The sequence below is a fragment of the Elephas maximus genome, chromosome 15 (genome assembly GCF_024166365.1).
Source record: "Elephas maximus indicus isolate mEleMax1 chromosome 15, mEleMax1 primary haplotype, whole genome shotgun sequence".
In the NCBI taxonomy this organism is placed as follows: Eukaryota; Metazoa; Chordata; class Mammalia; order Proboscidea; family Elephantidae; genus Elephas; species Elephas maximus.
The window spans coordinates 33,119,721-33,191,809 of NC_064833.1; the positions used below are offsets into that span (position 1 = coordinate 33,119,721).

At 38.6% G+C, this 72,089-nt stretch overlaps 1 protein-coding gene across 1 annotated transcript; it reads right to left on the bottom strand.

The window, feature by feature from the left end:
* Positions 1–14,288: 14,288 nt before the first annotated feature.
* TRHR (thyrotropin releasing hormone receptor) lies at positions 14,289–48,557 on the bottom strand. Its single transcript, XM_049854582.1, has 3 exons — positions 48,479–48,557; positions 47,072–47,948; positions 14,289–14,819 (listed from the first exon to the last, which is right to left on the bottom strand). The coding sequence occupies exons 2-3, from the start codon at positions 47,858–47,860 to the stop codon at positions 14,412–14,414; spliced, it is 1,197 nt and encodes a 398-aa protein (XP_049710539.1). The 5' UTR covers positions 47,861–47,948; positions 48,479–48,557; the 3' UTR covers positions 14,289–14,411.
* Between the last annotated feature and the right edge of the window lie 23,532 nt (positions 48,558–72,089).

The following is a 72,089-nucleotide window of genomic DNA, read 5'->3' on the forward strand; positions in this document are numbered from 1 at the left end:
ATCACCAGGTCTGTCTTCTGAGGCAGCTCTGGGTGAGTTCGAACCGCCAACTTTTCGGCTAGTAGTCAAGCACTTAACCATTCGTAACACCCATAAAAATAAAGAATTTTAAAAATTTACATAAAAAATACATATTCAAATTGCTCACACATACTGTGTAAAATCAAATCATTCCCCAGATGCTGTTTTATATCACTTGTATTACTACAACATGACTTTCAATGTTTCCATGGTATTCAATCTTTAGGGATTTACTTAATTCCCTACTGTTTAACTTTTAGATTGTTTCTTATTTCATACTATCATAAATATTTTCTCACAAAGAACGCCAGATGCATAGGTTTAAAAATGTTCCTGGTAGCATTTTTAAAGAACTTTTCAAAGTGAAAGACTAAAATTCAGGATCAGTGTAATGTATTTGGGGACTGCTTTGGAATGTTTCCCTAAGTCTACTAGAGAGACTATGAGCAAGATTCAGACAGCTGTTTTCAGTGCAAATGCTACCAAAGTACGGGACCCTAGATCCTCTTCCTTGATTGTTCATTTGCCTCTGGCACTTTGGACTCCGTTTGCCTCCCAAATATACTTCCTCAGGCTCTTGTGTCTCCTCATGACTTTCGCAAAGGTGACCCTTGACCATGGCCCCATTCCCTTGGACTTTTCTCAGAGCCCAATCCAGTGCCTCTCTGCCTTCTTCTGCAACCTTCTTACAAGTGACAGTTCACTCTAGCACTGTTCTCTAGTGAAGCACAAACAACCCAGGAGGAATTTTAAAGTGTTCAGAGTAGGGCAGACAGACTGTGAGGTAGCTTGATCTTTCTTGGACTTAAGATAGGATCACGAGGTCAGGAGGTCAAAAACTTATGACAAACTCACTTCTAGAGCATAGGATCTAACACTCATCTAGCTTCTCCCAGCTGTGATCCTCTATTTTATTCTTTTGGACCTGGGCTAATATTTCAAGTACTGCTATTGTTTTTCATTCATTTTTACCATCTATTTTTATTTGCAAACATCTGGAATCCTATGTTTTAGTGAGAGGCTTTGGTCTCTGCCTCTATGTCTTTTTCTAACCCTTCTTGGATCTCCTGTAGACCCAGATGCCTCCTCTTCATTGGGCTGTCTTGGTAACAAAGGGGTCATTTTTCTCAGTCATTTATTCAAGTTATTCGTATTCATCAAAAAGTAGAAAAACAATTTTCTTAATTACAGAACTTGATGCTGTGATGTGTCTCCCAATTTCTAGGTGCAGTTTCATCTCTGTAACAGGCACTCTGTATGAATTCAACACCTTTAATTGGTGGGGAACTTTCTCTAGGAAACTTAATATGCAAAGAGGGAAAACAGCTTCAAGTATTCCATTTATTGAAGAATAGTTATTTAACTCCGGTCTGATTGGGTTCAAGAGGCCTGGCTGAGCTGCTGCTTTGTGATTTGCATGTTCAAACCCAGATTAAGCTTCTGGTTTGCTTTCTTCATTTGCTAATGAGAGTTCTGTTTCTTATTTACCTGCAGGTGAAGATTTAGAACTTGCTCTCCTGAGATCACTGTGAATGGAGGGAATGAATAATTTGATGTTGTCTAAAACCTGGAGAGAGAAATGCTGCAGCCTTTCACCATAAAATTGAATTTTGTGAATTGATAGTTAAGAGTAACTGTGTAGACTGTGAATTCCCTCCAAATGCGCAAAAGAAAATCAACAGTTCTAGTTATATTGGGTAGAGTGCTTTGTGATCTTAGTCCAGTTTATAGGATTTCAAAAGATTTCAAAAACAGCTTTAATAAATACCACTGAATACATTTGCTTTGAGAGTCTTAATGGCTAAATCTCTCTATTTGATTCTAAAATTCCATCTCAGCTTTGTCAGATATCACTTGATCAAACTAGGCAGATTTTTCCTTGCTGGTTGTTTACGGTTTAACGACAGCCAAATGTGTTTTATTCTGGCTCTGCTCCTCACTCATGTCATCTGAATACTTGAGGCTATGGCTGACCAAGAGGTAGTCTGAAGCCAGAAATGATCATGTCTGAAGTTGGTGTTATTACTTTTTGTTTGGGTACATTTGAACTCAGATTTGTGGTAAGCAAGGGATGCTTTGAGTTTTTCTTCAGCGTTTGGTATCCTTTCAAGTTGTAGAAAGAAGAAAACGAAGTAAACTAATATCTACTTAGTTCCTCAAGTTTAATCTGTTTTCAATACAACTGTTATCTTCACTGAATGTAAACTGGGATTCAATCCACTCTTCTGGTCAGTCAGTGCCCTCTCAGAGGTCTTGAAGGGGAGAATGGGGTGTGTGCCCTGGGCTTCGCTTGAGGAGGTACACCAATGAGCATTTTCTATTGGCCATCACAGTTTCCATTGCCAACTGTGAAAGGTCATTCAGCAATTTAACACTAATTGCCCTAAAAAAAAAAAAAAATTGCCCTAGTAGGCGTTATTTTCTGTAGACAGGCACTTGCCTCCATCATCTACATACATGAGTTGATTTATATTGAAGCAGAAGAAGAATCGGGAGGCCGAGGTCTTGTGATTGAGTGAAAGCAGAGATGCTGGCAATAGAAAGGACTGTGTGATGTCTCTCTTTAGCTTTGCACCCAGGCTAGATGTGACCTCCTAACATGAGAACACTTGCAGGTAGAAGGTGAGAACCCGTTTTCATAAGAATCGTTGCTACACACCATATATGTTGTTATTTTTGGGTGTTGCTAAGTTAATTCCAACTCATAGCGACCCAATGTGGCAGAGTAGAACTGCCCCAGAAGGTTTTCTAGACTGTGATCTTTATGGGAGCAGATCATCAGGTCTTTCTCCCTTAGAGCCACTGAGTGGGTTCAAACCATCAACTTTTCAGTTAGCAGCTGAGTGCTTCACCCTTGCGCCACCGAGACTACCTCCACACACAATACATAACCAGTGCTATATAGAACCAAGGTTATCACAAAAGATTACATAAAGTAGGGGAGAGAGAGGCATTTTACATGGAGCAGAAAGTGAAGTTCTTTCTGACAACTCAAATGATTGCACCTTTTGAAGTGGGAGATGTTTCCTTTGGCAAAGCTGCATTATCATGGTGGAAACTGGAAGTCTTGGCAGCTATGAGGTGCTACCCTTTGTTGGTTTTGCATCAGTGAGGAAGCTGGGATTGAAGGACAAGATAATACAGGTCCTGAGCACCTGTACTGCAGCCTCAGGGTCTATAAGAAATAACTGAAGGAGAGGCTTTCTGGTTAGGCTGGTCGGTTGACCAGCCAGTTAAGCTAGGTGCTAACGGCTTTAATGTGACTTTATTTGTGCACATTTGTGAAGCCCAGAGGAATCCAGACAATATTTTTTCTATTTCAGAGAGCACAAATACTACTTTAAGTCCCTGAATTTCAATTCTTTTTAAAACAGAGGCATTATGTGCTGGCCTTGAGGCACTTTGAATTAATGTCAAATTATTAGCAGAGAAGATCATCTTATTTGCTGCATTTCTTTTGCTTCAGCATATTTGCACTTGATGTCTTTTCCTAAAAATCTGATGAGATAGACTTTTATATTAGTTTTGTATTGTATCACAAATGGAAGCTTGTTGGAAGTGCTATTCTCCTAGGGGTGATAACAATAAACGCAAAACCCGCCTGTTGGCAGAGGATAATGTGTGAAATGAGTTAGCTGCCTTTCTTAACAAAGTGGTCAGAATGGAGGATGAGAGATGTGGGGCGGGCAATATATGGCAATTTTGATGAGACTTCTAGAAAGTGCACTTGCAGTGAGAACAGTAGGAGGAAAAACTGCCCCAAGAGTAACCCTTTAAGGATTTAAAGAAGGTGTTTAAATCATCCTTTATCTACTTAAATATTCAAATAGCTGACTATCTTTTCTGACTGGGTCTGTTTAACTATCTGTCTGTCATCTATATCTGTTTATCTATCTATTACCTAGCCATCTATCCGTTCATCCATCCGTCCATCTTCCTTAAATGTATATTAATCTTCAATAAAATAAGGATCTTTACTTCAATTGGCAGTATAACAGTATAACAGAAATTATAGCTTAATATTTATGTGTTTTTGATAATTGTGATATTTCTGACACACACATATGTATATATTGCAAAGCAGTGGTGAAATGAGTCACTTTTTAGGATCCCTCTGGGAAATATTCCCTAATAAGGTTCTGGAGGGTAGAAGGGTTCTCTATCAATTAACCCGATGTTTTAGTGCCTTGACCTTAATAATGGTCTGTGAAAGACCAGGAAGAGAAAGAATAGGAAGAAAATAAGACTAAAGAGGAGAAAGAGATGGTAGAGAAGAAAGAGGAGAAAGCCAGTTTTAAGCTGCCTTAAGGCAGTCACTTTAAAGACTCTCATAGATCCTGGGAATATTTTTAACTGCAGCATTTTATCCCAATGGTTTTGGAGCAGGCATATTTTGACTCAATCTGAGGAGGAAACAATCATTCAATGATCAGTAATTTTTATTACCAAGCAATGTATGAAACAGACATCCTCACCATCATCTTTGAGTTTCACTTTCTGGAGTCGTGTATTAGGCATGAGAAGTGTTTGGGATGGTTTGGAAGAGGAGAGTGAAACTCAGGACTGAAGAGAGTAAGAGAGAGGTTAGCCACCACTTCCAGACAAAGTCCATAAAACCAAGAGAGAAATGCTTACTAATTTGCTAATATTACAATGTACCAGGAACCACTCTCAGCAAAGACTCTGCTCAGTCTTAGAGGATTCTTTGGAATCATAAATGGTCTCCAGTAGGTCCCGATATCTCCTAGTCTTCTAGGGGTTGTTCTATTTGACTATATTATGACAGTCTTAAGACATAGCAATATTAACTTTCCTAAAACCCCCAAACACATGCAAGTGGCATAAAAAATGACACAACTCATACTAATCATGTCTACTGTTATTTCTGATCAGCAAGCAGAAGGACTGTATAAGGTACTGCCAAGATTATCAATAGGTGGTGTGGACCAACTCAACAGCTGCCCAATTTGAAAGAAGCTGTAGCTCACCATCTGGCTATGGAAATCAGGTTTCCACACCCTTCATGTTTTGGCATTAAGAAGAATGTGTTCAATGTTCCAAGCAAAGCCACTAATTTTTTTTTGCTGTCTAAATTCATTCTGCTGGCCAATTGCATTCCTCCCAGAGAAAATGATTGTGAGTAAAATAACAATGTTCATATGAATATTCAATATTAAACTCTGAAAGGACCATTTCCTCAATATATCCAGCATAGAATAGGCTCTTTGGAAGACTTTTCATTAAATCTTGTTCTTGTTTTAATTCCTTTATCTGACGTTTAGGATAATGTCTCAAAATATTTCTGCATACCTCTGTCCAGTTGTAGCTAATAGTATTTAGACGCTAAACAAACAAGTAAACAAATATTCTGATTATTGCTCTTGTCATCTACTTTTCAGTTTTATTTTTTTTCAGCTCAAAAGTTAATCTTTCTTGGAACTTGGAGATTTCCACAACCATGTCACCCGACGTAATAGCTGAAGGCATGAAACATGTGACATTTAAGTCTGCAGTGTGGAGTCAAAGTTGAAACATGATTATCAATATCAATGCTGAAGTTTTAATGAGGGTACCTTGGCATTAGAAACTCCTTGGAGTTAACTAATGTTCATTTCTTAGTACCTGAGAACTATCGAAGTCATGCGGTACATACCCATTGCTGTCTAGTTGATTCTGACTCATAGCAACTGTATAGGACAGAGTAGAACTGCCCCATACGGTTTCCAAGGAGCACCTGGTGGATTGAAACTGCTGACCTTTTGATTAACAGCAGGGTTCTTAGTCACTGTGCCACCAGGGCTCCATGTACGTACATAATATATTTTAGTCTTTGAATAAATGTGTGGATAAATTATGAAGGAAAAATAACTCTGGTTACTGAAAATATCTTGATACTTCTCAACTATTAGTGTATCTTATTCACAACTTTGCAAAAATATTATGCCAGTTTTAAAAGTTTTATCAAAACATTAGAGTGTGCTGTGGTTCAGTATTTCTGATTTTTTGAGACTTTAGACTTCCTATTTCATACTTTTTAGAGTTGTGTGAGTGTGTGTGTTTGCATTCTTGTGTGTGTGTATGCTTGGGATAAGATGGGGCTTTTCTGGATTATACCGGTATTAACAAAATCTGAAGCTAACTGACTCAAGAGTGAGTCATTCAAAAAAGCTTCTTGCAGAAAAAGTTCTGTGGTACCTGAATTATGGTTCAACAGTTGTGAACACTGTTAGGCATTTTGAAAAGCGGGTTTGCCAAATTTTGCCATTAGCTAATTTTTTCTTTTTAAACTGTCCTAGTGCCAAATTAATTTAGGGGCTTATGGGAACAGATAGTGCTAACAAAGTTTCTTTCATCTTAAGGCATTTAAGAGAATCCTCTTTTTCACTGACAGCTAAAATACTTGAAACTGTATTTTTTATTTTACTTTATTTCTTGTGTTCTTCAAGTGTGAAAGAATGAGGTCATTAGAGCAAAGCTTGAGATTTACCCAACTAAGCATTCCCTTTCACATGCCAAAATGAACTTTATCGAATGGAGTCTGTCTGCTAGACCAGTGGCTCCAGGGACTAGCCAAAACTGCTTCCACAGAGAGCTGAAGGTCTCTGTGTTTTTGCCCTGTTATAGGGTCGCTATGAGTTGGAATCGGAATCGACTCGAGGGCACTGGGATTCCAGAGAAGTTGATGACTATTTGGAATTACAAAAGTAATAGAGCAATTTGCTTTACCATGACAAGTAAATATTTATGTTTACTCTGCTACTTTTGAAAAGAGAGAGACAGTTGAGACAACTACTTCAAACTGTGTTGTCCAAACATCAGTGGTTTGCTTAATCCTCCTGATTTCTTGCCTTATCTAATATCAGCACTAAATGGACTCATTAATATCAGTGAAATAATAGATTTGATGACCTAGTCATGTTTGTTCCAATACACATTAAGTTTATTATTAAAATTGAAAATATCTGTCTGTGTATTATAATCATCTCAAAAAACCACCAGTGGTACACATGCCACACTTTCAGTGTCATTGGGTTAAAAAGAAGTCTTCTGGGTGAGTGGTTTAGGGTCCAGTTATACTGGAAATGAAATAATTTGGGAGAAAAAAGGGAGCTAAAAAGCCAGATCTTTCAGTTTGATGCTTTATTGTTCACGACACACATATTGGGCAGACACACAGTTTCCGCTGCAGACAACGTAATACTGCACATTCTTAAAGAGCCTTCATCGTACAAGGACACAATGGTTAATTCCCAAGTGATGAGGTGAGTCAGCATACAACTGTCTAAAACTGGTGGAAAAAGCCCAAACATTCAGAGGCACCTTATAAGCTACATGCAAGTTAACAAGGTTGTCACGAGTAATCTGAAGCGAACCACTACACTGTTGGCAAGTTCATATTCAATGTTGATGTTTATGTTCACAAAGGGACTAGGTCCCTGAGCTAGCTCTGACCTCTATGTTTAGCATAATTAGATAAATCTGGATTTCTTAAGGGTCCATGAAATATATATATACACACGGAAAAATAGTGTTTAATATATAATGACAATATAGTATTGAAATATATATTCTTATATATTTCACTCAGAAAATTAAAACTATAAGAATACTTTTAGAATTCTAACACTTACAAGGCAAATAAAGTACTGTATTTTCTATAGATAATAAATGAAATTCACAAAGTTTAGAAAATAAGCATAGCTGACATATATATGTTTCTGCTTTATATTGTGTATGGGTGATTATTTCCTCACCAAATATAAGTACAAGTGGGCCCTTGACCTCCTTTACTTGGAGCTTTATTGGCGGCAGCAAATATTAAAGAACTCGCTATCTTCCTTAATTAATCCCTGGTGGATCGGACCTGTTCTAGACACATATGCTTAATGTCCAGAGCCTTGCCCTAAGGTTTGTTTGTGTCCTCCTCCTCTTGCTCATCTTATTTTTCCCCACAGATTGTCTATTTTTTAACTCTCAGTCTAAATCAAATCTATCCTTCAAGGAAGACTTACCTTCTCTTACAAGCCCTTGTTAACAACTTCAGACACCACTGACACCCCCTCTCCTTTGAAGAGCTCTCTGTGGTCTGAAGTCACATAATTTGGTTTCCAATCATGTACTCTGCTTTTCTTATATGTTGTATTGTCACCAAATTGTAATCTCCTCAAGGGCAGAGACAATGTTTTAGTTTTCTTTATTTCTCATTATTAAATTAGGTGATAGATGTTAAAGTGTTATAAAAATTAAGGATGATATGTATGTAAGAGATTGTTCCGACCATCACCCAGCACACTTAATGCAGTGCTATTCAATGAGCCAGGAGAACTGTCTAAAAAATACATAAGGGCAACACAACAAAACTAGATATATTTTTGTGAAGATAAATCTACCGGCAAATTGGGCATTACCAGATGATTTTAGAATGCAATCCTTAGTTTGGTATTTATTGATTTATTCATTCCTTTATCAGACAATTAGGGACACCACTCACATTTAGGTGATTTACAGAGTATAAGTATCTACTAATCGTACCTTCAAAGACTATTCCATTTAGTTGCTTATTAAGAATTACATGATAAATAAAAGCCTTGAAGGCTCTGTGTGGAGGACTAGGACTTAGGATTTTCAAGGTACAGTAAGAGGACGACAGGCCTCAAAATCACCTAATAAATGAAAATCTCTTGCAGGGCCAAAGAAATGTATTTTAAGATAAACTGCCTGATAATTCTCAATGTAAACCAAAGTGGGAATGGTTTATTCTTCTCAGTTAGGTAGCAAAGTATTTGGCCTCCTTACTGGGGCATTCTGTACCACTTAAGAGAATGTCCGTTTGACTTTTGAATTCAGACCTCTGATTCACTGGGGTCTAATTCTATTCCATGTTGTATTTGCTTTTCTTATCTGGAAAGGCTCCATCTTTCTCAATATCAATCTTGCAAGATTCTTGAGAAAGCTCATAGATTCTGTTTTTGCAAGTCAAGGAACAGCCACCCACAAGCACAAGAATTCAGTTCATTGCTTCTGGGAGGAAAGAAGTAGTCAATTTTGGGTTGTTGCTTCAAGTCTCAGATCAGCTGCAGGCTATCTGGCTAACTTCATTGATCACCTCATCCTTTTAACTTTTACAGTTTTCAAAGTGATTTCATTTTCATTATTGCAGTTGAGGCTTGACCAGATCTTCCTCCATGAGGTCATACAGGCAATCATTACATGAATTTGCTGTTTGTTAGCAATAAAATTCTTTTCTTTTCTTGCTAGACCTAGATTTGATAGTTCTGGCAATGTGCTGTACCAATTGTAGTATTCCGTCTAGCCCTTTTGTTTCATTTTTCCAGATGAAATTTCCAAAATGTTAATCAATCACCTTCTACCAGATTTACCATGAACGTGCTTGATGTAGAAGAATGTAAAAGGGTATGACAACTTTGCATACAAACATTTCTGATCACTCTTTTCCAAACACATCATTTAAATATTAAAACTGAGCTGTATAGATTAGTTTATGTCAGCATAGTCCGTTTGGTGCTAAGCGTCTTAGCAAGAAACCCATTCTCATATGTGCAACTCTCATAAATGGGGTTTGCTGCTAAGTGACTTGAGATTATATAGACCAAACAGATGAATAAAAATATTACCGAGTCTTATCCTAACCCTTTTTTCTTTGTAATCAGTTAAGAATTAAATCAATCACTACTTCTAATCATGGTGCATGAAAACAGAAATCACTATATGTAAATTATCTTTATATTAAAAATCATATTAAAATATTTCCAAATAGACTCTTAACAATTGCATCTGTAAAACATAGTTTTGACATCTCTAATTCATATTCTTAATATTATTGAACAGTTACAACTTGAGGCCATTGTCTTGTTTTTCTCATTGGATTGTGAGCTCCTTAAGAGTAGGAAGAGCCTTTTGTTTTCTTGAACATATTTCTGCAGCAGTTTTGCACATATTAGGTGCTCTTTTATAGGTTTCTGCCTGAAAACTTTGAAATGTCAAACAGATTCTTCTCTGAGGAAAAAGCCACACTTAGCAGTTCAACCCCACACAGGATTCTTAAACCATGTAATGGGGACATGAGTTAAACAGAAATCTTAGTAGAATCATTTTTCCGTAATCTGAAAATGATCTTATGAAAACATAAACATGTCCTGAACAACATATATTCTTGTATATAAATACACTAGAAAGAACATTTACACTTTTACTTGAGATATTTCATGTTCAGTTTCAGTCTTGAATGATGTTAGAGGAATCTTCCTGCTCTGAGGAAAACGATGCTTGCGGAAAGATGAAAGTTTGGGGGGGGGGGAGGGGCAGGAGAGAAAAAAAAATATTTATCACTACAGAGCTCAGTTAGATTTCTTTGTATGTATTACTCTGAAAACTTACAAACACTCAGCCAAATCTTGGTTTTTATGGCTATTTATTGAAGAGAGCTAAATGGAAAACAAACTGCTAGATATTTTCATGTTTGCTTCCTCTTAGGACAACTAGTGATTCCAAATATTTGAAAAAATTTTTCTTTGAACTTGGGACAAACTAGTTGCTCTCATTCACATCTAGTTTCCTTGGTTCAAATAAAAATATGCCAACCCCTTTGTGAGTTGCAATGGAGAGGCAAAACTAATGTTGAATATAATACTTGCAGAGTTCCCAGAAACTTGGATAAGCCATTAAAATCTCCTATTAACCTTTTAAGATTTTGTTTTCCTCCAAAAGTTTAATATTTCCTCTCTATCATGTCTACAGGTTTAGCATAGTTTAGAATGATATAACTTTTTGTTCTTTAAGAACAGACCAAAACTTTGTGAACCCGACTTTGCTAATACATACCCCCAAAAAACCAAACTGGTTGTCATTGAATCGATTCGGACTCATAGCGACCCTATAGGACAGAATAGGAGTGGCTAGTGGATTTGAATTGCTGGTCTTCTGGATAACAGCCAAGCTCTTAACTCCTGTGCCACCAGTGCTCTTGCTAAGACATAGTACCCTTATTATTCCAATACATTTTTCTGGAAATGAAAAAAAAAAACATGCTAGCATCCATTTAAAACTTAGTTCTACTAAACTTAAGTTTGAGGGCTCCAGTTTTTTCCTTTGAATTTATCAGTTGTTTCTCAAACTTGCCATTTGATCTGGCATATTGTCAAGGTGTACAGCACTGTGCATTTTTACTGACTAAGGATGATTATTGAGTTTTGCACTTTCTCCATTTCTCTTCAGCATTTAGAATATTTGCTTTGGAAGTTTTGCTCTAGGAATATACTCAGGATCCTAATGAAGTCTTAAGGGTGACTTTATGTTTGCTTGTTTTATTCATGATCTGTGCCCTTTTACCTAATTACCTCAGGTGCAAGATCTAACTGAAGACACTCAGCAATTAATGAAACTGGAAGTAATAAAACAACTCAAGGAATTTTATTAAAAGAAGCCCTTAATAACATCACCTTGCTCCATCAGCAATTGTTTAATCTAGCTCTTTATTTTCCATTTGCTAGTATATTAAGTTTTGATTATTTATGGGAATATTTTCTGATTTAGCACAGTGTGATTAAGAATACTTTAAAAAGTTATCTCTTCTGTGTAAATCCAAATGTCTATTGGACGTTTCATGGGAACATTTAATTTTACAGTGGCATTTGCTTTAGAATTGAAACAGTATGAACTGTGTTCTTCCACATTTCCCAGGTGGTTCAAAACCAACAGATTATTAGCAAATAACATTTTAAAAATTAAAATGAAAAAGCTGAGCCCACATATTAAATTTCCAAAGATGGGAAGAGTATATTTTGCTTTATATATAAAAAAACTAAAAAACCAAACTTGTTGCTGTCGAGCTGATTCTGACTCACAGTGACCCTAAAGGACAGATTAGAACTGCCCCGCAGGGTTTAGAAGGAGTGCCTGGTAGAGTCGAACTGCCGTGGCTCTTAATCACTATGCCACCAGGATTTCTGTTTTATGTATATTATGTAAAAATTGTAATTTTTTTTTCAGCATCAGGTACCCTCGCTATGCAACGTATATTTTCTATTAATTTGGTCATCAGGTCAAAGGAATGTTAATTGGTATGCTGGCATAAAGAAAAAATAAAAAGAAACAAGAAGTCTTTTCTCCATTCTCTCTCCTTAGTAGCTTACACTAAGGGAAGCAGCATTGATCCTGTATCTCTGGTCTTAGCAACAGAGAAATCACAGCTGTAATGAAACTGTGATGAAGAGAATGCTGATTAAGTCCCTACAGTATGCCTGGGACATAACAGGTGCTCAGTGACATTGGTTCCTTTTCCTAATGAAAAAAATCTAACACAGCCCAACCCGTTTTAAGTAATTTGGCACATGTGTGTTGGGTTTGGAGTACGTGGGTGGTACAAATGGTTAATGTGATCAGCTACTCACTGAAAGGCTAGAGGTTCAAATCCACCCATAAGTCCCTTGGAAGAAAGGACTAGGGGTCTACTTCTGAAAAATCAGCCATCGAAAACCCTGTGGATCACAGTTCTACTCTCACACACATGGAGTCACCATGAGTCGAAGTCAACTAGATGGCAATTCGTTTGGCACATTGTTCGTATGTGCTTGTGTGATTTGGGGTTGGTTCACTCTGATGTTCTCTCTACATGACTCCAAGATTAATGTTAAATCCAGGAAGAAAAGTCAGTTAAAACAGATTGCTTAGTGTCATGCAGATAGGCTTTTAGAGTATTTCCTATAATATTTGTTTCATTTGTTTACTGATACGGTGACAGGATAAGAATGTCTTCACACCATATTCTGGTGTGAAGTTCTGGATGGCAGAGTCTCCCTGAAGTAACTGTCTTGATACAGAACCTTCGAAAATAGAATGATGTATTCTTCATTAAGAAGATGGGGAGGGGTAGCTATTATCAGCAATTAGGTTCCAGAAAAATCTACAACATAGGGATATAGGCTGGAGAGAGAAAATGCTGTGCTTTTTGGCCCAGTGATTAAAGATCAACAATTACAGACTTATCATCTAAGACAATGAATATACTCAGAGATGCTCACTGGCCAGTCTCAGCAGGTGAGTCTGTTAAAAGGGATTAAAGCAGGACCTGATACAATGTCCTGGGCAGATTTACATTCACACCTCTGGAATATCAGGTCTAAGTCATAACTACAAAGAAGAAATACTGATAAGATGTAACTGGTTTTAATTCTATTGAAAATAAAAAAAAAAAATTTTTTTTTTTTTTTGAAGCCAGCAGAAATTCTGCATTGCTTTGATTTCACAACTGAAAACAAAATAGGTGGGGGGAAGAGAACCTACAAATGACAAGCAAGGCAAGAAGGAAAGACAATTGCAAACAAGGTAAAATCCATAAACTACAATGCTCAGTGGGAGGTCCACATCTGGAAGTGTATCAGCCAGACTTTGGCTGACTTATAATATAACTAAGGTTTAAAGAATGTTTCAGACTTGTCAGCTAGACTTGGTAGAAAGATTCACTTGACAAGGCTCAGTAGTTTATACACAAGAATGTTCAGAAAGGATTTTCTTCCTTAAAAGTTTTAGAGAGAAAGTAAAACCTTCGTTTAAATATTTAGTCATGTCTTGGCTATACTTTTCAATTTAATTGTATGATAGTTTGTATTTTTTAGTTATTTAATCTTATTTCTACCACCCCACCCATTACTTAGGAGGCTCAAAGAGTTGATAAAAATTGGATTTATCTCAAAATCAAATCTAATTGTAATTTTGGATAGCTTTGAGATTTATTTTTCATTAAAGTTGAATGATAACCATCTGCTTAGTAAGATACAAAAATCATCTCATACTTTTATAAATAAACATTATGATATTTGCCTTTTTTTGTTTTTAATACAATAAACATCTTTCCCTGAAAACTCATTTTTACTCAGCAAAAAAATGTTTTCTCTATTTTCCCCCATTTTCTCAGATATTCATGAAATAGCATCATACTTTGTTAAAATGAAATACTAAATGCAAGCATTTGAAAAATCTGCATGTTGTCCAATTATCAAATGTATAGCTAATTTTTGAGGGGAGAACTGAGAAATCATACTTGATAGTTATTATAAATTATGCAAGATTATATTTAGATTTGATATAAACTATAGCCCTGAAAATATTGTGAATTCCTTTAACTGGAAAGGGCTTAACTTTCATTTTTCACAGTCAGGCCCTTTCCCAGATCTGATCCACTTTTTGGAGGCTAGTACTGCAATTCAGCCTGGTGGGTTACAGTAATTAGGGCCAGGATTCATTAGGACATTGGCAAAGACTGTATCTGCTCTGCCTTCACATATAACTTTTGGCCATTTCCTCTCTTTTGTTGATAGATAACTGCACAAATTCTCATTTACTTTGTGGTCCATTTTCTTCTAATTCGTAAATCAACTTTGACTAAAGGTTACCTCAGAAGCCGAGCAGGTGTCATCAAAAGACACTTTTGTGGCAGACAAGTAAGTGTTAGTGACAGTGATGTCGTCAAGCTCTGTGCTAAAATGATCTGACTCTTTGATGACACTGTAATTTAGGGCCACACTGTAGTTAGCAGGTTTCTCTGTAGGCTTCTGTTTGCATTTGCAGAGCTTTCTGAAGGCTGCGCGGAATTTCTGGGACATGAGATTGTAAATCACAGGGTTGATAGCACTGTTGAGGTAAATGCAAATTCTGCAAAAGAGCAAGAACCAATTTTCTTCGAAAGGACTTGAGAGAAAGGAGTTGACAACCACAAGAGTCCTGTAGGGCATCCATAAAAGGGCAAACAGTATTACAACCACTGCCAGCATCTTGGTGACCTACGGAGAAACAGAGAGAAATGCAGTGAAAACACAAATGAAAACAAAACACAATCCTCCAAACCTCTAGTTCCCAAGGTGTAGTTTGAGACAAGGGCTTAATGTGGGTAGTTTCTTCGGGTGTAGAGAGAGTGAGACAGAGGAGAAAGAGCAAAAACAGTGTATGTTATTGAGATGGCTATGACTATGGGCAACTGGAGCTCAAGGAATGCACTTCAGAATTGTCTGTCTGAAGGCAGAGGGGCTGAGCCATTTATTCATCAGTTACCATCTCCTACTTGTGAGGGGAGTGCTTTCAGGGGCCTTAACACCCCCACATTTTCAGGATGCTCCTGCCTCAAAACTCCTGAGGGCTTTAATCGAGAACCCCAAGGCAGAAAAGAGGAGAGACAAAAGGGGGAATTAGATGTCTGAGTAGGGTATTATCTGTATCCAGGAACTGTCTACACAGCTATGCTTAAAATCAGAGTTGTGCTAAGAAGATGTGAGACATGGCACCCAAAGTTTCTGCAACAAGCATTAGGAGACCTAGGATCTAATTCCATCTTCACTTACCTTACATGTGGCCCTGAGAAATTATCTTAACCATCCCAAGAGCTCGTGTGTAGAGTGGAACCAGAAACACTGGTGGCTTAGCGGTTAAGAGCTATGGCTGCTAACCAAAAGATTAACAGTTCAAATCCGCCAGGCTTCCCTTGGAAACTCTATGCGGCAGTTCTACTCTGTCCTACAGGGTCGCTATGAATCAGAATCAACTTGGCAGCAATGGGTTTTTTGGTTTTTAGAGTGGATATCCAATATTGACACCCTAATCTTTTTTTTTAATCAAATGAGACAAGATAATGGTCAAAAAAGAGCATCTCAAACAAAAAAAAAACTAGTAGTTATTGAATATTTACTATGTAGCAGACACTATATGTATCATGTGTTTTACATGTGTTTAAGCAGCTTAAAACCCTACAAAATAGGTATTATAACCTCTATTTTACAATCTAGAAAACTCAAACACAGATGCAGGTAAGCACTTTGCCAGGAGTTGTAGAATATTCTAGCTGAGATTGGAGTCTAAATTGGCCTGAATCCAAAGATTTTGCTCCTCCCATTGCACAACGTTGTTTCTGAGTAAAGGGAGGCAGAGGAGAGAGAAAACCAACCTTGAATTTTTACCCACGGTTGTTCCCACTACTGACTGGAAGCAATGTACAAGAGGTAGGAAGACAGGTTGGATGAGGTTAATACCTAAGATTGTCCAGGGACAAGATTATCAAACTTCATCTTTTTTAACTATTATATTGCCTTATTTGATTAGGGAGTCTATATTGGATCCATTCTACAGATGAGCTATTGGGATAGTTAAGATAATTTCTCAGGGTCACATGTAAGTAGGTTCTACTCCCACCTAAATTCTCAGTGTGGTGCTGGGGATTGACCTGGACTCAAGTCACCTGGGTTTGACTCCATAATTGGCTTTAAGACCTTAGTGAAGGAATTCAATCTCAGCTATATCTCCATTTTCACATCCGAAAATCTGCCCAGTCATATTGTCTCATTACTTCATAGGGTTATTGAGAAAATTGAATCAAATAATGAATGTGGTAGGGCTTTGAGATTTTAAAATACAATGGAAATATTACCGTTTTATTAGTGGCAATACAAAGAGATCACAATATTTCAACTATATGAGAAAGATGTATTCAAGTTATAGCAGGGATTGTCTAGGTGGAGAGATAATAACCGATTGCTTTTCTTCAAGAGCAACACTTCATACATTTTTGAAGTTTTCGGTTATCTCCATTCTTTACAGAGTTTGATGAATTTCAACTTCTTTAGTTTAGATTTGCAAAATGTTCTGAACTTGAAAAGTACTCAAAATAGAATGAACTAACTCTTCCTTCTTCATGCATCCTAACTTCCCAGCTGTTTCATTCAAGCCCACAGAAGAAAGATCATCCTGTCCTTACAGAGGGCTTTTAAAAGTTCTCTAGTGTAAAAATAAAGATTCTGCATTTACACACCTGCTTTATCATTAGTATCTACTAGTCCCAGCCTTGTACTTAATCCTGGTGATCAAATCCATTTTGGTCACCTATGTTAATATGCCTGCTTTTTCTCCCTAGCACTCCCAGTCCTCTGATTCCAGGACTCTGCCTTGTCCTTGGCCATACCTCTTCCTCTCTAGCTAAGAACTTCCCATGAATCCCCCAATGTGTGTGGGCGGGGGCGGGAGGAGGAGTAATGGTACCCTCTTGTTATTCTTCCTGGATCTATTGTAATTGCTCTCCTCCTCTCCTGGCTCTCCAAATGTCATATTCTCTAAGACTTCTCGTCTATGGGCACACACAGCCCGTATCTATCTTTAAACCATCCCTATACCTACTACTTTTCTGCAATAGCACCTATAAGTCGTCCCCTACTCTCAAGTTACTGTGTTTCCTCTGCTTCCAGGACCTTTTTTTTTTTTTTCATTTTTGTTACAGCTCTGTCTGCCCTCCAAGAATGTGACCCATCTCAGATTCCAGCCCATTCTTGTCTACCCCACTCACTGTGCACTGAGCTTCTAACTCAGTGTGTGTGGGACAGTAACACTCCGTGTTCTGCTCACTGGAGGTGGAGAAGTGGTTCAGTGGGAAGGTCTTGTTTTTGCATTGATTCATATAGTACCAGGGAAGACATTACAGAGATTCTGACTTCTTTTAGAGATAGGGAGGGTCTAGTCAGCCAAGGTGTTAACTGAAGCCTGATTTTTCCTGAGCAGGCTTTCATATTATGAGTATATATTTAATTTGGTCCTAGGAAATCAAACACTCATTTCAGTGATAAGTATCTTGAGCTCTGGAAAGATCTATAATAATCATCATCTTCATTATCTCCATCATCATCACCTTCATTTGTTCTCTGCCTGGTACTCCAGTTTCTATGACACAGGTTTCCATTTCACACTTGCCAACATCCTCCCACTCCCTGACAAGGACAAAGCATCCTACATTTGAATCCCTGGCTTGATTTGTGAATAGATTGCTGCTACCATTACTTTTGAACACTTTGTAATGGGCCTGGTAATTCAGTAAGTGCTATATACAACATTATCTAATTTAATGCTTATAATAGCCCCATAAATAAGCTAATATTCTTTGTATTTTACATACGAAGAAATTGAAGTTTAGATAATTTGCCTAACAACACATGAACAGTAAGTAATAGAGCCATGTTTTAAACCTAAATCCACTTAAGCCAAAGCCCAGGCTCTTTTCCTTTTTTTTTTTTTTAATAAAGTCTTATATACAAGATCCCTACTGTATTATCCCCATTATTGTCATGAAAACATTTAATGCTTCCTAACTATAAGTCCAATACACTAACCGCTGCTAAATTTCAGAAAGATTGAATTTCATCCACCTTCATATTTTGCTCTACAATATTCAGGTAAGACATTTCATCCACATTTAGTATGTATATTCCTCTTTTCAGTTAATATCAGTGACGGGAGCAAATTTTCCTTGTCCTTTAAAGAAGAGCAACCTGTTTCATGGTTAGTAACTCTCCCATGTGCTTCCATAGTCTCTGTACATATTCTGACATCTCTTCTAAAACAGCCCACTACAATGAGCTATCGTGCCCATTTCTGTGTGTTTCTTCAGGCAGGGCTAAGCTTAATTATTTCTCTGTCCCCAAGAATTTAATACAGTTCCTGACATAAGGTTGCCCTCAGTAAATGTTGAATAAATTCAGGCCTGGAAAGAATTACTTCAAAATGTGTAACCAGCATCCTTTCCTGGTTTTAATACTCCAATGTATTGTCAAAGGATTTTGCAAACATTTATTTTAATTAAAAAACACTTAAAAATAATTAAACACCTCAAAATTTTTTAAAATGAAGGGTAGGCAAACTAGTAAAGTGAATCCTTAATAAATTTCAGCATTCGTTTGAGATATATTTTAAAAATTTAAGGAGGTATGAAAATGAAACAAACATAATGATGTCTCTAAGATTGACCAAGAGGAAAATATGTCTCCAGGGGGATGACAGAGAATACATTTTGATTCTTCTCATGATAATTTCTGGTTCATTTCAAATATCTTTGAGTGGATTTAATCACTTTCTAAAATGTTCACAAGTTTTTAGTGTAGCCACAGCTTGGATTTTAACAGATCTTACTCAATACAAGAGAAAATTCCTGACAGAGAATGCCCTGGGGATTATCTTTCATGTTCAATTCATTTAATACTCAATTAATTTCACTGTGGTTGCTGGAGTTTTATTTCTCTTGTTACTCCATATCCTGGATCAAGTGGCAAAAATGCAAATTTGAAAAACATGTATTTTAGCAGTTTTAACCAAGGTCTTCTGACTCTAGGTCTAGTTTTCTTTCTAGATAATCTCAAAACTCAACATTTATAGTGAGCTGAAGATTTCTTACTGCTATAAATAATGTTTAGGAAATATTTCGAAGGGATGATGTTGTTGCCAGGAATAATTGGTACCTCTGGAATCACTCGTGCTTTTTGGCCCCCAAGCTGGTGTGTGCTACATTTAGAAAGTGGAGATTAAGGAGAAGAAGGTTGTCATAACAAGGCTCATAGGAATCCTTCACAGCAATCTATTTTCTGGGGAAAAATCAAAAAGAAAACTGAAAATGCAAAAATAAAGAAAGTAGTAGAAGGATCTATATTGTGATCTACAGCCCAATTAATAACACGTCATTTAGTAGCTTCTTTTTTCTTTTAGTAATATAGAATCTGGGGACATTTTGATTAATTATCAGAGATCAGTTTATTAGTCTGTCCAGGAAGACAAATGAATTTATTGATACATACATTCCCTGGGAGGCTCAGCTGGAATTCTTGTACTGATAATGCATAAAGATTTTGCCATACAACAAATAGCAAGTCATGGTAGCATCAAAAACTACCAGAAACATTCCCAGAAATACTTTCTACAAGATTCAGAAAAAATTCTGTGTATGGTCACAGGTCTTGCTATAATCTGTACCCACTTCCACGGGAGATAAAGTCTGTGGCATATGTCAGCTAAGTTCTTCTATGAGTTAGTGAGTGACAAAGTGTGGTAGGTATAGAAGAAAGGTGGAGAGCTGGAATGCAAGTCCAGCATTTTGGTTTCAAAATCCATCTGTGGCTCTGGGGAACTTGGGTAGATCACATGACCTATGTCCAAACTTGTTTTTTTCTAAGTGTTGTTGTTAAGTGCCATCGAGTTGGCTCTGACTCATAGTGACCCGATGTACAGCAGACTGAAACGCTGCTTGGTCCTGTGCCGTCCTCACAATCATTGCAATCCATCTTATCAAGGATGTTCTTCTTTTTCACTGATCATCTACTTAACCAAGCACAATGTTCTTATCCATGGACTGATTCCTCCTGATAACATGTCCAAAGTATGTGAGATGAAGTCTCACAATCCTTGCCTCTAAGGTGCATTCTAGCTGTACTTCTTCCAAGACGGATTTATTTATTCTTCTGGTAGTCCACAGTATATTAAATATTCTTTGCAGCACCATAATTCAAAGACATCAATTCTGCTTCAGTCTTCATTATTCACTGTCCAGCTTTCGCATGCACATGAGGCAAGTGAAAATATCATAGCTTGGATTAGGTGCACCTTAGTTCTCAAAGTAACATCTTTGCTTTCCAATACTTTAAATGAGGTCTTTTGCAGCAGATTTGCTCAATGCATACATTGTTTGATTTCTTGACTGCTGATTATGGATCCAAGTAAAATGAAATCCTTGACAACTTCAGTCTTTTCTCCGTTTATCATGGTGTTGCTCATTGGTCCAGTAGTGAGGATTTTTGTTTTCTTTATGTTGAGGTATAATTTATATTGAAGGCCGTAGTCTTTGATCTTCTTCAGTAAGTGCCTCAAGTCCTCTTCCCTTTCAGCAAGCAAGGTCATGTCACCTGCATATTGCAGGTTGTTAGTGAGTCTTCCACCAATTCTGATCTGCATTTTTTTTCAAATTGTCCAGTTTCTTGGATTATTGCTCAGCATACAGATTGAATAAGTACTGTGAAACGATACGACCCTGACGCACACCTTTCCTGATTTTAAATCATGCATTATCCTCTTATTTTGTTCAAACAACTGCCTCTTGATCTATGTACAGGTTCCTCATGAGCACAACTAAGTGTTCTGGAATTCCCATTTTTCACAATGTTACCCATAATTTGTTATGATCCACATAGGCAGATGCCTTTGCATAGTCAATAAAACAAAGGTAAACATCTTTCTGGTATTTTCTGCTTTCAGCCAAGATTCATCTGACATCAGCAATGATATTCCTTATTTGGCAATGATATCTGTCTTTTGAATCAGCTTGAATTTCTGGCAGCTTCATGTAGATGAACTGCTGCAACCAGTTTGAATTATCTTTAACAAAATTTTACTTGTGTGTGATGTTAATGATATTGTTCAATAATTTCTGCATTCCGTTGGATCACCTTTCTTTGGAATTGGCACAAATGTGGCTGGCCAGGTAGCTGTCTTCCAAATTTCTTGGCATGGGTGAGTGAGCACCTCCAGTGCTGCATCTGTTTGTTGAAACATCTCAGTTGTTATTCCATCAATGCCTGGAGCCTTGTTTTTTGATAATGCCTTCAGTGCAGCTTGGACTTCTTCCTTCAACACCATTGGTTCTTAATCATATGCTACCTCCTGAAATTGTTGAGCGTTGATGGATTCTTTTTGGTACAGTGACTCTGTATATTCCTTCCACCTGCTTTTGATGCTTCTTGTGTCATTCAATATTTTGCCCATAGAATCCTTCAATATTGCAACTCGAGGCTTCAATTTTTTCTTCAGTTCTTTCAGCTTGAGAAATGCCAAGTGTGTTCTTTTTTTTTGGTTTTCTAACTCCAGGTCTTTGCACATTTCATTATAATACTTGGTCTTCTCAAACCGCCCTTTGAAATATTCTATTCGGCTCTTTTACTTCATCATTTCTTTCTTTTGTTTTAGCTACTCTATGTTCAAGAGCAAGTTTTAGGGTCTCTTTGACATCCATTTTGGTCTTTTCTTTCTTTCCTGTCTTTTTAATGGCCTTTTGCTTTCTTAATGTATGATGTCCTTGATGTCATCCCACAACTTGTCTGGTCTTCGGCTATTAGTGTTCAGTGTGTCAAATTTGTTCTTGAGATCGTGGCTAAATTCAGGGGGAATATACTCAGGGTCGTATTTTGGTTCTCGTGGACTTGTTTCAATTTTTCTTCAGCTTCAACTTAAACTTGCACATGAGCAATTGATGATCTTTTCTGCAGCTGGCCCCTGGACTTGTTCTGGCTGATGATATTGAGCTTTTCTGCCATCTGTTTCCACAGATGTAGTCAACCTGATTCCTGTGTTTTCCACTCACTAAGGTTCACGTGCATAATCGTCATTTACGGGGTTGAAAAAAGGTATTTGCTAATGAGTAAACCATTGACCTTGCAAAATTCTGTCATGTGATCTCCAGCATTATTTCTATCACCAAGGCCATATTTTCCAACTACAAATTCTAAATAGTAAATATGAAATCTGGACAACTCTCAAAGGTCTTTCAAGCTCTACCATTCTAAGAAAATAAACTTATATACTACTAGTGGTAACAAATCTCATCAGATCTGCTGCAAAAGACCTCTCTAAAATGTTAAAAAGCAAAGATTTCACTTTAAGGACTCAAATGCACCTGAACCAAGCCATAGTATTTTCAATCATCTCTTATGCATGAAAGCTGGACAATTAATAAGGAAGACTGAAGAAAATTTGATGCATTTTGATTATGGTGTTGGTGAAGAATATTGAATATACTATGGACTATCAGAAGAATGAACAAATCTGTCTTAGAAAAAGTACAGCCAGAATGCTACTTAGAAGCAGAGATGGTAAGACTTTGTCTTACATATTAGGATGTGTTATCAGGAAGGACCAGTCCCTGGATAAGGACATCATGCTTGGTAATGTAGAGGGTCAGGGAAAAAGAGGAAGACCCTCAACAAGAGAGATTGACACAACAGCTGCAACAATGGGCTCAAACAGCAAAATTGTTAGTATGGCACAAGACTGAGCAATATTTTGCTCTGTTGTACATAGGGTCGCTTGAGTTGGAACTGACTTGAGAGGACCTGACAACAACAACAACATATTTGTGATCATGTTCCCATAATATGTATTTGATACTTGGGGGGTACAGGGCCAGACAAGAGGAAATAGTATGTGGAACAAACATATTCTTCAAAGTGCTAATAAAATATAAGAAGATTCAGTTCATAATCACAGTGATTGTCAATTATCATCTTAATTGATGCATTTACAGAGAAGATGCGGTTCCCTGAGGTGCTGAAGCAGTTGCTGGAATTCCTTCTAATTTCCTGTAGGTAAGTAACTAAGAACGTGACATATCTCTAGACCTGGATCTCTGGATTCCTGAACTACTATTATTTTCTCTTTTTAAGTTTAGTGAAACTAAATTGTTGTTGAGGAAATGGAGTTATAGAGAGGTATAGGACATCACTTTGAGAAGAATGCAACTAACCGAATCCCTTTTTAGGGAATATTCTCAATTTAAAGACAATCTGAAGAGTTTTTAAACGAATGATCAGAAAGAGAATTTATTTAATAAAAGATACCAGGCCCATTCTAATATTTAACTGCTGTTCAGGGGCAAACTATCTAAATTTCAGAGCATTTTTAAATAGTGAAAAAAGCTTTTTTAGTACTAAAAAAGGCAAAGCCATATAACAGGAGGTGACAGTCACATTTGAAGAAAAGTTGCTGCTTTTACAATGAATGATTTCAAGGGTATCACAGCAGATAGCTTTAAAGAAAACTTTGAATAGGCTTTTTATCAATTTTGGGTCCCACATTATAAAACGTGAAAGCTGTATTTTTGGCTTCATGCACAAAGTAAATCAACAACAAATTTCTATTGCACCTTTATTGCATTAAAAGTTGGGAGGAGTCCTTACCATGTATGCCTGCTGCATAATAAATGCTAAATGCACAGTTGAATTGCTATTAAATAAATACCTGTTTTCACAACATTAAAATATGACTGTGGAGCTGTGTGTGAATTTAGAATTGTTTAAATCAGCAAAGTGCTCTAGCTCGTGCACTTCTTCTGGCTGGAATATTCCTATTTTCAGAAGTGTACTTCCTGCTGGAAACATTTTCTTTGTTAATGAATAAAGAACCATCAGGCTTTAATATTCTAATGTCATTCTTCAAAGGGTAACAATATGTCCTGAGTTTGGACCCTGTCCATGTTCTCCTGCATTGCTGCATATTAACAGGCCTTCAGGAAGGCCCTCAGCAAAGTGATCAATGACCCTTTACATCTTGTTACCATAATTGAACCAACTGAATGAGAAACTTGACTTGATAATTAAATGAATCTGAATTGAACCAAGCTTCTGAACTGACTGGGGGCTCCAGGAATTTCCTCTTGCAGATTGTTCTGCTTTGTTTTGACTAGGTCAGTGGCTGGACATACAATTTTTAAAGGACAGTTATAACCCACATGAAGTACTTCACATCATGGAATGAGATTATAGGTGGAGTTTAAAATTTGAATGATGGGACCTGAAAACCGCTTAGAATCAACTCAACATCAGTTAAAGTGTAATAAAAGTAAATAAAATCTGAATGGGTGATTCATGGTGGAGAGATCATAGACTGTTATACTATGTGTTATGGATTACTTACAGATTCCTTGACAAAAGCCATTCGGGGAGTCTAATGCACAGGTTCTTCACTCAAGGGCTGCATCTACACATCCTATTTAGAATAGTCATTCTGGGAAGAACTATGGGCTTTTCTGGGCCCCACTTGATTAAAAATGTTCATGAAAATATTAGCTGAGATTCACAACAGAGAAACTCTGGTTGTATTTAGTAATGCGTGGAGAAGGAGAACAATGTAAGGGAAATAATGGTGATACAGAGTGTTTTTAAGTATAAATTTCTAAGTGTGGTGTATGTAATGAAACGGAAAAAAAAAAAACTTTTCTACAATTCTAGGGGGTGCTGAAGAAGGTAGAGCTGTTTCCTGAACAAGGCATTTGCAGGGACAAGAAACTGGAGTATATATTTCTGGGCCAGTGGAGTTATGAGTTGGCACTCTCTTTGGGAGAATAACAGAGTATAACAGAGTGTTGGAACTGTAGGACAGCATATTGCTGTGCTGGACATGATGAGACCCTTCCCTTGTGATACTACTGGTTCTCCAGTAAAGTTACTAAAACCAAAAACCAAACCTGTTACCATAGAGTTGATTCCAACTGATGGCTACCCCATATGTTATAGAGTAGAACTGTTCCAGAAGGTTTTCTTGGCTGTAATTGTTACGGAAGAAGATCATCAGGCCATTTTGCTGGGTGGGTTTACACCACCAACATTTAGGTTAGTAGCCAAGTGCAGACCATTTTCACCACCCAGGGACCATTAGTAAAGTTACTGTTGTTGTTGGATGTTGCTGAGTCAATTCTGACTCATAGCGGCCCCATGTGACACAGTAGAACTACCCCATAGGGTTTTCTTGGCTGTAGGGAAGCATATCACTGGGTCTTTTCTCCTGCAGGGCCACTTGGTGGATTTAAACTGCCAGCCTTTCAGTTAGCAGTCTAATGCTTAGCTATTGCACCACTGGGGCTCCTTAGTAAAGTTACTAAGCATCCCAAAATACCAAGTTTGAAAGCTTTTCTTGAGGAAAGTGGTCAGAACTTTGTACCCAAGTCTGGTGTGGGAGAACCCAGGAAGCTTTGTAGTTTCAAGAGCAAGTCAGAGAGTAGCAAACACAGGAGTAGTGGGGAAGCGAGAGGCTTCGAGCTGCCCTGATTATGCGGCAAGGGCTCAGTGCTAAGTTATACACCAAAATTGCTCAAGGGTGAGAGAGAGAGGCCCGGAGTGACTGGAAGCCTTGCTTTGGGAGGATCGCTAAGGGCCTGTGTTAGATGGGGACTGTACAGTCTTTTCTTCACATATTTCAATTTAGAATGAAGAAAATGAGATGGAATTTGAAGATGTTCTACTCTAGGAGTAGGCATTAGCTGACGAAGGGAGGAAGAGAATTAAGGTGTATAAAATGCCTTCTAGTACCAGGCAACATGTTTGGTATTTTCTTCATAACAGCCCTACTTTATCTGAATGTTTCAGATGATAAGACTGGGGCTCAGAAAAGTCTTGTCTCACGAATGAAAGCCACACAAGGACAGGTGTATTCGACTCCAGGGTTTTTCCTTTTTGGGGGAAGTTTGTAAAACTGAAAACACACACACACACACACAAAAACCTGGGTTTAAAAGTTGGAATTGGTGGAGGCTGTTTGTAGGAGGGGAACAGGGAGGATGGGAATTAGTTTCCCCAGGGTTTATGCTGGCATCACCTAACCAAGATGTTCCTAGTCACACTCTGGCACTAAACCCTGATGGAATACATTTTAAAATGTTTCTTATTTCAGGGTTCTTCTGCTAAGAGTGGAAAACAGCTGTGAGCCAGGTAACGTTTGCAGCTAGACTTGAGGATTAAATGCAAAACTTTCTGCACTACTCGCAACTATTGTCGCTTGGAGATTTCAGTATTGATTACAGAGCCTGATAATTGTGCATGATGAAGGGCTGCCTTCCCTCCTGTTGCTTAGATGTTTTCTTGTTCCCAGGAGGCGGATATTTGGAAACATGCTGGGAAGGGAAAAACTCAGATGGCAGCATTGGGATTCAAATTACAATAACATCTCAATTTAGAAAATAAAATGTCATTCAGAATTCTTTCATGAGCCATGCTGGAACAATGCTATAGTTCATCTGCCGGAGGTTGAGTTTGCTATTTAGCCTTTTTCTAAATGTTCTATCTTTGAGGTAAATTATTGACAAATGGCTGAACATACTGAAAAGTCTACTCTGATACAGTTTCCTATAGATTTCTTACCTCTGTTCTCTAGGGTATGGTTACTTATACGGATTACTTTTCTTTTCAGAACCAGACCTTAGAAATTCTGAATGGGGCATCTTGGCTGGCTCTGGGCTGGGAGTCCAGCTGCTAGCCATAACACTTCTCTAAAAACACTGATCCTTTCTGAGGGAGATATTACCCAACCTCGTCTCTTCCCTCTGCTTCTCTGGCTATATAGCCCGGTTAGGGTGACATTGGGGGCAGTGGGGATTCAGTGATAGAATTCTTGTTTTCCATGGAGGAGACTCATGTTTGATTCTTGGGCAATGCACGTTTAAATGCAGCCACTACCCATCTGTCAGTGGGAGTTGTGTGTTCCTATGATGCCGAATGAGTTTCAGCAGAGCTTCCAGACTATGACAGTCTAAGAAGAAAAGTCTGGTGGTCTACTTCCAAAAAATTAGCCAATGAAGGCCTGTGGATGACAATGGTCTGATTCTATTGTGCATGGGGTCACCATGAGTCAGAGGCTAACTCGATGACAGATAACGGCAAGAAGAAGAAGGAAGACATTGTAGGCTGATACGTAGATAAGTAATCCTTCAGTTGCTTATCCAATAGGGCTGGGAAATCAAAGAGAAGACTTTTAAGATGTAAAATGTGAACGATGGAGGGGCAGGGAGGTGATCTCTAAACAGAAGCAAAACTCTCAGAGCTGCCAAATTCTTAGTGGGCATTTAGTTGTTTTTAAAGGTCTTGGACAAAGCCCCTTATTATGGGCTCAGAGTACCTGGGAGGTACCTGACTTCCCCATCTGTACCTCTCCCAGGAGAGACAGACTGTTCCACTCTTGGGCCTGTCCAAGATACAGAGCTCATTTTCTAGCTGTTCTGAAAAAACTCAGAGAGACAGCCAAAATGGGGGAGGTTTGCTACTTTCCTTCAACAACTCATAAATTCAAGCCTTTCCCACTGTTTTTAGCTTTCTCGTGTGCTAGATGTGGGACTGGAATCAGAAGACCCGGTTTTTAATCTGAACCACTCAAAGATTTCTGAGCCTTGATGTTTGTATTTACTAAGAGAAAATACATATAAGAGAATTAATTGCAAGGAGGACATGAGAACACATTGTAATATGTAATGTACTTTTCTAATACAAAGAGTTGTTATATCTTTACCCCCACTTGATATCTCTGCATCATTGGTAAGGATTGCTAGCTTTATCGGTTAACCTAACAGACTGAATGAAAGTTCTTTGCATTTATCTGCTTTAATAATAGTAACAATAACAAAATTTTATTGAACTCCTAATATATCTCAAAAACAACACCAGGGACTTTCTTGAATTATTTAATTTTTATAGAATTTATGAGTTAGGTATTCTCTGTATTTTACAGATGAAGAAAAAACAGATCCAGAGAAGTCAATCTTACTGGAGAAAGAGGTGTGTATTAATGTGTCTCCAAGTTACCTTCTCTCATATCTCCCTGTTTGTTTTGTCTGTACTGTTTAGTCACAATCTGAAAAGATCCTGTTCTTTCATTTATTCACCTGTTTATTATCTCTCTCTCCTCCCAAGAATGATAGCTCCCTAAGGATCCCTATTCTATCCTACCTGCAAGAAGCAACATTCTTGTGAGGATCTGATGCCTAGTAGGTGCAATAAATATTCAGGGGATGAATATTTATTGAACAGATGATTCACTAGCGCTGTTTAAATTCTGCTTTCTCCATGGAGTTCCATGTGGCTCTTTGACACTTCCAGCTCTAATCATAAATGTGATTATTATTTTGTGTCTGGTTTCTTCTGTTATGTGAAATCTTGATGGAAGGAATAATGTTTATTGAATACTTTATCTGCAGCCCCGAAAACAGTGCTTGGCATTTCAGGAAAAAAAAAAAAAAGCTTGCAGTTAAAAATTAAAATCAATATGTAAGAATTTCTTCTCAATAACGGACACAGTAGATCAGATTGAAATCGTGGAGAAGGAATATTTCCAGGGAACAGTCCGTAATTCTGTAGAAATAAAGAATTGTTGGATAAGCTGTTATATGAAGAACTTAAGAAATATAATAAAGGGCTAGGGAAATGCCTACTCAATATGATTTATACTGAGTTCATTTCCCATTACTGGATGTTGATTGACACTATGTTAATACAGACCAAAGTAAGATGAGATTTGATTCCAAAAGACAGATATCCCACTTGTGACAGACATTTCTGTTCTATTGTCACATTCAATCATTTGTTACCTCTCTGTTACTCAGTGGAGCCGTAGAAAACTATTTCTCTGTACGTCACTCTGCATCTATAGAGTATAAATTTGTATTTTTAGAGCCTGCTGAAATCAAGGATTCTCTCATATAACAGGCAAGGCATTTTCTTTCGGGGATGCAGAGCCAAGATGACGACAGGCGACACACTAGACACTAATTTAGGCTGCCTGGGATAAGTTTGAAGTTTCCTGTTAGTAATTTTGTGACATCAAAACATATTTATTTATCATTTGTTTCTTAAGCACCTGTTATGTATTAGGACCTGTGCTAAGTATATAATATTTTAACACAGACTTTTAATAGGAATAATTTAGAGGTCAACAAACTTTTTCTGCAAAGGACCAGGTAGTAAATATTTTAGCCGTGTGGGCTACGCAGTCTCTGTTGCAACTACTCAGGTCTGCTGTTGTAGTGTGAAGTAAAAGACATACAAAATGTAAATGAATGGGCATGGCTGTCTTCCAATAAAATTTTATTTTAAAGAAATAATAATAATAAAATAAGCAGTGGTGCTGGACTTGGGCTGTGGTGATAGTTTGTTGATGTCTGGAATAGTTGAACACTTTTAATAAAACAGACAATGGCATAAAAGATATTTCAAACTGCTATTGTGATTTTTGGATACTTTCTTTTCAAGCTCTTCATCTAATCATGGAGAAAAGAACAGAGCCTATGTGAAATATGGATCAAATAATGCTGGTCCTCAGCTTGTGGACCAAAATTTTGATTTAAAATTTGATCTGTCTTGTAACAGCATCATGGTTAGCCTTACTCCTCTACCAACACCTAAAAAATATCATGATCCTCTTTCACTTTTTAATATTTCTTGTGGCTACCTTCCCAGAAGATATGTACCCTTGGTGATGGTGGTGTTAGCTGCCACTGAGCCGGTCAAAGACGTCCATCTGGGAAATATCAGTGTTCTCAGATACCCCCACAAAGCTTTGTTGTCTTTCTCATGATCTTCAAATTGAATGTACTTTGAACTCAAGTGTTTTCTTCTTTGAGTCTAGAAAATCTGATTACAACTGATATCTGGAAATATTCTTATAAGCTGTTTTTGCATGATATTAACTGAAGAATCCAAGATAGAATATTTGAACAGTGATTCCTGATCTGGGATGAGGAGGTTTTGAAGAGGGTTGTAAGAATCACTAGGTGGAGTTTTCCAAACTCTCCGTGTTCTCTGGAGAGCCTGTAGTGCTGCCTCACCTTTGGGTTTGTGTTACAATGTGCCCCTGTTCTTGAAGGGAAGATGTCCTATACCTCGGGTGTTTTGGGGTGAAATAAAGGTTGATAACAACCTCTTTGAAACACATTACTAAGACATAATGTGTTCAAATCTTTAGGATGACTGTAAACATGGCATATATATATATATAAAATATAGGTAATTAGAATACAAGGAAATCAGTACTTCCCCCAGCACTACTGTATAACAGTTTACCAAGAATGTCTACATGCAGACATTTCTATTTCTCTTTAGGGAAAAATGGTTTTGTGAATTTTATCCTTTTTTTAATCATACTTTAAGTTGTCTTTATGATAAGTTATCAGTGTTTTTGAACAAATAATTATATATTCTTAGGTGTCACTAAATAGCCTGATTATCCTTAATTATTGGGGTTGTGTCGGTTCAGTGTGGTTGAGGCAAAAAGGTGAATTCATTGAATAAATAGTATTCTAAATATCATAACTTCACTCTGTAATTCTTTGAAAGATGGTAGTGTTATTTGATAGTGTGCTTACAATAAGGTATACATTTGCAAAAATTAATGTAGCTTCCTTAAAAGTTAAGTTAAATGTTATTTGAGAACATAATTTGCACTGTCACAGCCCAGAAGTTTTCGTTTTTTGACTGTTGCTGTGTGCCATCAAGTGAGCCTGGTGATGCAGTGGTTAAAGCGCTTGGCTTCTATCCAAAAGGTTGGTGGTTTGAACCTACCACCTCACAGGAGAAAGATTGGCAGTCCGTTTCTGTAAAGATTTACAGCCTTGGAAACCCTCTGTGGCAGTTCTACTCTGGCCTATAGGGTCACTATAAGTTGGACTTGATTTGACAGCAGTGGATTTTTGGTTGAGTGTGCCACTGAGTCTCTTCCAACTCAGAGTGACCCCATGTGACAGAGTAGAACTGCCCCATAGGGTTTTCTTGGCTGTAATCTTTATAGGAGCAGATTGTCAGGCCTCTTCTGCTGCAGAGCTGCTGGTGGGTTCGAACCACCAACCTTTCTGTTAGCAGCAGAGTGTGCTTAACCATTGCACTACCCAGGTCAACAGGGCATAATAAGGACATGAGTTTTCCTCTGGCACCTCAGTCTTCATGATTAAAAAATATATATATTCAAGACTGCTTTCTCTACATGTGGTATATGCATTGCTATCCGTCTATTTTAAAACATGTGTAAGATGGGGACAATAAGCTTCTCTTGACTAATTATTCTGAGGAATTGGGAGGTAGGGAAGAGCCAGCAACAGAGGCTGTTACTCATTAGTTTAAAAGCCACAGTCAATAGCAGCAATTTTCCACCTGTCTGAATTTTGGGTCTGCACTGGATTTTGAGTGGCTGGAACATACTCCTTGAGTTGGGAGAGCACCCCTAAGGAATAAACAAATGAATTATGCAGAGTGAGGAGTGGTGTACTGATAAAGTGTTATTATGTGGAACCTCTCTGGCTTTTGCCATTAATACTCTCAAGATTCTTGGTGAGGCACAAAAACCAATATGCTTGCATACGAAAGAAAAGGGCTAAGCACCCTTGATCATGTTGATTCCTTTTAAGGGTATTTGCACTTCATGATACTATTTTCCCTTGGGGTAAACTCAGTAGCAAAGTAAAGAACTGTGAGCAAAATGGAGTGTGTCGCTTTTGTTGCAAGGTCACTTGCTTCTGAGTGTATCTCCTTTAAAGGTATTCTACAGAAATAAAGTAAATTGAGCCAAAATATTTGACGGAAACAAAAACAGGCTGTGAACCTAAGGCATGTCTCCTGAGGATGCTGATAAAGAAGAAACCTGCCTCAAGATTGTGAGGAAGGAGTTACTGTCCATGAGCTGGTCTTGTTCAGTGTTTTTGAGTAATGGATTTATTGAGGTGCCTGGCTTCTACTGATTTGGGTTTCAGATGGAAATTTTTGGCAAATGTAGAAATTCCTGCTCTTTGGCAGTGCATCAAATCCAATTCAGTCTGGCCCTTTACTATAGATCTTTGCCTCAGTGAAGAGGAATTAAGTGCTTAATGTGAAATTGCACTGTTTGGGGGTGTCTTCACTCACTGCTGCAGGAAAGGAAACAACCTTGAGGGCAATGCCAGCTAGCTTTTGGTCAATGAACATGGCTCATCTAGATATGGCACCATCTGTAAAGAGCTTCAGGAGAAGTACCTGTGATTGTCCAAACAAAATGATTGATTTTCTTAATTACCTTGAGTAAGATATTTCTTCGGAATGAGTCCAAGAACAGACCCACAGCAGAGTGTTTAGATGTCACTAAGAAATTCAGATTACCTATAATTTACCACCACACCAGTTCATTTTTGTCTAAAAGAGAATGGAACCTAATGCTATTATTGTTGGACCTGTCAACTACCTCTCCCATTCTCCACATTAAATTGCCACACCACCTTCCCTGCTATTCATGACCTCTTCTCCTGCTATTGCCCTCAGCATTCTCAATGATTTTCCATTCCACTTCACTGAGAAAATAGAGACCAGTTTATAAGAACTCAGGACTTCCTATCTCAAAACCTAAAATGTATCTATAGCCATGTCATCTATCTCCTCCTTGTATACCATTCATTCCTTCTTTTACTCACTCATTTATTCATTTATTTGACAAACACTTATGGGACACTCCTATGTGCCAGACACCGTGCTAGATGCAGCAGACGAGTCAGTGAATTAGATACAGTCCCTGCCAACAAGGACAAAAAACATACACTTTTTTCTCTTCAAGGCTAATTACTTTGCCTACGTTCCTTACTTATCTCTTCTTGCTACCTCAGGAATCATGCCAAACCAAACCAAACCCACTGCCACTGAGTCGATTTCAACTCGTAGCGACCCTACAGGACAGAGTAGAGCTGCCCCATAGGGGTTCCTAGGCTGTAAATCTTTTCAGAAGTGGACTGCCACATCTTTTCCTGCAGTGCCGCTGGTGAATTCGAACTGCCAACCTTTTGGTTAGCAGCTGAGCACTTTAACCACTGTGCCACCAGGTCTTCTAAGGGACCATGCTCCATCAATATTGACTCTTACTTGCGTGTCTACAAGTAATTGTTCTCACTCCATTAGCTCTTTCTAATCAGTACGTGAACATGCTCAGGTTTCTGCTCTCTCAATGAGTAAAGCAAAATAAAACAAACACACCCTGCTTTCTTGTTACTGTTCTATCTCTTACAATCAAGCTTGTTAAAAAACAGTTGTCTATTTTTATCGTCTTTACTTTCTGTTTTCCTTATCCATTCATTCGCTAATTCCGTGCAAACTAATTTATTTCCCCCACACCCTATGGCAACTGTGCCCCCAAAGGTTACCAATATGCTTTTTGGGGTGTTTGTGCAGCTTGTATCTTTGTCTCTTTCCATCGGCCACTATTTAAAAGTCTCCTCATTTGGTTTATGTAACTCTACTTTTTCCTGTTTTTTTCCTCCCTCCTTCTGTCCCTTCCTGCTGTCTTTATTTCACAGGCTCTCCATCTCCTTCTCCCCAGAATTCTAGCCACTCCAGGCTTCCTTCTTTATTTTAAAAAATTTCTTCAAGTCATCACATCTATTTCATTGTTTTCAACGAGCCTTCTGTATACTGGTTGCTCCTATATCTACATCGCCAGACCATTCTGAGCTCTAGATCCCTACATCTAACTGTAAGCTTGTACTCGATAGACATTTCCAACACACCATGAGCACAACTGAACTTAACATCCTCAACCCCCTGGAATCAGATGCTCCTCATTTAGGTAAATTGCACTACCTAATTAATAATAACAATGCTGTTGTTGTTGGATGCGGTCAAGTTGATTTCTACTCGGAGTGGCCCCACGTGACAGAGAAGTGCCCCATAGGGTTTCCTAGGCTGTAATTTTTATGGGAGCAGATCACCAGGCTTTTTTCCCATGAAGCTGCTGGGTGGGTTTGAAGCATTGAACTTTTGGTTAGAAGACAACCTCTTAACAGTTGTGCCACCAGGGCCCCTTAATAATAACAATAACTTACATTGTTATTATTTCCATGTTCCAGACACTATGTGAAGTATTTTATGTGAATTTTTCCATTAAATCCTAATAACCACCTTGTAAAATAGGTACTATTATAATCATCCCTTTTAGAGATGGACAAGCTGAGATTCAAGATTGTTAATTAACTTGTTTACATCGCATAGTTAGTGACAAACTCTGAATCTGACCTCAGGGGGTTGGATTCCAGAATGCAGGCTTTCAACTCTCAAACCACTTTCTCTCTCAGTGGATCAAGGGAGTCACCTTTGATTCCTTTCTGTCCCCTCTATACATGTCTAGTCACACAAAGTCTACGGTTTCTACTCGAAATGTACCAATTCCTTTCTATCTTCACTGGTATTATCTTACCACGTTGGGCCTTTGCTGAATCATTCAGATTATCTGGCCCATATTGTTGCAACACCTCCCGAACTGTCCTTGCCTTGGTCCAACCCTTTGCTTACATCGTGGACAGAGTGATCTTCCTCAAGCATAAATCCAGTTATAACATTTCTTGCCTAGGAGTCTTCCAATGACTTCTCAGATCAGAAGACTTTAGAGTAGTATCCAAATCCCTTAGAAAACTAGACAAAGACCTTATTTTCTGGTCCCTGCCTACCTCATTAGCCTCATCATTTTGTCGTCTGTCTTAATAACAAGCTACTTGCATTTCCCTGGATGGATCACGTTCATTCTCAACCCCTGGCCTTCACCTGTGTAGTCCCACGGCCTGAACCATTTGCCTTCCCATCTTCACCTACAAAACTTCAAGGCTCAGCTTAAACCAAAAACCCATTGCTGTCAAGTTGATTTCGACTTACAACAACACTATAGGACAGAGTAGAACTGCCCCATAGGGTTTCCAAGAGCTGTTGGTGGATTCAAATTGCTGACCTGTTGCTTAGCAGTGGAGCTCTTAACTACTAGGAGTCTTTTTTCCAGAAAGCCTTTCTGTTGCCCACCTAGGTCTTCTGGGTCAGGTGCCAGAAAGCATGTTAATCTATGTTTTTTGCTATGATAACACTTATTCCTTTGTGCCTTTAGTTATCAGTTTACTTTTTTGTTTTCCCTATGAAACTGTGAACTTCTTGTGAGTAGGGACTCTGCCTTGTTCATTTTTGTATCCTAGTGCCTACCACACTAATATGTAATAGGTTTTCAATAAAAGTGTAGGAGAGTATTTATTTCCGTATTTCCACTATTTTCCCACTCCATATAATAACTCACTGGAAGGAACTGTCATCATTTGACTAGACCATCCTTAATCACTGGGTAGCACTTCCACTGTACACTACAGTTGGTTTATACATTAGATTGACTTAACTGCTCTTAACTTTTTCAAAGAGATGTATAACTGATTCATAAAGAAATCCCTAGGGGGCCATTCTAGCACTTTGTACCACCCAAACCAAACCCGTTGCCATCCAGTTAAGTCTGACTCATAGTGACCCTATAGGACAGAGTAGAACTGCCTCATAGGATGTCCAAAGAGAGGCTGGCGGATTTGAATGGCCAACCTTTTGGTTAGCAGCTGAACTCTTAACCACTGCACCACCTAGGCTTCTAGCACTTTATAATCCATAGTTAAATATTTCCCCTATAAAGTCATCCTGAATCTGAGCTGATTGCTCTCTTTCCTAGTAGTGAAGAAACTATTTAAATGCCCCCTACATGTCCCTTCTTCCCCACAATCGTCACCTCCACCCAATTCTTTTGTATGAATAATCTTTCAAATGTTTGCCAAGAAGTGTCAGCCATGAAGTGAGACCCCTACCAGAGTGAACATGGCAGGGTGTCAGTCCTGCACATTAGCAGTAATACTAGAGGCCTTTGACTTTACAAATCATCTTTAAAAATTCATTGGGTGCTCTGCATTTGCCCTGCCTCTGTCCCCTTTCTGTCTCCCAATGGTGCCACCTCTCTTACTGAGTCACTTTCTGGTTTTCTACACTAAGAGCTGCTGCCTGCAGAAAATATGCCGAGCTCTCCCACAGCCGTAGATCCCCACAGAACTCAAGCAACAAGGGCACAGGATGCTTTACTTACTTGCAGCTGCTATACAGTTATGCTCAGGCCGATCTCTCCAAGGGGGATAGCTAAAAGTCGCCGAGGTTGCAGTATTTTCTTTTCTGAAGTGATGTTATCTATTTTTATTTCAACTAGAAACGGCTATTGGGTATTTTACATTATTCGTCCTATTTTGTGTGCGTACGTATTTGGCCCTGTTTAATACTCAGAGCCAATTTAAATTTTAATTTGTTCAAATTCTTCTCACATGCCTCCTATACAGTGCTGAAGAGCATTGTTTGACTTTAGTGGCGAGGCCATGGCTTATTAATTTTAAATAAATACTTTTTTTTTTTTTTTTTTAACTGCACCTTTTCTCTTTCTTTGGTTCATTCTTCCTTCTTTGCTTTCCCTCCCAACCATGAGCATTTCCTAAAACTCTGTCTTTTGCCCTCTGGCTGTGTTTCCAAGAGGCAGAAATAGGTCTTTTCATCTTTAGCAAAGAATCTCCTTCTTTTCTAGTCTCCTAACCATAAACTTTCCTTCAATTTTTTTTTAATCAGTTTTTCCTTCCCTCTTTTAAAATTCAATACTTAAAAAAAAAAATTCATACCTTTTTTCCCATGATTCTAACGATTCTCAAGTTCACATCTCTCATCCCGACTACCCACTTACAATTTAATATTTCCAATTCCTTAATACAGTTTCTCACTTCTCATGTTTTTCTTCCTTTCTTTTTTTTATTGTGGTAAGATATAACATAAAATTTACTCTTTTAACCACTTTTAAGTATAATTTAGTGCCATTAAGTATGTTCACAATGTTGTGTAACCATCGCCTCTATTTCCAAAGCTTTTTTTTTATCACCCCACACAGGAACTCTGTACCCATTAAACGATAAATCCCCATTACAGCTCCTCATCTTAAACTGACCATTTCTAACAGTGTTTTTAATATCTCTCCCTCAGCATATCTTTCATCAATTCTACCATTTGAGTCTCCTGAAAAAGGTCATTGGAGTCATATTTGACTCTTCCAGTTCATGTTTTATACTATTCATCAGCTTAATAATTCATCAATATGCCCTAGCACCATACAAGGCACCAGGGACACAAAAATGAATGCAGTAATGTTCCTGCCCTTGTGTGGTGCATGATCTGTGGGGGAGACAGACATTCAAACAAATTATTATAACATGATGTGCCATAAAGATGAAAGAACGAAGTGCTATTGAGGGAAGGAAGGTCAGGCAAACCTGCTCTGAAACGTGACCTATGAGAAGGTAGATGGGAAGTCACAGGGCAAATAAGACACTGAAGATCATTCAAGGCTGGTGGGGAGGGGACATACTCAAAGGGTTGGAGGTATGATAGAGCTTGGCCAGTTAAAGAACTGCTGGTAGAATGGTATCTTGAATATATTGGTGGGCAGGTAGAAGATGAGTTTGGGAAAGTAAGTAGGAAGCAGACCATGAATGTCCTAGTATATCATGAGGGGGCCCTAGGTGGCCCAAACAGTTAAGTGCTCTACTACTAGCTGGAAGGTTAGCGATTCAAACCCACCCAGAGGTGCCTCTGTTTCCAAAAGTTCACAGCCTTGAGAAGCCTAGGGAGCACAGTTCTACTCAGACACACATGGGGTTGCCATGTGCCAGAACTAACTTGACAGCAGCTAACAATAACAGCATGCCTTGACAATGACTTTGGACTTAAACTTATAAGAATGTGGATATGGAAGGATTTGGGGCAGAATAATGATATTATTAAATTTTCGTTTTAGGAGATTATTCTGATAGCATTCTAGGGAATAAATAGGAAGAGGGCAATTAAGAGGCAGGGAGACTTTTTAAGAAGCCTTTGCAACAGATCAGTGAAGCAAGGGTATCAGCCTCCTCACCTACAATGCAGAGAGGAAATGATGAGACTGGGACTGAGAAAGCAAATAAGAATTATTAAGTACTTATATACCAGGCGTTTCCTCATAGAATCCCTAGGATTGGGTTTTATTAGAATACACTTCACATATACACAAATTGAAGCACCGAGGAGTAAAAGAACCTATACAAAGTTATAGAGTTAGAAAGGAGGAGAGCTTGGATTTGCACCTAACATCTTTATGACTCCAGAGCTCATGCTCTCCTGACTTTCAGTGTATGTCCAATGTATGGTACGTCTTGGTCTAACCACAGCCTGAGCTGTATAACAGAGCATGGTGGAAAGATCTGGAAGCACCAAGAAGAGGAAGTGTCTAGGGGAGGGAGGACAGGCATTACATGTGCGAAAAAAGGAAGGAAAGTACAAATGATCTTGGTATGTGTGGGGGGATTTGTGAGCCACCTGCCTAACTTTATAGGAAAGCAATAAATATAGTTAAGACCTCTCTTACCTTTGACGCCTTCGTGTATTTAATAACACCATCATCTGCCCAGTTATCCTAGCTAAGAATCTGGGACTCCCTTTAGAAACTTCTCCCTTCTCTTCATTTGCCAAATCAGTCACTAAATCCTAATGATTTTGCCTTCTAAATATTTCTCATCTACATCCTTTCCTAACCATCCCTAATTCAAGTTTCCCTTGCTTCTTGCCTGGATTGCTGCAACAGTTTCATCCCTGGTTCTGAATTGGCTCCACCATATAATTTTCAGAATAAAGTTCTCAAAATGCAAATCCCAATTGCTACTGTACTTGTTGAAAGCCTTCAGTGGATCCTCAGTGCTTTAGAACCAAGTTCAGGTGCCATCAGAAGACAAACAGGGCCTTCCAAAGTCTTGCCCTGGGCTCGACTTGGTTGCAACTGGTGGCTTCTGCTGGTTTGAAGGTCTTTCTGTTTTTCGGATTGGCCTGGTGAATGCCTACTCTGTTGGAGGCTTACAATCCCAACTTAAATTCAGTAATTATCCCTTTCTTATTGCCTTCTCTGTGCACTGTAGAGTCTAACCATGTGTTTTCCAATTGTCATTTAATGTCTATCTTTCCTATTATGCTGGAAGTTCCATAAAGTTAGTGACTATCATCAGTTCTTCAGAACAGCGCCTGGCATGAAATTGGTGCTCAATAAACGTGTATTGAGTTAAGGAAATAATGGATAAACAAAGCCAGAAAAATAATAAAGGGTCAGATTTTAGAGGCCTTTGAAAACTCGTTAGAGGGCACTGAATACATTTCTTTTTGAAATAAGATGATGCGTGCAAATTACTTTTGGAAAATTAGTCACATGGGGGTGCTCGGATGGATTTGTTCTTATCTTTATCTGTATGCTAATATTATTTTCCTTTCCTGAACTGATGTCTCTCTGTCTTGGCCTACCATATGCCAAGTGCATTTCTGAGAGTACTGGGAATACAAGGCCTCATTCTTAAGAATGTTAGTGTTAGTGGGAAGACAGGCTAACAGGCATGATACATAAGAATTACTAAACCAGATGTATTTACAAAGTATTATGGAAACACAGCAAGAATATCTAACATATATAGTTACGGCTAGGCAGTCGACTATGTAAATCTGCCTGAGAAATTCAGGGAAGGCTTGATAGGGATTGTTGAAGGGGCACGTTAGTCTGAGACTTGAAAGATAATTGGGAGTTTGCCAGGTGAAGGGTGTTCCAGCTGAGAGAACGTGGCATGTTCAGAGAACTATAAATATTTCAGTATTGCTGAAGCTTAAAGTGTGAGTTGAAAAAGTCACAAGAGATGAAGCTGAAAAGGTAGGAAGCAACCAGGACCATATTTGTTATGCTAAGGAGTTTAAACTCTAGGCCTTAGGGAACTATCAAATCATTTTGATAACATATCTGTATCTTAGATCTCTTAGCAATGTTCAGATTGATTTGAGCGAGAGTGCAATGGAAGTCAGAGATACTGGTCAGGCGTGTACTGAAGTACAGCAGGTGAGAGGTGGTGAAACTAGGACAACAGAAGTATGAGTGGAGGAATAGGTCAGATATGAAAGTTAAGAGCTAGAATTTCAGGGCTCGGCTATTGCTTAGATTTGAGGATTAAGACAGAAAGGCATTTAGAAGGACTCCTGGTCTCTGGCCTGAGAACCTAATATAGGGAAGAAAGGAGGTAGAGAGTTATGAGGGAAGATAATGGGCTCAGCTTTGGGCATGTTGGATTTGTTGTACTTACATGAGGTTCAAAGACTATTAAGTGTACGGGTGAAGAGAAGTCTTTGCTAGAGCTACATACTGGAGACTCATAGGGATATAGGTGATAGCTTTAACTGTGTGTATTAATTAGAGTATATAGAGTGACAAGAGACAGGATGAGGGAAGTAGGCAGAACTTAGGTGTAGTAAGACTACGATCTGATTCAGACTCCTCTCACTGGACAATTCCCTTACATAGCCCCATTTCAACAATACTAGACTATTCCCTTCCCAGAACATGCTCAGTCACCTCCTCTATACTATTTATTCCCTTGCTCTTGAATTGTCTTTTTTCTTCCTTTGGTCTCCTTACTGCTGCTTTTAGATAGTCCACCCAAGCTTAGAGACCCAGATCAAATGCAATGTACTCCATAAGTTTTTCCTTCCTTCTCTCCCATTTTGCTTCTTCCCCTGCAGCTGCCACATCCTCTATCATAGAATATAACGCTCTGTTCAGGGTTATTTGTGAACATGTCCAAATTATGCTTCTTGAAGGTGAAGAACTTGACTTTATGTATCTCTGGAGCCTCCATACCCAGGAAAGTGCTAGGTTCTTTTTGGGTTGTGAGTGAATGTTTAATTGAATTTAGGAAGATACTACAAAATTTTTCTTAATGTTGATTCAGCTTTGATTTTATACCTTTTGCCCTTCTCTCAACTCATGGGAAGAAAAAAAAAAAGTCAAGGAGACTATACAATAGTTATGGCCCCGTCTTCATTTGTCTGGGACTTGGGATATCTGGTTTCAGTTTGAAGAATTCACAAGAGGCAGCACAAAGCATAAAAAAGTATCAAGTAGTTTTTCAAGGTTAGGTGATTTTAAGGTGTTTTTTTGTGTGTATGTGGCCAAATTGAAAATTCTGTAGGAATACTAGCACATAAGAAATTTTATTTTTCTCTACTGATGAAATTATGGTTCAAAGCTGAAAATATAAAATTGGTAGTAAACAATGTGTCCTCACCTAAACCAAAAGACACAAAGCATATAACCACAGGGGATTTTCACTCAGCCAATTTATGGGATGTGTACAAAGTCTTTCCTTGTCCAGGATATGAATCAGAAAATGGAAAGCCATTCTGTAATAATAAAAATAAAATGACAAAAACTTAGCTACCTGTGTGCTAAGTGAAAAGTTTCTTCCAGCTTACAGCTCTTTATACTATTAAGGATATAGTTCAAGTCGGACAATTAAAACAAATGAAACAATCAACAGTTAAAAATGAAAGCTGAACCTGTACAAGCACTGTGAAAACAGTCTCAGTGAAGTGGAGAAACCTCTAATTTAGGCCTAATGTTGAAGAGTGTAGTATTATTCATTTGTCTTCTAAGGTTAATCATTGATTCAGCTACCCTGGGAGAGGCACAATTATATTGGGTTGCATAAGTGGTACAATTTAAGGTACTCTATGCTTCCAAATACCAACCATACTTCCTGACATTCCACTATCATGCCTCTTCTCATCTGTGCTCTAAAGGGTTTCCTCGTTCAAGATTTTGCCTTTAAAAAGTAAATAGCATTGGAGGTAGGAATTGGAGGGAGACAGGTGGAAAAGAGAGAAGCTATGTTTGTCATTTCTTAATCTGAGAATCTTCATTACCTATGTTGTCATGTGCGTTGAGTTGATTCTGACTTATAGTGACCCTATAGAACTGCCCCCATAGGGATTCCTAGGCTGCAACCTTTACGGGATCAGATGGCCAGGTCTTTCCTCCCGCAGCTCCTCTGGTGGGTTCAAACTGCATACCTTTTTGTTAGCAGCCGAGCGCTTAACCATTGTGCCATCAGTGTTCCTTCATTTCCCATAAAGACTTTGTATTACTGTGAACTGACTAAGAGAGAGTCAGGAGGTTGCTGGGGGGTATGGTGATCACTGAGAGAGGACAACAGTGATGGACAGTAACTGACTGGACAGATGGGAGGAGAGCAGAGATTAATTTTGTCAGATGCATCTTGTTTGATTCTTACAACTCAATGAAGTAATTGTTGTTCTCCCCATTTTATTGATAAGAAAACTGATGTTCAGAAAAACTGACTTAAAATCCTGCTCACTTTTACTCTGTGCATTCTCTTTAATACTATTTTCAACATTTTGTGAGAAAAAAAGCTATGTACAAAATTATATGTATATAAAACTATAATTATGTAAAAATGATGAAGTGAAAACAAAGGAAAGGGAATATGACAAACTGTTACTAATTGTGGTCTTTGAGAGTTGGGTAAGGGGTGCCTTTTTGCTTCTTCCGAGTTTTCTGTATTTTCTATAATGCACACGATTGCTTTTATAACAACAACAATAGTAAAATGCAGAAAATTTCTTTAAAAAGGAAAGTTGTTTTTGTTTCTTTGGCTATGAACATTCTTCCTAATAACACGGGAGGCTTTAAAAATTTTATGGAAAACAAAGACTGTTTGGTATTTAAATGCTTGATTAGTCAAGTAAAACCCATAATGAAAATTTTGCCATGAACTCTCAAAGCTCCTATTTGGACTCTATCACACGGCTCTCCCACCAGTTAAACTGTAAGAAGAGAGAAACACATTAGAATGACTCGACTGAAAATGAAACCGGTAGCCTGACTGTGGAGTATAAAGTATACCTGCATCCTGTGGAAAGCATATTTTCCAAGTAAATACTTGAATGGAATGTATCTATCCATTCTGTCAGCCTTTTCCAAGGTATTCAGGTGTTTCTGTGCCTCCAAAATACTGAAGGATGCAATCAATTCCGTAGAAATATACAGTCAATAATAGAGAGAATTTATGTACACAGTTGTGAACACCTGAACTGACAGAACTGAAGTAATCTTTTGGCACTGTATAGATAAAGCTGAAATGTAACAAAGGTGATAATTTTGACTGTGTCTCTTCAATATCAAAACAACCAATTGTAAAGCAAAAGGTTTAGTCAGTCAGATAATTCTTTTGCCTACGTAATTCTAAGCCACTGGCTTGAGTAATTCATTTCACTGAATTTACCAAATATTTAGGTGCTTCCTAAAATATAATTGAAACTCTGAATAACAGGAAAAAAAGATTCTGGCTGGATTTTTGGCAAAGGGGATATAAATTTAAACAAAACAAAACACTTTTTGACCTTTACATATAAATGCTCTTTTATTTCTTTCTAAAATGTACTTCTTTTAGGCTATTCACATTTAGCTTTAATAACTCAGTTGGAAAGAAGACCTGGCCTGGACGGAGTATTTATTAAAAAGTAAATTGAACTTGCCTGAAAGAAAAGAGAGGCCGAGAAAATATTAAAATAAAGGTCTTTGGGTTATCAGAGGTGGAGGTTTGAACTTTTTGGAGAGTTAAGAACAGAAGTATTTCAGAAGGGGAAAAAGCCAGAGCGGGAGTCACTGATTTCGGACAAAACTGGCTCTCCTTTGCAACTCTTATTCCCATTCATCAGAGCACCACAGACTCAGAACCCCGGCGTCACGTTTCATGGTTGCTTTCTTCATCCTTTCTGTCCAAAATGTTCACATCTCACCCTTTCTTTCTTTGAAATATGTCTCTGATTTACAACTTAATTTAAATTCTCCAAATAGAGGACATTAGCACCTCATGCCTGAATTGCTACCAGCAACCTACAAAGCGGTCTTTCTGTCATCGCTCTTTGGCCCTTCAGATTCTCCAGGTCCACAGATGTCACCTCACTCATTGCCAAACACCACTACACCACCTTTGTCATTGTCGCTCCCTGCTCATAATCACTGTTGCCTCTACCTTAAGTTCAAACTTCTTTCTCTGCCTGATAGTTGGGGTCCTATCTCCCTCTCCCTGTCCCTCCCTGTTTCTCCCTCTCTGTCTCTCTCACACATACACACTTCTATCCAGTTCAATCTTACTTTTCATTGTTCCCCCAAATATATCATTTATTGTAGTCAACCAAGCGACTCCTTCTCAACCAAGTTGCTCCATCTCATATGCACCACTCCTCACCCCTTCTCCAAATCTATACCACGGAGTCTCATCCCTAGCCCCATGCCTTGTCCTTTCTGCATGGAATGATCTCCCTCTTCACTTTCACTTTCTAAATTATCCCAGCAGTCAAGAGCTTCCTCAAATGCCACCTCTTCCATGAAGCCTCCTTTCATGCCTCTAGGCTGACAATTTCCCTTCTTTTTTTCAGAACTCCCGTTCCATGTTTAATCAGGAATGAATCACACAACATATTAGTTAAATCCACTCCTACTAAATTACATGTTGTTTCATGTTTCATCAATGATAGTGTTACTGGCTTTTGTAGTAGGGCACTGAATTCATTGTGTATAATTGTCATAAACATTGCAGGACATTTGGGATTCCTGGCTATAGGGTCCATATAAGACAAAATTGAATGGATGGCAACTTTTTTTGGGGGGGGAGGGTAGAGAGTTGGTTTCTGAGTGCCAACTGACAGTGATGTTATTGTGACAACGTCAAATGCTCTGAATACATTTTCAAATGTCCTAAGTATTAAGAAGTCCCTTAATGAAGTTATTACACCATATACACATCTATTCAACAAATGATCTTTGATTAAATAATAATATATTTTTCAGAACAAAAATATATATTTTCAGTAATTCCCTTACAGGTACCAACATAACAAAAAATATATAGGGAGGAGGCTAATTAACACTCAGGTGTTAGTCAACACTCCATTTTAGGTTCACATCGACCCTGGATGTTACTATTTATCCTCCTTTTATAGATGAGGAAACTAAGGCACAGAGACTGCTGCTTATCCAAGGTCACACTGCCTGATTGGAACCCTGAAATTTGAACCCCAGGTTGATTCAGGCCCAATCTTTGGCTTTCTTCTACCACACAGCCTTTATAAGATAGCCTATCTGTAATAGCTTTGAAATAAGAGTGTGAACATGTAACTTAATTAGCAATTTAAAGGACATTATTAATGCTGATAGGTACTAATGGATGCTAATTGAAAGAAAGGACATTAGTTCAGACAAACGAGTTTTTAGAATTTATAAGACTGTAAATTGTAGTCTAATGAATGAATTTACTCATTGGCCTTCCTTGCTGCACACATTAACCCATGTTCGGTCTCTAATTGAGATTTATATATTCTTTATTCCCTTATTGTCTTTGTTAATGTTTGTCTTAGCAGATGGTCAACAGATCTCTCTGAATTTCCATTAATCAAATTTTGGGTAATAGATGGCCAGATAGGCCTTGTATTAGCAATAGATGTCTAAGAGTTGGCAATAGTTGCTCGAATCTTCTTTTTCTATCATATACCAAACCCATTGCCGTTGAGTCAATTTTGACTCATAGCGACCCTATAGGACAGAGTAGAACTGCCCCATAGAGTTTCAAAGGAGCACCTGGTGGATTTGAACTGCTGACCTTTTGGTTAGCAGGCATAGCACTTAAGCACTGTGCCACCAGGGTTTCTTTCTATCATATAGGTATTTTTAATAAGAAATGTTATATAAATCAAGTATTACAATAACAGTTAAAATGTTTATATTTATTTTTTGTTAGAGTTCATTATTCATTTCATGCATACCTAAAACACCTACGTTTATTAGTGTCCTATTTCACTGTGTGCTCATATGTCCATTTACAATTCTTCACATATCAGCTAACCTAGGGTTTAGGAAGTGATAACATAGATGATTCATATGCATATTTTTAAAAAAAATACAGCTTGTTTTCATCTATTCACCCAGGAAGAACTCTATTCCCTATAGAAAAAAAGAGAAAGAAAATTCAACCCCTTTGAAAGAAGCAGTATTGTTCAGTTCGAGTTTACTTTTTCAACGATGAGAATAAATATTTACCATGTGTTTGTTCTGTTCAGCAAAGAGGAAAAAAGGCCTGAAAGTTAAGTACATCTGTAACTTAGGACAATTGTGTAAATGTAGATAGGTGTGTACAGGATATCAAAACATCTTATTTCTATATTGTCTGATAAACCTTTTCTATCTTACTAGGGTTGCACTTCATTCACACGTATAATCACTATTCAGCTGTAACCACATGGACATTAGGTGATGGGAAAGCATAAAGGGATTTTCCAGTTACGCTTAGCAGAGAAAACACACATTCTGAAAAATTCAACCACTTTCTATATCAATTTGAGCTTGGTGTTGGACCTTTTATTAGAAAATTTCCTGAGCAAAGTGCATTTTCAGCTTCTGCATGCTGGGACAATTTTTAGGGAGATGGTAGGATAAGGGGGAGGAGAAGGCGATAGAATCTTTCCCGACTAAGACTCAAAAAAATGAATCTAAGAACCCCTCTCAATAATGTGCCTAATATGTGAGCAACTATAGAATGGTAAGAAGTTTCACTATTGTCTTGACTCATCTTTTCTGAAACATTCTTGTAAATTTTTTGTCGTGCAATAGAATTCTTAAAAATACCCAGCACCTCCCTGTGGAAGCTGGGAATGGTCTAAATATTTTGATAACATTTCTCAGAGAGGCATAAACATTTTATAAATGGAGTTTTAGAGTTTCTGTTTATATTTTCTTATATCTTAATAGTCCCAGAACTTATACCTGCTGCTGTGATATCAAATTTTCTCCATCTATTTTTAGATCTTCGGTTGCTATATAGATTAATTTAATTGTAAAGCAGAAGCTTATACTCTCAAACATTCGCGTGATTGTATTTTGGCTTCACCATCAGCTAAGTAGGGCAAAGTTGAGCCCATCTCACACGGAACTCCATCCCACATCCCCTCTGTTGACTTGGAGGTTTAGACTTGCTTACCTGCTTCCTTGAAGATATTGTGCTGTTGAAACACCTGTTAGAAGTCTTTGAATTCAAGTTCTTGCTCTGATGGGTTGAGTCATTCTTCCATGTCTTAGAGTTTTCTTTAGGATCTGAAGGAATGGGATTTAAGAAGAGGATTCTAGCTATGAGTCCATAGAGGACGGTGGCCAGGATCATTGGCACAACATAAAAGACACCAAAGTCCATTAGGTAAATAGGTGAGTAGTAATTCCTGGAGACCTTGTAGCCACAGGACACCACAGTAGCATCTTTATAGGTGTTGATATTGAGATCCAGCAAGAAGAACCAGAGCATACAGTAAATGGATGTGAAAGCCCATACAAAGATGATGATCTTTTTAGCTCTGGAAAATGTGCAGATAAACTGGGCTTTGATGGGGTGACAGATTGCTATGTACCTCTCAATCGTAAAGGCTGTTATTGAACAAGAGGATGCATTAATGCCCAAGTACTGGAGGTAAGTAATGCAGAGGCATCCAACATAGCCATAGACCCAGGAACCGTAGATACTGTCCGTTATGTTGGGGAGGCCTGCAGCCACCAGTACCATGAGATCAGCCACTGCCAGACTCACCAGGTAGCAGTTTGTGGGGGTCCTCATATGCTTGGTTCTCATGACCACCAGGACCACCATGATATTGCCCACGATGCCCAGACCACAAATAATGAGCACAAGTAAGATGGTGACCACTTGGTATTCTAAGGCCACCACTGCTCGCGGCTGAAGCTGTGTTTGGTTCATTTCACTCACTGTCTCGTTTTCCATCTTTAGTGACTTGAAGTTTCTCTGAAACACTTGCTTCTCAAAACGTCTTCATTCCAGTGCCCTTCCTTTATCACTGTGGTCTTATCCCCTGTGAAGAGTTGTAGTACATATTCATTCACAGCCTCACCATCTCAGATCAAGTCCCAGTCACTGACAGGTAACTCTCACTTCCTCTCCTTTCACCTCCCATTTTTCTACAGTTACGGAGCTGAGAGGTACTCCTGAAAACTCCTTGTATGGCAGCTCTAGTGTGGAATAGACTAACTGTTTTGACTAGCTCACGGTAATAAAGCGTTTCCCTCTTAATAGAGAAAAGTGATTAAGAAAAGAGAAACAGGAAAAGCTCCCTGCTTTGAAAGGGTTCCCAATGGCAAAAACTAAACAATATCTGCTGACGGAAAACTAAGGATACAGAGACCTCTCAGATGCTTGGAAAAAGTATAATAGAGAAGAAAAAGATGCCAGGGAGAAAAAGCCAAGAGATTCAATGATCAATGTGGGTGCCTTCTTTGCTCTTAGAGAGTGAGATCCCTTTGCTATAAAATAGCAAGCCTTTGAGCCCATATTTCTCTAAGCCCCCTGCCTGCATATCCAACAGAGAACAATTCCACCTCTTACCTTGTCCTCTGTAGTGCTGCCTGCTTTCCTGGGTGGGTGAAGTGGTAATAGTTCCAAGTTTCCAATTCCACAGGAAATCTCATCCACTTTGTTTGACAGGGAGCCCACTTAGCAGTGCTCAGTCTTCAGAACTGCAGTTCCTCTAAGCCCTCACAGCCCTTTTCAACTAATGACAGACCATACAGCCGCAGCAGAAGCAGCAGCAGGAGCGGCAGCAGCGAGGCTGTTGAATTATAGTTCGTCCCCTAATGAGAACACACGCGCACTCACGCACACACAGATACGCTCACACTCACAAATGCCAGTCAGTCCTCATTGATTCATAATCTGTCCCCCTTGAAGGATTTACTTTTTCATGTGCTGATGATACAGTCCTCAATCTGCAAGGCTGAAATCATAAGCAAGTGGTCTGGAAGCAGCTGATTTTGTAGTTGCTTATAGTCTGTCTAAGTAGTTCTACAGAAACTCCAATTCCTGAGCTGCTCTGAAATGCACGAACCCTGCCTGTTCGGTGGGACTTTGGGGGCAGCAAATCCTTCTCAGTCCAGACACCACCCTTGAAGCTTGAAATATCTGTCTGAGCTAAAATCAACTCCCTTATTTATTATGGAAGCCCTCAGACTACTTCTGTAGTGAACCAGCAAAATTGGCTCCCCTTCTCATATCATATAAATGCAAATGAGTTAAAATTGATTTTAAAACATTTCAGCTGCCATCTTCCAAGGCTCATAAAAATTATTATTATTTTTTAAACCGTTTGAGCTGAGAATATCAATTTAAACCTACATGTGATCTGTTAAGTTGGTTTTTCAGCTCTGGCTCTGGACCACTTACTAGAATACCTAACTGCTCTGGCTGCCTTTCCTTTTTACACCCACCCTCTGGACTACTGGCCACATGTAGCAGTCAACAACATTTTGCCTCAATTTACTTCTAGGTGGAAAAATTCTCCAGAGAATCTAGTCCAGTGCCATTCTGGTACCTCACCTCTGAAATGAAGCTTTCTAGAGCCAGCTTTTTCTTTTTAAATAGTACACTTCAGTTTGATTTTTCTTTCTCTTATGTAGCCCATGGATAATTCTTTATACTTTTTCCTGGAAGCTCAGGAACATGTCTCCCAGGCACCAGTTAAATTCACCAGATGTTAACATTTGTCTACTGAAGTCCCTGGGTGGTACAAACTGTTAATACGCTTGTCTGCTAAACGAAAAGTTGGAAGTTGGAGTCCACTCAGAGACGCCCTGAAAGAAAGGCCAGCTGATTCACTTCTGAAAATCAACCATTGAAAACCCTAAGAAGCACACTTCCACTCTGACACACATGAGGTCGGCATGCATTGGAATCAACTCAGTGGCACCCTGTAACTGGCAAATATTTACCTCTTTTTGTTTGTGGAGTTCCTAGGTAGTGCCAACAGTTAAGTGCTTAACAACTACCCAAAAGGCTGGTGTTTCAACCCACCCAGAGGTGTCTTGGAAGACGGGTCTGGCAATCTTGTTCTGAAAGGCCATGGCCTTGAAAACCCTATGGAGCAGTTCTACTGTGCATACATGGGGTTGCCATGAGTCGGAATCAACTAGACAGCAGCTAACAACAACAAAGTTGTTTGTGTAAGAATACATGAAATAACAAGAGAGAATAACATTCAAGAATAAATGAAATAACATGTGAAGTGCATGTGGGAGGATGCAAACATTCTGACACTTAACCACTGTGTCACCAGGGTCCCACTCTGACTAGAGGTGATAGGGTATACAAGGCCCAGCTGTGAAAATGGTGAGTTATGGATTGAGTTGTGTCCCCCAAAATGCCTTCAAATCCTAACCACCGTAGTGATTATAATCTCATCAGGGAATGGGTTTTCTGTGTTATGTTAATGAGACAGTATTACTATGAGGTGTGTCAATCTCTTTTGAGATATAAAAGAGATTACACAAGCAAGCAAGCAGAGATGAAGGAAGATAGATGCCCAAGCTGCATGAGGATTGCCAAGGAACAGAAGACACAAGAACCTTTCTCTAGGGCCGACAGACGGAGAAAGCTTTCGCTTTGATCTGGCACCCAAAATTCTGACTTCTAGCCTCCTAAACTGAGAGAAAATAAATTTCTGCTTGTTAGAGCTATCCACTTGTGATATTTCTGCTACAACAGCACTAGATAACTAAGACAACGAGGACCTCAGGGGCCAGGGGCAGCAATTTTGTGACGCTATTTTGGCCATGAGGAGTTTGAGCCGATGATGAGACAACCGTCTGATGACTGCCAGGCAGATTTTCAAATAAGAAGCTCTCCCTTCTGCTCTGACTGACGGTACCCTTGGCTCCCCCACCACCGTCAACTCCTTCTCGTCTTAGCTCTGCCAAGAGTCCTCACTTTTCTGACTTTGCCCCCCAGACTTGCCCATCCACTATTTGTTCTGTCTCTTTTCAGTCAACTTCATGTTCTTTGCAAAGTTATATTTTCAAAGTTACTGCTTTCACAAGGCAAGCTTTGTTTTTAGTACTGTAGCTAAACTTCAGTCAGGTAATATCTAGGGAATGCTCCCTGAGTGCAATGAACTACACAAACAAAAAAAGAAGAAAAAAATCCACTGCCATCAAGTTGATTCTGACTCTAGCAACCCTATAGGACAGAGTAGAACTGCCTCACAGTGTTTCCAAGGCTGTAATCTTTGCGAAAGCAGGAAGCAGACAGCCACATCTATCTCCCACAGAATGGTTGGTAGGTTTGAACCACCAAATTTTCAGCTTACAGCCAAACACTAACCACTCCACCACCAGGGCTCCTTAAGTGCACAATGAGAGGGCAAAATTAGAATGAACCTCACCTTGGGTTGAAGATTTTTTCTTCGCCATCATGTCTTAAATTCTAACCGACCATAACCTTTACCGAACCCTGGTGGCACAGTGGTTAAGTGTTCAACTGCTAACTAAAAGGTCAGTAGTTCGAATCCACCAGCTCCTCCTTAGAAACCCTATGGGGCAGTTCTGCTCTGTCCTATTGGGTCGCTATGAGTCAGAATTGACTCAACAGCAATGGGTTTTTTGACCTTACATCTTTTGAGTACTTCTGACCAGGAAGAAATGAGTCTTTTGAAAATTGTCCTGTGGTATCTGTTTGGTGAGTCATGGCTACATCAGGGTAGATGGCAAACCCAAAAACCTACACACTTCTCATGCTCACTTTCAGTCTGACCGCTTGTCATTATCAGGCCTTCTCAATCATGTGCCACTTGGGTAACATTAATAAAAATGAGTTTCAGGCCTCATGGGCTGTTTTGTAAGAATGTCCATGGGCTCCTGACCCAGACTTTTTTCTTTGCCTAGCCTCAGACTTATTCTTTGAACTTGAGGAAAGATTTTGTACCCCTACTTACCACCTTTGGCATTCCCCAACAGCTGATGTGCTCTTAGCATCCGGCTTTCTCTCACCTGGTTACCCCATAAAATCATCCATTGGGCCAAGTCCCTGCCCCTGGGACACACTGGTTGACATGGCTGCCATATCTGCTGGACCCGTCCTGCCTCAGCACAAGGTGTGGTTCACACAATTCTACCCTTATCTCTAGAGATGGTTTTAGCTATCCAGGGAGTAGGTGGCCCTCCACTGGTCATCACAAACCCATTATTAGATAGATGATTATTTATGCCATCAGCATTTCTCAACCCTTATCATACATCTGAATCATTGGAAGAGCTTGTTAAAATTCAGATTCCTGCTCTACGCACTGCCTCAATTGCTGTTTCAGGAGATGTAGGCTAGGGCCTGAGCGTATGCATTTCTTGAAAACTTCCAGGTGATGCTGATCTGCAGACCACACTTAAAAATCCTATGGAGCAGTTCTCAAGGAACACTGTACTATATGATCTAGCTCAGCGGTTCTGATGGGACTGGTAGGGAGAAGTGACAACTCAGGAGAGAGTTTTAAAAATGTACATGCCTGCCTTCTTGTTGTTGTTGGGTGCAGTGGAGTTGGTTTTCAACTCATAGCCACACCATGTAACAGAGTAGAACTGCCTTATAGGGTTTTTTAGGCCTTGTTGGTGCAGTGGTGAAGAGCTCAGCTGCTAACCAAAAGGCTGGCAGTTCGAGTCCACCACCTGCTGCTTGGAAACCCTATGGGGCAGTTCTACTCTGTCCTATAGGGTTACTGTGAGTTGGAGCTGACTTGAAGGCAACAGGTTTGTTTGTTTGTTTTAATCTTTATGGGAGCAGATTGCCAGGTCATTCTCCCATGGAGCCATTGGATGGGTTTAAACCAACAACCTTTCAGTTAGCAGCCAAGTGTTTAACCTTTGCACCACCAGGGCTCCAATAATTTGGATGTTGGTGTGTTTCTCAGGATTTTTTAAAATTTTATTTTGTTGTTTCAAATATACACAGCAGAACATGCACCAGTTCACCAATCTATACATGTTCAACTCAGTGGCATTGATTACATTCTTCAAGTTGTGCACCCATTCCCAGGATTTGTTTAGGGCTCTGGACAAAAGCAATTAACTTGTTCCTCTACTATGGGTATATCACTCTTAACTTTGTACTGTCATAACTAGGGCTTGGCAGATGGGGGTTGGTGGTGTGTGTCCACTGGCAAAGCTCAGAACCTAGAGAATTTCCATGGTCACTACAGTCTAGACTGAACTGAGTCAGACAAGTTGCTGATAGTGTAGAGCATCCTGCTAGGTCAGAGGCTTGCTTGGTCTGAACTAGGGTGAATTGAGCACAGAAAATTAAGGGAGTGAGTGCCTAAAACCCCAGTAAGCAAGATGATTCATATTTTACTGCAACACTGTTAATTCAAATTAATGCAAAAAAGACTATAATAAATAAAATATTAAAATATTGCATAAAGACAGGATCAGTATTACTTATTTTTCCTTTTGCTTCGGGTTCCAGTAGAATTTATCAGGCCGCTAAACTGATCCCTTAAAATTTTTATGTTTTGTTTACTATGGAATGTTTTGCATTAATTTTGACTTTTAAAAAAATTTTGCTTTAAAATATTAATTATTTAATTACTGAGTTAATTTAAGGAATTCCCTTAAATTTTGTGATTCACTTGTCTTTCTCTATTCCCAGCATTCTTATCCCTGGCATAATTTCAGAATCACCTTGAGAGTTTTTTTTTTTTTTTTTTTAAATATAGATACTTGGGCCTCTGTCCCAGATAATCTTATTAGGGAGTGAAGCCCAAGCTTTGGTATGTGCAATGATGGTTGATGGTTGAGAACCACTGAGCTATGCCAACAAAACTTGGCTTCTGAAGGTGAGAGACTGGTCATAAGTGGTAGTTCAGTTTGGGGAAGGACCAGGGAGGTGAAATAAACTGGGTGCAGGTAAATTGCCAAGATTCAGAAAGATGACAGCATCAGAAAAAAATTGGGAACAGGGAGCACTCGCATAAGATTCTAGTTCCCAGGAGAAATAGTAGAAACTGTGCAGGTTTCTAGGCTTAGAAATGCTAAATTTGGTGCAGTTTTATCAAGTTAAGATTCAGACACAGAAACCATGACAAAGACTTTGTCCCTGGAATTGGGATGTAAGGTTCAGGTTCTGGAAGTGGAAAACAAAGGCAACACCTGATTTGATGCTGAGTCACCTAGCTACTGAGTGAGGATCCTTAAATTCCTTCTGCTCAGGTGTGGCTTCATCACAGCCCCTGGGCTAGAAGGCAGCATATGGCAAACTTTATAGAAAAAATGTCAAAATCTATTTTTGCTGAAATTTAAATATTAGCCAGAGAAAACTGATGACTCTTGACCAACAAATGAAAATACTTTATATAATGGGACTATATGATGTTGTGTTTATGCTGACCAGAAAAGGCATGAAGCCTGTGTACTCTGGAAGGTAATATGCTGTGGCTCTGTGATAATATTGTGTATTTGGGTACAAACTGCCCTTCATTTTTATTTCTCTACCATATAGATTTTATATTTCCTAGTGTCCACATTTATGGAGAAAATAGAATCTTAGATTCAAAAACAAAGCACAGTATAACGCAACCTGAAAAGCTTTCAAAATGAAAAAGTACAAACACATGCACATAGTTCCTTCCTCTTGCAGTCTGTACTGTTCATTATTTAGTCAGATGAAACATGTTTTGAAAGAGTTAGAGCTGTTTACAAAAGTGTCCCCAGCTGTGTCTCTTGGTGCAGTGTGATGGATTGCTTTTGTATGGCCTTTCTTGCCCTGGTCTTGTAACTCCCACCAAAGGACTGGGTAGGACAATGCAAATGAGGTGCTTGTGGCCCATCAAAAGGATTGGACAGCTTGCTAATAATGCAAATAAGGTGCATGGCACTGTTGTGGAAGTGGAACCATACAAAAAGTTATATGGAACCCTAATGAGGGGATTGGTCAGTTTTCCATTCCTCTGGGCTTAAAATGAGCTATCCCAGAGCTGGAAATGGGAGACCTGACGACTACCAAGAAGAGATGGACAGAAGTGTGTTCTTTGGACCCAGGGTCCCTGAACCAACAATCTCCTAGACTCAGGAGACCAGAGATGGCACAAGATGGCAACAAGTGGCGGCAGAGAAATGGTGGAAGCAAAACCAGAAGACTGCTGTGATACAGCGCAGTGAGCTTCTTGGTCATTGTGGTTACACTGGGTGTGTCAACACTTGGAGTGAGAGAGCTGAGCACATTCAGGCAGGAAGCTTCCTGGCAGAGTGGGGTGACTCCAGGCACATGCTGACGGAACTAGACTTGCTGACCAACTGAGTTAGGCTTGCTGACTAACAGAGCAAGAGAGCTGAGAGCCTTTGGGCCAAGCCTTGCTGGTGGAAGAGATGTCCTCAGGTACTTATTGGTGGAGCTAAAGAGCTTTTTAACACTTGCCTGAGCAGTGCAGAGGCCAGGCCAAGGGGCCGAGGTTGCTGAGGGACAAAGTGAACCAGCGGGCATGACCAAGAGGCTATCTTGATCAAAGAACTATATCCTGAGTTGTCCCTGATCCTGAATTGTAAACTGCTAGTTAGTTCCCTGATAAACCCCATAACTGTGAGTGTGGTCCTTGAGTTCTGTGTGGCTATTGCAACAATTATGGAACTTAGCAGGGGAGTAGAAAGTGCCATGGGAAAAATGGCTGGTGTCAGAATTGGTAAAAAAGTTGGAGGGTGGAAGTATGTTTGCCCTCTGCCTCATAGGACTCAGCGTTGGGCTGTTGATGCTGATAATGATTTACCTTCCCCCGTTTGTGAAGAGAGGGGGGTCAAACATCACCATGCGACCATTTTTATATTTGGGAATATAGCCTATGTAATAGGTTAAGTAATAAGAATTTTAAACAAAATGTCTAACTTTTGAGCCCATGTTTTCTTTGATTCATTACATTCTTTCTGGAACACTATTTAAACTTATTTTTAAAAATTTGTATTATTTGAAAAAGTTACTGTAATTAACGTATTATAAAATTCCATCTTGAAACTTGACCATGTTTTATTCTTTACTCTGGCCACTAGGAATCTAAAAGTCCAAGGCCAAATTTATGTCTTTACATGAACAGTTGTGTAAGAATTTTCCAGTAAAAACAATTTTTTTTTTGCCCACTGTCAACTTAGTATTTGATCTTCAGTTTCTGTTTTGACCATATTTCTTTATTATATTATATTATACTATACTATACTATACTATACTATACTATACTATACTATACTATACTATACTATACTATACTATACTATACTATACTATACTATACTATACTATACTATACTATACTATACTATACTATACTATACTATACTATACTATACTATACTATACTATACTATACTATACTATACTATACTATACTATACTATACTATACTATACTATAAAAAAAAATATACTATACTATATATATGTATTATATATTATACTCACACACAGTCACACACATCCCATTTCCCCAAACTCTGGGAAGATGTCAAGAATCAAATCTATTTGTGTATACAATTTTTAAAATCAACTTTATTTTTATTTACATATAAAATGCCTCCATTTTTTATTTTTTAGAACAGTTTACAGAAATATTGTGCTGACAGTACAGTGAGTTCCCATATATTCCATCTCCCCTGAACATTGTTTCTGTTATTAATATCTTGCATTCCTACTTACAGGAGTAGATCATTCCTATTCCTACAGGGTCACTATGAGTTGGAATCGACTGGGCGGCAAGCGGTATTTTTTTCTGGCAGCGTAGTTGTTAAGTGCTAGGGCTGCTAACCAAAGGGTCGGCAGTACGAATCCGCCAGGCGGCCTTGGAAACTCTATAGGGCAGTTCTACTCTGTCCATTAGGGTCACTATGAGTTGGAATCGACTCGACGGCACTGGGTTTTTTTTTTTTTTTAATGGTACATTTGTATAATTGATGAACCAATACTGATAACATTATTATTAACTAAAGACCACGGTTTATATTAGAGTTTACTCTGTGTTGTACAGTCCTGTGCGTTTTGACAAATGCGTAATGCTGGGTGTCCACCATTAATCATACAGTGTAGTTTCACTGCCCTAAAATTGCCCAGTGCTCCATTTATTCGCTTCCCCTTTTTTCCTTCACAGGAACCCCCTGGCAATCACTTATCTTTTCACTGTCATTAGTTTTGCTCTTTCTGGAATGTCATATGGTTAGTGTTGTACAACATGCCTTTTTTTTCAGACTGTTTTCTTTCATCGTATTATGCTTTTAAGGTTCCTCCATGTCTTTTTATGGCATGATAGATCATTTCTTTTTTATACTGAATAATATTCATCATTGAATGTGCCATAGTTTATCACACTCAGCCTTTGAAAGACATCTTTGTTGGTCATCAAAACATGGAATTTTTTTTGTTGTTGTTGTTGGAAGGTCTTTACTTACAAAAGCAATTGCTTTGCTTGAAATGGGACTATTCATGTTTTCAATTTTTTTCTTAAGCCATTTTAATTATTTGTGTCTTTCAATGAATTTATCTAGTCCATCCAAGGTTGTCTAATTTATTTGCATTAAGCTTACATACTGCTTCTCCATTGTAGGATCTATAGTGATGTTCATGCTTTTATTTTCTTATATTAGCAATTTGTTCAACCTCTCTCTTTTTCTTCATAAGTTTATCTATTTTATTGAAATTTGCAAAGCACCAGCTTTTGTTTCATTATTTTCTCTATTATTTTCCATTTTATATTTCACTGAATTTTTTCCTGTCTTTATTTTTTCCCTTTCTTCTTACTTTGGGTTCATTTACTCTTCTTTCTTTCTAGTTTCTTACGATATAAGCTTAGATCGCTGACTGTAGAACTTTATTTTTTTAATATAAATACTTAAAGTTATAAATTTTCTCTTGAAACATTGCTTTAGATGCATTCCATACATTTTGAAATGTTGTGTTTTTATTTTCATTAATTTCAATATATTTCTATTTTTCCTTTTGATATCATCTTTTAGTCTGCAGATTTATGCTGTTTAACTTTTATACATTTGCAGAGTTTCCAGATATCTTTCTGTTATTGATTTCTAGTTTAATTCCATTATGGAGAGGAAACATACTCTGTATGATTTCAGTTCTTTCTAGTTGCACGAGGCTTGTTTTATGGACTAGCATAAGGTCTGTCTTGGTGAGTGTTCCGTGTATTCTGCAGTTTCTGGGTGGAGTGGTCTATAAAAGTCAATTAGTTCAAGATGCTTGATAGTGCTAAATTTTCTGATATAGCTATTGGGCTTTTTTTTTTGTCAACCCATTGCGTCAATTACTGAGAGATGGTGTATATAGACGTATCCAATAATTATTTTGGATTTCTCTTTTTTCACTTTTGTTGGTTTTGAGTCATGTACTTTGAAGCTTTTTTATTTTACTACCCCTTTTAGCATTATGAACTATCTCTCTTTATCTTTAATAATATCTTGTTCTGAATTCTATTTTGTCTGGTAGACGTATATTCACTCCAATTTACTTGTGACTAGTTTCTGCAAGTAGTCTTCTTTTCAATCCTTTTACTTTTAACTTTGTTAGCCTTTATACTTAAAATGGGTTTCTTGTAGACAGCATATAGTTGATCTTGTTTTTTATTCCAATCTTACAATATTTAACTTTTAATTGACATGTTTAGGCCATTTATATTTAATGTAATTATTGATATGGTTGGGTTTAAATCTACTATGTGGCTATTTGTTTTATATTTATTTCCTCTCGTGCCATATCCTTTTCCACACTGATATATATCTATATCTATCTATCATCTATCTCTGTATTTCAATAGACCAAATGATATTAAAACTAGTTAGCTTCAGTTTATTTATAACTATTTCCTTTTTAGTGTGAATTATTTGTATATGTCCTCTTAATTTACATTTCAAAACATTATTTTTCTTATCTTTTTGTTTGAAGCCATTATATAAATGAGAACAAAAAAGCCAACAAATTTTTATCTATCAGATTTGTTGGCTGTTTTGTTCTCATTTTGTTTTTAGCTACACAGATTTTTAATTTAAAAATGTTAACTTTATATGAAAATTTTTAATCTTTTCTTCTCTCAGTACAGTCTTCCAGTTTTATTTCCTTTTAGTAGTTCAGTAATTTTATTTTAAAATTTATTTCCTTAATTCATTTGGTATCTATTTTGATGTATGATTTGAAGTACAGGACTTATCTTTTACCAATATACTTGCATTTTTAGAAATAACATTCCTGAAGTGGTTAAAGTGTCTACTTGTAGACATTTTTTTTAAAAATAAGTGCACTAAAAATCACTTTGGTCTTCATTCTATTTTTGTTGTTAGCTGCCGTCAAATCAATTTTGACTCATAGCGGCCTCATGTGACAGAGTAGAACTGTTCCATAGGGTTTTCTAGGCTGTACACTTTACAGGAGTAGATTGCCAAGATCTTTTTCCTGCAGAGCTGCTGGGTGGGTTTGAACCGCCAATCCTTTTGTTAGCAGACGAGAGCTCAACTATTGTGCCACCAGGGCTCCTGTTCTAATTTTAGATTAATATTATTCATAATAAAAGATGATGATGATGAACAGCTATTGATTATTAAGCACTTATTATGAGCTGAGCATTAGGTAAATATTTTACATGCTATAATTCATCTAAACTTTACAAAAACACTGTGAGATAGGTATTACTGTTGTCTCAATTTTACAGATAAGGAAACTAAGGTTTCAAGCTTAAGGGGCTTCTCCAACATTATATAATTAGTAAGTAGCTGAGCAGGAATTGGAAGCCACAAAACCTGTATGCTTAATTTGCTCTATTACCTCCCAGAGACTCACTCATACTTCTATGTTTCAGAATGTACTGTGTACCCAGAAGGCTATCCGTGTCATTGTAAATGACAGTTCAGTAAATTCACAGTTGTTTTCATACAAAGCTACATGATGGCTACTTATAAAAAATGAAAAGCAGAAAATAGCCTTACATATTTAGGATAAATTCTGCTTTATACGTTTGTGTATCCTCCTCAGCATGCAGCAGAGCACACAGACAAGGCAGTTTATGTGTAATACAATTTTTTTATATAAATGAGTAAATCAATTTTTCCCAAATGACAAATGACTTAAAATATAGCTCATAGAATAGGTGTGATGAGTAAATGACATAACAATAGCAAACACTCCACCCGGCAACTGGCACACAGTAAGAGCTTAGCATATTTTATTTCCATTGACCATCTGTCAGTTTTCATAGTGTGGTGGCTTGTGTGTTGCTGTGATGCTGGAAGCTATGCCACTGGTATTTCAAATGTCAGCAGGGCCATGCATGATGGACAGGTTTCAGCAGAACTTCCAGACTAAGAGAAACTAGGAGGAAAGGCCTGGTAATCTACTTGTAAGAATTAGCCAGTGAAAACCTTATGGATCACAACAAGCATTGTTTGACTTGCTTGCTTTGTATATACCATCAGGAAGGATCAGTCACTGGAGGACAGCATGATGTTTGGGGAAGTGGAGGGCCAATGAGGGTGTGGGAAACCTTTGGTACGACGGATTGGCACAGTAGCTGCAATATTTAACTCAAATAGGTTGGTGATTGTAAAAATGACACAGGACCAGGCAATGTTTCATTCTGTTGTGCATAGGTTGTCATGAGTCAGAGCTGACTTGATGGCAGCTAACAACAATAACAACCACATATTTTATTTACTTTATTTTGCACAATAGGATCCTGGAAAATAAAGCCGATATAATGGAACTTCTTAAAACAACACTTAGCGTTTTCAGAGTTAACTAGTTTCACTTCAAATTGTCTATAATATCTGAATTATAAAATAAATCTTGTTGTACCCATTAGAGGTTTTTGATGGTTTGCCTAAAACATGTCTCCATGGAGATCCTAGTGCCAGATCACTGGTTAAAAACTCTTACTCTTCTAGAATTGGAGTTGATGTAAAATCTAATACCAAATGTTTCCATGACTCAGTAATTTTTTGAATTAACAAAAAGGAAAGATTTGCTCATATACTGTAATTACGTCCGTAACAAGTGAGGGGATTTGTAGAATTAAAATTCTTATTGATATTTTGAAATTATAATGATTATGCTAAAAAATAATGAGAAAATGATTTGTTTTAGTTGTTAGGAATTGTTGGTTTGAGTAGTATCCTAAAGACAGGAAGGAGAGTGTTGAATATTGAAGCTGGGTATATTAAAAAAAAAAATAAGTAATGCAGTATTTATTAATAAAATTCAGTCACTTGGTTTTGTAGGTTGTTCGTAGCAGCTGAATATTTCGAGTTACTGATGAGATCTTTGTAACACTGATGTGCAGAAGGAGCCACACCTTCATGAAAAAATGCCCTCTGAGAGCCCTGCAGGTAGCCCAAACCCTTGGGAAAAGTGAGTGGGGTGGGATGTGTTGGGAGTGATGATGACCGGAAATCGTGGTTTATTTGAAGGAGGTAAGGTTTGCCAAAATTAAAAGTAAACATTGTAGAGAATCAAAGCACACGTTAATATTGAAATGTGCGAAAGATAAAAAATTTGAGACTTCAATGTAGAACAAAATTTCAGTTCATGAAATCTTGGCACTGTTTTTTCTAAACCAAGATGTTTGCAAAAACGTTTTACTGTATTTTCTTTTCAACTTCCCAGTCATTTGGGAAAAGCTCTCTGTTGAATGCCTAGAAAGAAGCCTGGTGAATGAAGAAGGAAGCAGCATTACAGAGTGATTTCTCACCTTCAGTGAAAAGGTTCATTTGTCTGTCCACCTGTGCATCCATCCACGCTTGTTAAGTGCTTACTTATTGAGTGTCAATTATTTGACAGGCACTACTCCTAAACAGTGTAAATAGAAATGTGAATATGAAAAGCACAGAGGAGACCCCAGCCTGGCAGGGGTGACTTACATAAAGTTCCAACTATAATACAACACTTTAGCTGCTATAATTAAGGTATGTGCACATTTTAAAGGGTTTACAGGGCTCAGGGTGACTAAATCAACTTGGAATTGTTTGGAGTAATTTTATAAGACCAGGGAGAAGGTGAAATAACTGAGGCCTAGGATAAGAATGGAAAACTTGGTGGCATAGTGGTTAAGTGCTACAGCTATTAACCAAGAGGTCAGCAGTTCATATCTACCAGGTGCTCCTTGGAAACTATGGGGCAGTTCTACTCTGCCCTACAGGGTCACTATGAGTTGGAATGGACTCAACAGCAACGGGTTTGGTTTTTTGTTTTTGGTAGGGTAAGAAATAAGCAAAAAAGAGTTGGACAATAGCCAGCGGGGGTCTGTGGAAGGTAGCATACATAGAAACTTCTCAGTAGATAATAGTAGGTGCCTGGTCTCTCTCTGAGGATTCCATGGTAAGCTCACCCAGTGCTGGCTTCTCCACCCAGAGCCCCATTGTAAAGGCATATGCTAAGGTGTTGGTTTTTGATGCAAGACTGCCTGGTCTTGAGTCCCAACTCACTTACTGTCAGTTTTTTAACCTTTCAGCACCTCAGTTTTTTTTATTTCTAAATGAAAGATAATAACAGTAGCTGTATCACATAAGGTTATTACTATTATTATTAAATGAAATAATCTGAGTTAAATTATAAGAACTGTCATCACACAAATAGAGTGTATTATTTTCCTGAGGCTGCTGTGACAAACAACCCCACACTTCGTGGCTTAAAACAACAAGAATTTTTTCTTTACCAGTTCTGAAGGCTAGATAGAAGTCAGAAATCTGTTTCTTTGGACCAGAATCAAGGTGTGGGCAGGGCTGTGCTTCTCCCAGAGACTTTAGTGGAGAATCTGTTCCTTGACTCTTCCAGCTTCTGGTGGCTTCCAGCATTCCTTGAGATGGTAAATTCCAGAGCCAGGATGCCAACCTAGGAGCCTAGCTGTAGCTCTCGGCTTCTGGGCAGTCATAGCTAGTGCCAATATTCAGGTTACCTCTGAATTTTCACCGAACAATTTAATCAATTTAAGAATAAAAGAGGAATGTAAGTGGATGCAGAAGAATAAGAAATCAAAGCCTTTGAGGGGATGCTTTTAGGGAGACACATTGGCAAACTACTGGGATGTGCAGACCATAAAAAATTCAGTTGGTGTCATTCACAAGACATTATTTTAGACCACATGTCCCAAGTATTGTGGGAGTACAAAGACAAATTAAACAAAGTTCCTCGTTCATAGTCCAATGGGAGAGAGAAGCAAATACAAAACATGACTTACAACATAACTTTGTAAATTCAATGACAGAAATGTGAAGAAATGCAGTGAATTGTTCAGGTGCACCTGAGAGGAGCCACCAACTTGCCCTAGAGGGCCCAGAAAGTTCACAGAGGAGATAAACCTTGAACTGAATCTTGAGAGTAGAAGAGGGACAGGCCTTTCAGGCTGAGGGAAGGGTTTGTGCAATCAAGTGGAAGTGTGCAAGAGCACAGAGTGTTTATGGAACTATGGGTTGTTCCAACTCACCCACTAGTCACTACCTTGTTTCCTAGTAATGAGAATGTCTTTGGAAACAAGCATTCTACATTTTTCTGCAACACCCTAATAACTAAAGAAATGTCGAAACTTGCCAAAAGAACTGCTTTCTGCACAACCCTATTGGCTGTATGTAATTGAATACTACTGCCGCTTTCGGAAAAAGAGAATTTCCATGCTATTATGACTTTCCCCAATAAATTCTGGCTGAACTGGCTTACCTAAGGGGTTAGTGTACTTCAAACATCAAAACACTTTCTATTGATTGATTCACCGTCTTTCATGGGAGATATTGTAGGCAGCGACTTTTAACTTTCCTCTCTTGTCTCAGATGAGATAATGTGAAAAATTCACCACCTCTCCAGGGCAGAACAAGCCATGAATACAGCTTATTCTGAAGCTTTTAACAACATGTTTCAACAAGCAACATTACCTTCAGCAATCCAGAGTTCAGTATAATGTGTAGTGGTCTGGTGTCATTTTTTAAAATAGTTGTTTCCATGCTTGGAAGAGGAAGGCAAGATGGTATATGTAATGGAAACAAAAGACTTGAGTGTCCCATCAATCAGCTGATGACCCTGGGTAATTTATCTTTGAGCCTCTGTTTCCTCATCTATAAAATGATCAGGTTGGAATAATTGACATGTTCTTGTTTTAAATATTTGAGAGTATTTTGGGCTCTTCCTGAGAATCAAAGAGAAAAGACATTTAAGTTTCAGGTAGCTCAAAGTCCTCATAAGCATCTCTCCTACCACATAATTTCTGAGGACCCAAAATAGGAGTGGGTTCCCTCTTTTAAGCTGGACAAAGCTGTGTTCTGGACTTATACTGTGAAGTTGAAACCTCTGGTTATGCCCTTGAGATTTTATCACGTCTGCAAAACTGTACTACCTATCTTTACTGGCAGCCTACATGCCTGCTCTATTTGATTTTTCATGTCCCTGGGTGGTGCAAATAGCTAAAATACTTGCTGCTAACCAAATTTGAGACCCACATACTGCAGGTTAGCTCATTTTGTCTTGACACGTATGGATAGAAATAAAAGCATGGTATACCTGCAAAGGTGTCCCTAGGTGGTGCCAACAGTTAAAGTACTCTGCTGCTAACCAAGAGGTTGGATATTTGAGTCCATCCAGAGGCACCTTAGAAGAAAGACCTGGTGATCTCCTTCTGAAAAATCAGCCATTCAAAACACTATGTCCCATCTAAAGACATCTAAGATGCATCAATTGGTTCCAAACCACCTGGGGCAAAGGAGAATGAAGAACACCAAAGACAAAAGGAAAATATGAGCCCAAGAGACAGAAAGGACCACATAAACCAGAGACTCCATCAGCCTGAGATTGGAAGAACTAGGTGATGCCTGGCTACCACCAATGACTGCCCTGTCAAGGAACACAACAGAGAGTCCCTGACAGAGCAGGAGAAAAGTGGGGTGCAGAACTCAAATTCTAGTAAAAAGACCAGACTTAATGGTCTGACTGGGACTGAAGGGACCCCAGTGGACATAGCCCCCAGACTCTCTGTTAGCCCAAAACTAAAACCATTCCCAAAGCCAACTCTTCAGACAAAGGTTAGACTGGACTATAAGACAAAAAATGATACTGGTGAGGAGTATGCTTCTTAGCTCAAGTAGACACAAGAGACTATGTGGGCAGCTGCTGTATGGATGTGAGATGAGAAGGTGGAGGGGATCAGGAGCTGGTTGAATGGACACGGGAAATACAAGGTGGAGAGGAGGAGTGTGCTCTCACATTATAGGGAGAGCAGCTAGGGTCACATAACAATGTGTGTATATTTTTTTGTATGAGAAGCTGACTTGAATTGTAAGCTTTCACTTCAAGCACAAAGAAACATAAAAAGAAAACATTATGGACCACAGATCTACTCTGACACACATGGGGTCGCCATGAGTTGGAGTTGACTCCATGACAGCTGGTACTGGTGCTGCTTTACCTCTAGTGTGGAAAAGTGCCTAAACTCTTGTGAATCACAGGCTTACTGATACTAGCTATTACAGGGCTTGTGGAGGCTAAGAGCTGAGTAAGGGAACAGAACAGAGAAACCCACATGATATCAAAGATTGAAGCTCTTGAGGACCTTTAAACCCACTGTACATATGCAGATAAGTCCCTTTGAGAGTACAGGGTGATATATAATCCTTGTATTTACCCACTTGCTTCCTGTTCTTGTGGAATGCATATTAACACGCAAAAAACTGGAGCTCTTCTGGTCTAATGATGTATATTTTATAGTTCTTTCATTGTAAGTTCACATCTTTCATTGGTTTCCCACTTAGCTGTGGTTAAGGAAATGCCAAATCCTGCTCTTGTGCTGTTGCTATAGCGATTTATCTGTGAGATAAAAGCCAGGCATGAAGTATTCAGGTGAAATTTTAATTGAACTGATGCCTAAATTAAATGTGGGTTTTAATTTATTTATTAAAATATTTGTAATTCAGTGATCAAGGAGGCTGAAGCACTACTTTCCCCATTACCTTTCCCTCTGCTGTTTTATGCACACAGGTGGCTTCAGCAAGAGTAACTTCCTTGCTTTTTCCTATTCTTGGGTGAGAATAGCTGAGCTACAGTGAAGGCAGATTTAAGAGGATCAGCTGAAGTGAACTACCTTTCTTGGACAATAATTTAACCTTCTATTCTTTGACTGGAGAAAGACAACATGCTTGGCAAAGTACAGGGTCAGCGGAAAAGAGGAAGAGTCTCAACAAGGTGGATTGACACACGGTGGCTGCAACAATGAGCTCAAGCACAACAACGATTGTGAGGATGGTGCAGGACTGGGCAGTGTTTCGTTCTGTTGTGCATAGGGTCGCTATAGTCGGAACCGACTCGATAGCACCTAACAACAACAACAATTCTTTGACTATAGAGATCTAGTTAAGAAGAGCCTTTAATTTTTTTTTTTTTCCTTTGAATACTGGCTTGAATATTTTTAAAGTCACAGTAATTACACTTTGGGAACTCGGTTTTGTTTCTAGTTCAGTTTTGCATAGAACGCCCTTTGCTGGTATTAGAAAAACAAAAACAAAAGCATTCAAAGTCAGTTCTGACTCATGGTGACCCCATGTGTGTCAGAGAGAACTGTGCTCCATAGGGTTCTCAATGGCTGATTTTTTGCAACTAGATTGCTAGGACTTTCTTCCAAGGTGCCTCTGGGCAGACTCAGATTTCCAACCTTTTGGTTAGCAGCCGAGCATGTTAACTGTTTGCACCACCCAGGAACTCCTTTGCTGTTATATCGTGCTTATATTGCTATCCATACATTTCAAGCAAAATGGGCTAACCTACATCACTGGTGGTGGGTCTCAAATTTGAAATTGTGCCACATTTATACATAAGACCAAAGATATGAGCATGAGATAGATGGGAGTAGGTGGACTGGTAAGTATGTGTGGACAGCAGTGGAAGGACAGACCACTAGTTGGGCGTGCAAATTTGAGGACACTCCCTTATCCCATTGCTCAGTATTGCATTAGTCATTAGCAAACTTTTCCTGTAATAAGAAGAAAATAAATACTTCTGGGTTTGCAGGACATAATGTCTCTGTTGCAACTACTCAACTGTAGCATGAAAGTAGCCATAGGCAATATGTAAATGAAAAAATGTGGCTGTGTTTCAATAAAACTGTGTTTATGAACAATGAAAGTTGAGCTTTGTAAATTTTTGTGTGTCATGAAATACTATTGTTATTTTGATTTTTTTTCAACAATTAAAAAATGCAAAAACCATTGTAGTTCATGGGCCATAAAAAAACAAGCAGAGGGACCCATTTGGCCTGCAGGCCATTGTTTGCTGACTTCTGCCATAGAGTGTTTAAGAGGGTGGAATCTGGGATCAGACTGCCTCACACCTTCCTCCCTTTTTCACTTGGGCAGTTTACTTAATTTCTCTGTGTCTTGGTTTCTTCATGTATATACTAAGATTGGTAATAGTACCTATACCTCAGGGAAGTCTTGTAAGGGTTAAATAAAACATTGATATTAAGTGTGTATAATTTTTTCTAACAGTAAGTACTTACTAGTAGGAGTAATTACCATCCACAGAGGGCCTCAGTGCACTGTGGGAGATGCTCACTCATAGTTTAACTGGACTGAAGTAGCAAAAGTTGATATCAAGTCAAAGAGCCAGCGCAGTGCAGGGTGAGAACATAACCACCCTCTGCTTTCTTGTGCAATTACCAAAGCAATGCAGGCTGCCTTCCTCCGCGGGTCCCTGGCCCCTGCTCCTGACTCCACCTACGGCCCATTTATGACCAACATTTCCCTGTGGAAATGGCTGCTTGTGCTCTTCGTGCCGGCACCTTCTGTCACACAAAATTTAATCATTTTTATTTGCCTTCCACTGCCGTTTCTAAGTGTTGACATGGTGATTTCAGGATGGGTCTCATCGTTTTCAGATCTTATGATGGCAATATTTTATACCTCATAAAGCCAGAGAGGCAAATTTTTGTTGAACATTACACAGCTGTTGGGCATCAGCAAACTGCCCTTCCAGAGTTGTGGATGAAAATACAGAGGTTTTTTTTTTTTGTGTGTGTGTGATGATTGTTTTCTCTCCTCATTTAATCACTTCCATTTATTTCTGGTTCCTATCCTTTGGGGATTTTGGAGGTAAGGAATATTTTGAGGTGGAAGCATAGAGGATATAGGGTTGTTGTTGTTGTTAGATACCATCAAGTCGATTTGGAATCACAGTGACCCTCTAGGACAGAGTAGAACTGCTCCATAGGGTTTCCAAGGGGGGGGCTGGTGGAATTGAACTGCTGACCTTTTGGTTAGCAGCTGAGCTCTTAATCACCATGCCACCAAGGCTCCAGATATGGGTAGGAATGTTATATTTGGAAGGAGTTTTTAAAATATCCAGAGGTTTTCTTACTGAAGATTTTCTTTCTTTTTGGCTCATGATTGATTGTAAATCTTCCAAATCAGTTTTCCCAAGAAAAGGCCAAATTGAAATCAGAGCTTAAAAAAAAAAAAAAGATACAAGCCATAAGAAAGAATGCTGTGCCAAAATATCATCTCTAACTTATGGAGAACCAGGAGTCAATCTCAAGAATTTCATAGTGGAAACCACTAAACCTCCATCCTTTTGTTTAGTAGCCCAACACATTAACCATTCGCACCGCCCAGTCTCCTCAGTAAAAATTGCTGTTGTTGTATGCTGTCGAGTTGATTCAGGCTCGTAACAGACCCTATAGGATGAGTAAAACTGCCCCGCAGGGTTTCCAAGGCTGTAAATCATTACAGAAGCAGACTGCCTCATCTTTCTTCCACAGAGCAGCTGGTGGGTTTGAACCACCGACCTTTCGGTTAGCAGCCAAGCACTTAGCCACTGCTGTTACCAGGTCTTCTTTTCAGTAAAAATCGGGTTGAGTAATAATAGCACCCCAGAGGTACATCAGAAGAATGGACTACTTCCAAAAAAAAAAAAAATCAGCCTTTGAAAACCCTACGAAGCACAGTTCTACTCTGACCCACATAGGGTCGCCATGAGCCAGAATTGGGCTCCACAGCAACTGGTTTGGTTGGTTTAAATAAACTTAATAGCCAGCTGCTGGCGAGTGGACTCTCTGGTCTCTTTCTCCGTTCTGTGGTAATATCCCCTCTCCTACTGTGGTGTCCCTTTCCTTTCTTTTCTTAGTCCTTTCCTCTCCTTTACAACAATCCTTTTGAGTAAAGCCATCCTTGCCTGTTTCAGCATTGTCCAGTGCAATTTTGTCTTTGACATCCTGAAGCTAGTAACTAGTGAGAGAATGTTTCCCAAAATATTTTACTGAAAACTCCAGTTGTCATTAAGCTGATTATGACTCATGGTGACCGCATGTGTCTCAGAGTAGAACTGTGCTCCACAGTGTTTTCGAAGTTTACTTTTTCAGAAATAGATGACCAAACTTTCCTCCTGAGGTACCTCTGGATGGATTCAAACCTCCAACCTTTCGATTAGCAGCAGAGTGCTTAACTGTTTGTACTACCCAGGGATATTGAACACAAGCTCTGCTAATTCTAAGTGACAAGGTTTGAGACTCAAATGCTTGGAAAAATTGTGGGTTAGAAAGATTTCTTTCCTGCGAATCTTTTCATACCTCTTGAGATAACATCTTAGTCTGTGTTCTCTAGAGGAGAAAAAACCGTGAGGTGTATACAGATATATATACAGAGAAATTTACTTCAAGGAAGGGGCTCACACAATTGTGTGGGCTGGCAAGTCCCAAATCAGTGGGTTAGACAACAGGCTGAAAATCTCTGCTGGTTCAGGGGCTACAGGGGCTGATAAACTCAAAATCTGTAGGTCAGGCAATAGGCTGGAGGTCTCTGCTGCCTTAAAATTGTAAGAACCAGAGGTCAGATGAGATTACAGAGTTAACAGAGACAGAGAGAGTAAGCTTTGCCAGAACATCTATTTATATAGTGGATATAGGCCACACCCCCAAGGAAACGCCCCTTCCAAATGATTGGCTGCTTATATCATATCACAAAATGGAAGATGGTTACATAGTGTCTGCCAAGCCACTGAGAATCATAACCTCGCCAAGCTGACATGTAGCATTAACCATCACAGATAATAAAGTGCATAATGGATCTTTATGAGGGGGTAGAATATGTTGCATTCACCAATTTATTTGACCATGGTACTCACTCTGTCTTCCTCCTTTTTTTTTTTTTTTTTTTTGTTTATTCTGTGTCCTAGTTCAGTAGAACTGATTTTGGAAAATGGTGCTTGTGATTTTTTATATACCCATATAACACTCACATAGGTCTGCTGCATCATGTCTTGCTAACATCTCTGCTGGTGTTCTTAAGTCAAAGTATAATATCATGCCAACACGAAAGTGTTCTTCCCATCTCCTGGAACTTACAAGAGTCCTAGAGATTTTCCTTTGAATTGTCTACAGTGAGTTCATAATGCTAATCTTAAATTTTTTTTAAAGAAAACTTTCTCAAAGCATCAGATTAACACTGAAATGGAGGAGGGGGGAAGCAGATAATAGAAAAAAAGGAAAAGTGATAGCTGAATTCGTTGCAAATGTATGCTCCAAAAAGAGTCTTTCATCTCGGATTTGAAAGAATTCTGTTTTGTGCATTAATAAAGGTTTCCCCTCTGTCTGACTCAAGCTCACGGTATAAAATATTTTCAGTACAGCTTGTACAGTTCTCACAACCAGAAAGAGGGGCTACACATGCTGCATATGAAGGATATGCGGGATGACAGCAAAATGTATCCTTTTGAATAAAAATAAAAGAGACAGCAATGGCCAAGATCAGGCACCAGAACATTCAATCCCTGCCATGAACAGCAAAGTGCCTAAACAGACAGTCAAGGGCCCACAGAGATTCCTCAAATTTGGGTCTACATGGAAACCAAGAAACACAATTTTGGTCAAAACTGCTATTTCCACATGCACCCACAAGTCTGAATTCCCATACTCATACAAAATCCCAGATGCAAACAAACATTTCTGGAGCACATGCACAGTTCTGTGGAAAGATCCACTCAGTGCTGGAAGGGATGCTCCACTGATCTGTAGACTGGGGCTCTGAGTGAGCCACGGAGCCAAGGGATCAGTGTGCACTTGGGTGTGCAGCTGGAACAGATGGTAGTTCTGTCTTTACATGGTGGTTTGGGGATAACCACTCAATTCTTCATGGGGAATAAAGGAAAAGTAGAATCAGTTATTTAATGGTTTTATAGATCATCAAACCATTTAGTTACAGCCTTTATTGATTCTACTTTTCCAGTTTGTTCCCTCAGGCTAAATTTGACATGTCAGGCTGACACAGCTCCATGCACACAGGATTACTGAAGGGAGACAATGAAATCATTCTGGAGCTTAGAGCATATGATGGCTCAGTCTTGCAGGGAAGCTAAATGAGGGACCAGAGACTGCCCTTTAATTCTTCTAAATTTGTCTTCAAAATGGGAGTGTTAATTTAGAAACACCTTGCTCTGCTCTTGCTTTACATTGAAAATATGTGATTTTAAATAAGATTTAAGACACTAGTATTAAGGTGCTTGTGATACTTTAGGTTGTGTGTCAACTTGGCTGGGCTGTGATTGTCAGTGATTTGGCAGTTATGATGCAGCTTCTGGCAGTTATGCAATGATGTAATCACCTCCATAACAAGATCTGCTAAGAGCAGCCAATCTATTGAAAGAGAGTTTTCTTGGGGGTATGGCCTGCATCCAATATATATGGACTTTCCGGCAAAACTTGCTAGCTTTTGCTCTGCTCTGGATCCTGCATCAGACTCGTTGTCATCTGACCTCCAGTTCTTGGGGCTTGAGCCAACAGCCTACCGTCATATCTGCTGATCGTGGATTCATCAGCTTCTGCAGCCCATGAGGCAGCAACCTGCCGACCTTGGGTTCATCAGCCTCTGCAGCTATGTGAGTCAGGAGAAACTTCCAGCCTGATGCCTGACTGACAGACTTGGAACATCCAGCCTCTACAACTGCGTGAACTGCTTCCTTGATATAAATCTCTGTCTTTCTGTATATATATATATGTATATGGAAACCCTGGTAGTGCAGTTCAAATTCAGCAGGTACCCCTTGGAAGCCCTATGGGGCAGTTCTATTCTGTCCTATAGGGTCGCTTTGAGTTAGAATCAACACTACGGCAACAGGTTTGGTTTTGGTTTTATATTTATATGTATATATATATATATATATATATACATATATATACAGCCTACCTCCAAGTGTCT

What these genes read in the sequence shown, in the direction of transcription:
- TRHR (XM_049854582.1), bottom strand. Translation starts at nt 47,860, where the DNA reads ATGGAAAACGAGACAGTGAGTGAAATGAACCAAACACAGCTTCAGCCG. An exon ending in CAATATCTTCAAGGAAGCAG is followed by an intron (nt 14,820 to 47,071) that starts GTAAGCAAGTCT and finishes GTTTCTCCGTAG; the next exon opens with GTCACCAAGATGCTGGCAGT.